Source organism: Lygodium microphyllum, chromosome 14 (assembly GCF_053477565.2).
Source record: "Lygodium microphyllum isolate KBCC chromosome 14, Lygodium_microphyllum_v1.1.10, whole genome shotgun sequence".
NCBI classification, from domain to species: Eukaryota; Viridiplantae; Streptophyta; class Polypodiopsida; order Schizaeales; family Lygodiaceae; genus Lygodium; species Lygodium microphyllum.
In genome coordinates, this window is record NC_141148.1 from 154459922 (window position 1) to 154524442 (window position 64521).

At 39.5% G+C, this 64521-nt stretch overlaps 1 pseudogene; it reads right to left on the reverse strand.

Moving 5' to 3' along the window:
- Positions 1-46370: 46370 nt before the first annotated feature.
- Positions 46371-47123, reverse strand: LOC148026261 (accumulation of dyads protein 2 pseudogene; annotated as a pseudogene).
- Positions 47124-64521: the final 17398 nt, after the last annotated feature.

Below are 64521 nucleotides of genomic sequence, written 5' to 3' on the forward strand. Positions count from 1 at the left end.
GCCAAGGTTTCTAGGTCTCTCAATATGTTCATCTAATAGAAGAGTTATTCAGCCCATGCTTCCTCAAAGGCATAGTTGAAGATTTCATCCAATCTTGATGTTGATAATTTGTACAGTAATTCCGAATTGTGCCCTTAAAAAAATGCATTGAAAAAGAAATTCGTGCCCAATCATTCATGCAGTTTACAAATTAGAATCCATGCTTATGCAGTCAATCAAGCGATGCAAAAATTATGAATGCATTGAAGAAGTCTTGCCTAGCCTAACTATATGTGCTTGTGCGTCATAAAAATGCAAACACAAAAGAAACAAACGACAAAAAATAAACTGATAATGATGCTGACTTAAGAGTCCAAAATCTTGGAAGAAAATTACGCCATCAGGTTAGTAGTGGTAGATGCGCAGTGTCACGACAACGCTCGACATAATGACGTTCCTGTGACCACTCCACACTATATATTTTGTAATGTACATTGAAACGGTTAGATTAGTTATCATATATAGAATCTAGATATGATAGCTTATAAAACATGCAGTCACCTTCGAACGACATCCCCTCGAGAATGATGTAACATACAAAAACGATTCACTTTCTCCTCCATTGCAACATCCATCATTTTGTCTATCCCATTTTCAACCACCATATCTCAGATCAGTCTATCATTGTCCTTTAGTGACCATAGCATACTGTTGTCTGAATCCATTATTGGTAGCCACTTCAAAATATGCACTAATGCCTTTGACACCAACCAACCTTCAGCCATGCTACCTTCTGGCCGAGCTCGTTGTCGCACAAAGGCTTTCATGGTTTTCATGAAGTGCTCCAAGAAGAACATCCATCGCGTATGGAAGGGTCTCACAATCTCCACTTCATCTACAAGATGCACCAAGAGATGGGTTTCTATTGTGAGGATACTAATAGAGAGGTACTTCAAAACCATCTCCACTACTCCCCGCCTTGAAGATTCAATAGAGGATGTCTTGATCTCCTTATGTGAGATCCATTACACTAAATCACCCTACATATTCTGGAGTGAGGCATCCCACGATTGCGTTAGGTAGTACAAACTGCCACAAATGAAGAAGCATTACGAACACCGATTAGACACTAAATAGCAAAATATGTAGGCCACTTTCAATCGAGGCCAATACAAACCTGACATATCTTATGTCAATCATGGGATTTTAGTTGGTGGTCGTCTTTAGAAAAAGCGGATCTGTGGAAACACGTCATACCCATCAGCATCTCGATAGACCTGATAATTTGCTTCACAATGTACTCTTCTTTAGTGGACAGAATCCAAGGAGTGCGAGGTTTTTGTAAGCGACCATTAGCACTCGCAAAGAGCCTCCATCTTGCTAACCTCCTTCAAATCCATTTGTGCCCCTACAGTGTCTCTCATTTCTATGATGTGAATCAGTTGCCCATATTCTTGAAAATATGCATGGGATCCAACAAGTGGTTGATTTTTAAGTGGGTCCAATATAGCAACTTGTAGAAAACCAAGAACCATCGCATTCCATTTGGATGTGACTCCGTGTGGCCCATTTTCAACTCGTATCAAATTTGGACATTCATTCGTGGTGGATATTGTCCAAGAAAACGTCCCCTTAGTTCATGATTCTTCGGCAAGAAAGCGGCATGTCCTTGATATACCATATTCTTCATGGTTCATGACATGCAGGAGTCTAATTGTGGCCCACACAATAGACATGCATGATAACAAGAGATAATCAGACCTATCCCAATACCTCTATTTGGTCAACACAAACTTAAACGAGCTATGTTAGATATCACCAACGAGAATGGAAGCCAACTTACTTGAGCACTTCCCAAATCCTAGAAAGTCATGCATGGTCCACATGAGAATGGCTCGTATATTGGTGGACCATCAACCATCATGCTTGCTCATATCTTCCACAATTATAGCACCCAAGAATGAGCAAGTTAAGAATCACGTGTCCTTTCTTCGTAGAAAGCCATGGCAGGATGTTGTAGTTAACAAGGACTATAGGCCACACACTGTAAGAAGTTGAGCAGAGACCAAATGGATTCACTTAGCAAGATCAAGCCAAAGATTCCTTAGCTCTCGTGCAAAGCTTGGAAAGGTAGAGTCAATGTTGCTCCATGTACGTCAATCCACTGATACTCATTGGATTCCATTTGTGGATCTATTCTACACATGCGATGTTGTCAAGCTCGCCATACCTAATGTACAAAATATGTGACGTACACGCGGGAGAAGTAAAAAGTGTCTAAGAACTTTCTGAGGGATGGTTTGTCCTTATTGCAAGTCCTTTCAATACCTGTGAGCACCACACTTTAGACATGTCTCCATAGTCCTATAGTCTCCTCAAAACAGCACACAATTGTTGATACATGCATGGATATGGTTGTAGTCCATTCTAAGCTTTCGTAAAACATGTTGTACATCATCATAAGACTCATGCATGATATTTTCAAGTGGTAATATATAATACTTTAGAAACCTGAAAAAAAATCATAATACACCTTGAAAAAGCACAAGTATTTTTTATAATGGAGTTTAAAAAATCAACAAAGCATATGTAGAATGTACCAAAATAACTCGGTCACACTTGCGTCGCTCCACTTGTATTTTGCTTATACACTTAGGAGTGCAATCAGCATCTTCAGGCAAGATACTCGGCACCCATCATATAATGGTATGGATGCTTTCTCTCTTAACAGATCAGATGACTCAACATCCATGGGCATTAATGGCTGACTGTCTCCTATGGTATTGAGGGTATAGACTGAGTTGTGCCTTCCAAGTGGTGGATTGGCTTTGGCACTCCATCCATCACATGCCCACGAACTCTTCTAATTGGTCACACTAGGTGCATTCCTCCCCAGGATGAGACGTCACGTCCCTGTATAAATTTTATGGGCATGTCTAATGTTTTTGTGTATGATATTCAATTAGTTTGTGAATGTAAGGCATGATTGATACACATTTTTCTTATTGTTCACTCAAATTTTGAAATTTTCTGATCAATGATCTCCGATTGGAATTCATTGAAGCCTCATATGTGTTCTATAGACAAGCGATGCTTTCGTTTGATTCCCAGCTTGCATTGAGTGCAAGGATATGGGACACGATGATTAAGATACACCTCACGATCTTGGACATCATGACCATTATCATTTTCCGTTTTGTCTACATTACGACAAACAATAGGTTTTTGTTCTCTTTCTCTTTAAAAAAAAAATCCTCTCTTCATCCTTCTTTGCTTCTCTCTCCCTCTATTATAAATGTTTCTTTATTGCCCCATCTTCCCTCCCCACTCTCACTTCTTTCTTTTCCTTTCGCTCCCTTCTTTTCTCTATGTCTTTCTCTCGTTTCCTCTTCATTTGCACTTGACACATATCGTTAAAATCAAAATCAAGGATAAAAAATAAAAAACTCATAAAACAAGGCATTGAAAGACTCTCTCCCCACCCCTCTTCATGCTCCTCTTTCCCCTGTACTATTCTCTTTCTATAATTTTGTTCTCTCTAATTCTCTCATTGTTTTTGTTATTCTCTCTCTTTTGCTTGCTCTTTATTTGTTATTTTTTCAATCTCTCATTTTCTCCCTCTTTTTGTCTCTTTTTCTCCAATTTTCTTTCTAGCTCTCTTTTTTTACACTAACCTTCTTCTCTTTACTTCACCCTTCTATCCACCTCTCCCTTCACTCTTCGTTTCGTGCTCTCTCCCCCCTCTCTTGCTTTCTCTCTTTCTCTTTCTTGTTGCCTCTCTCTTTGTTTCTCTCCGTCCTCTCGTTGTTTTCTCACTCATTCTCCTCTCCCTACCTTTCTCTCTCTCTTTCTCTCTCACTACAACAGAAACGAGGCATAGACGCGCATGTTAGACGCGCAAAGTCGGGCGCTTCTATCATAGCGTCTATAAGTGCATGTAGACGTGCATGTAAATAGACATGGATTGTGTGTCTATATATCCGCGCAAATAGACGCTAATATAGACGCGCCAGCAGACGCACAATTATTTAACCACCTAAAATTGCAATTCACATAATTAAAAAACTAAATTTAATAATTATTTAACCACCTGAAATTGATTCTTGAGCATGCACGTGTGCGCATGATAAAAACCATAGAATTAAGAAATATACACATTGAATCATTGAATTAAAAAAATAGAGTTAGTGATTACTCGAAGTACCATTGGCATCCTCGAAGTGAGCAAGGACACCACAATCTTGGGTATTTATCTTTTCATCTTTACGTTGAGTTCGAAGATGTTTACCCTCACACCAACGTGCATTGAATAATGTGCACTAGTCGTAAAAGATAAAAGATCAAACTAGACATGTTGGACCCTCACGAGGTGTCTATAGCAAAATATACTGGGTAGATGAAAGAGCCCTTAAGCTATGGTACACTTACTTGGGCCTTAAAACAAAGATCAACATTAGTCCTACTCTAGACTTGGATAAAAGTGCCAGTGAAGACTCTAGTGTTTTATGGCTCGAGACTCAATCTATGAATGGAAAAACATCATGCCCACATCTAAGTTCTATCCCACCCTTCAAGTTCAAAAAGGGCATGGGTTTCGGAATTCCTGGCTTTTTTAAAGGCAAGCCAAAACCATTGAATAGTTTGATGGAAGGCCCTCCCTTTTTCTATTTTGAAAATGTTGAGAACGTTTCCAATTCAGAGTGGGAGACCATCAAACGACATTTTAATGGCATAGATCCAGAGTTCACAGACTCTAGATATTTTTCAGCATGCTTTAGGCTGAGGTGGTTATGTTTATAACCTTCTAGTAGATGGAAGAAGGTTGATCCTTCCCCCTGCTCCCATGACAATCTTTGAGGTGCTTCAGAAAACAAAGAAGTATTGGCTCCCATGGGATCCGAGAGAGAAGCTAAATTGCATAAACACACGGGGTGCCCCTAGCACTATATGTGGATTGATCAGAAAAACATTTTCTTCCCACAAAGAAAGCTAGCAAGATACCTTCTTATCTTCAACATGAGATTGTCCTGGCATGCAAAATATGGAACTTGGTTTGGGTCGGCCCAGGCCAAGCTGCCCCACTTGAACCCCATGAGATTGAGCTGATGCTTGGATATGATCGTGACCACACTTGAGGCGACCCTTAACCCTTTCAAATCGGTATGATGCATTGGGCAACTCATTTCAGGTCAATACTATTGCGTACAGTCTTTCACCACTGAAAGAATTATATCCGCAAGGTTTAACAGTTCTGTCCTTATTCTCGAGCCTTGGTGGGAAAGAAGTGGCATTACACAAATTGGGTATAATTTTGAAGGCTGTTGTTATTGTGGAGATCAATGATAATTGTAAAAACATAATAGCCAGCTAGTGGAACAAAACCTTCCCCACAGGCTGATTTCAAATGGAGGATGATGTTAGAGATCTTACTGATGATAAGTTGGCTGAGATTGTGGATGCAGTGGGAAAGATTGTGGATGCCAATTCATAGCATGAGTAGATTGGTGTAAATCAGTTGGCTTGTGCATATGCAAGCTATTCCAATCATGTCAAGGTGCACTTATAGCTCACATATCTTTGATTGATTGATGGATAATATGCCTTTCTCTATCTCTTTCGTGTACACCTTCATTGCATTATCTTTCTCTTGCTAAAAACCATTCGTGCTTTATCCACCTATTGATACGTAAGTGGGATAATATGCAATTTTAAGTGGGATGGTCTAGTAAGTCACTACATATATATGTGCCAATTGACTTGCCAATGTGTTATCTCTTATCCTCAAGCTTTGTTATATATGTCACCACATAGGTCAATTGATTCCCTAAATGCATGCATTGATTGGATAGGGCATGCACTATACAAATGTGATTGGATAGGGCTTGATGATTGGATGTATATATAAATCAAAGGTTGACTTGTGCATTTGCAATATGTCACCACATAGGTCAATTGATTCCCTAATTATGCATGCATTGATTCCTTAAATTGTTCCTGTGCGTCTGTAAGCGTGTGTAACAGGAATTATCTGCGCATATACACGCGCCATTACACGCGCTAACAAACGTGCCACGCAAGTATAGAAAAATTTAAAAAAATTTGTGGCTTTCTTTTCAAACCTGTGCTTTCCTGCGTTTTTTGCGTGTTTTCTGCAGTTCGAGCTCGACATCACTACTCCTGTCTATCTATCACTTCATGAAGACAATGAGGCAAGGAAATAAGAGTAAAAAGAGAACAGGAGGAAAGAAGAGCCAAAGAGTAAAGAAGAAGAGCCAAACAACAAGGAAGAGAATAAGATTGAAGCAACTTACCAAGGGAAGAGAGAAGGAGGACAAGGAACTTGCAACCTAGCCGCCGCCACCTGTTGGAACAAGCAAAGAAGGTGAGTTCTTCTTCTCTCTCTCAATCTTGTTTGGTTTCTCTCTTTGTTTGTCTCTCTCTTCTCTCTCTTCACATGCTGGATCTTGTCATCTATGGAGGTTTTTTAGCTTTGTTTTTAAAGCAAGTTTAAGAAGAAATGGTACGACTGTGCACGTCTGTGAGTGCGTCCAGATGATAGTGTAGACACGGCTGTTGACGTGGAAATAGATGCGCTGACAGATGCCCACAGAGACGCCCTGATAGACGCAGACAGAGACGCAGGTATAGACGCGCACAGAGACGTAGGTATAGACAATGTATGAAATATGTTTTATCTGCACATGGTAATATGATTTTTCTTGTGTAGATGTGGAATCTTGGATCCGTAATTCATGGGGGAGATGACCAATTATCTTGGTCGCCCTCCCACTGCAGATGAGGTTTTCACTGTGATGTCTGGGATACATATCACATCTTTGCCTACATAGGGATCAGCTGAGGTACATGGATCGATCGAAGCACATGCATCTGCAGAAGCACGTGCATCCGCAGAAGCACGTGTATCGAGTGAGGCAGAGGGTAGTGCACGTCGAGGGAGGAGGGAGAGTGGTGTGGGAGGACGAGGATGTCGAGGGCTTTGTGGGGGTTGCCTAGGTGGTGGCTCTCGATCACCCTCACCAGAAAATGAGAGAGGTGAGCCTCCACAAATGTACTACTCTATCACTGATGTTGGTGGTATCTTGCATGACTTTGAGGGGAGGGAAGTGATAGCCTACTTGAGGAGTGTCGTGCATGCCACATACAAAGATTACATGATTCCCTTCAAGCACCAAAAAAATGGTTTGTGGTAAGAGGTGCTACGGGCAGTACATAAAAGGTACCCTAATCCCGAGAATTCATGATTCTCAGATGATTGGGGACGGTCAAAGGTGAGAGATGCGCTTCATAACAAGAGGTCTCACCTTATGACGCGCGCCAAGGAGTCATTGCGGAGACAAGAGCAGGGGCGCCCTAGATATGGCCAACCACCCAATTGCCACCGCAAGGAGTAGAAAGAGGCCAAGAAGAGAGCAACTGAGAAAATGACAAGTCGCCAGCATGCGGAGGCGTGACGTATCCAGATGGCAACCATGGGATCGTCGCATTATGGATCGGGTGGCAGGGAGTCATGGGAGGCTGAGTTTGTAAGTATTATTTATTTCTTTTTTTAAATTAAAATTTGTAAATTGTTTCACTTCATTATGTAGTGTGTTTTAATACGTTGTATGTTCAAATTGCTTTGTAGTATCATATCGTTGGTAGGATGCCTACTCTTAGAGAGGTAGGCTACCATTGAGGTCAAAACCGGGCGTCCACTTGGCAGCATTTCTACGAGGAGGGACTCATCACGGAGGAGCAATATAATCGCGCCATGAGGATTCCGCCACGAGAAGAGGTATGTTTTATTTTTTACATGAAAAGTATAGATAACTCTAATTTATTATTTATAATGGTATTTATATACCTTAATCCTTTGTGTAGGCGAACTCTGATGTAGTTGAGGATAGCAAAGGGGGGACTAGCAGTAGCGGTGGCGGCAACGGCAGCGACATAGGCAATGGTGGTGGTAGCGATGATGATGCCTCTTCTGAGGAGATATAGAGGAGCCCCATGCATGCATGCCTCCCCTTGGCTTGTAATTTTTATTTTTGATATGTATTACTTTCAGCTAGTGCTTGTGACCATGGCGTCACAAGCACTAGAACTCATAATGTAAAAACGTTTCATCTATATATGTGAAATTTCGTGTGCTGCATACATTGTTTTGTTTTCAATATCCAAAAGATGAATTCCTTGTGAAGTCAACTTCTCTTCATCCTGCATAAAAACTCAAAGAACTTGCAAAAAAGCATGCAATGTTTCTTAAACTTCATCACCAACATATTGTCTTTTCCTTTTGATTATATTAATAATTACATCATGGAATTCATGTTTGGCAATTTCAAGAATTTTGCCTAAGATGAATTCAATTTTTCTTCCTAGAATTCGTTATTCTAGGACTCGTTTGAGATTTTATGTCAGATTGCAATTTGTAGCCTAGCTGCTTGCTTTTCTTCTTTCCTTCTGTCTTCTTTGTTTGTGGCACATCTTCCATCTCTTGATTCGGGGTTATATTTTTAGCAAGCTTTGGTTGTTCAGGCGTTCTTCTAGTTACTTGTTTTTGGGAGCCAAAAGAGGAAGGCCCTAGTTCATCTTCTCTTCTTTTCTTTTCTTCAATCAAGACTTCTTTATGATTGACGTCAACCAAATGTACAAAGGCAAAAAAAGAATCTACCGACTCTTTCCAACTAGTTATTCCTCGAATGCACTGATTGGCATTAGCCAAATCGTCTTTGGCTGCTTTACCACATTCCATTTGATCTAGTGCCTACATCCATACTTTAGATTGCACATTAGCTTTACACGCTTTCAAACTTGATTTAGTTGGCTTAATTTGCAGCCCATAGGTAGTTTGCATCAATTGCTGCGTAGGTATTCATTACAACTAAATCTTCTAATCTTTTCTTCATTCTACCATTGTCAAAATTTGGCACTGGAAGACCAATTTCATTTGCATGAATTTTTTCGTCTTTCCAAAAGTTGAGCTTCTGTGCTTCAGCTTCACGGAAGACATAATACTCCCTCTTGTCATGTTGTTGGTTGTCGCACCAAATACAGCACCTCTTAAAGTCTTCTCTCATGGGTCTTTGAGTTGATGATCGTCCTCGTTCTTCAACTTTGATATCCAACTTCTCCATCTTGGAACTAATTTCTGTAAGATTCAGATGAAGGTCACACATGCTTTTAATGAGTTCATCCATTACATCATTTTTAGAACGAATAGAAGAAGAAAGAGTTGGTTGATTAGTCAAAGTAATATGGAATTTTGAAGGTGGAACAAGCTCCACCAATGGAGTTGTTGAAGTTGAAGTAGAGCTCTATCTTAGTTGCATCTGCTCTCTTCGAGCAATCGTGTTAAATGTATCAGTAACATCTGTCCATGTAGTCTTGACTCCTGATTCGAAGGTGGTATCTTCTAGGCGATCATCAAGCTTTTCTTGCAGAATGGGATCTGCAACCTTAAGGAATAATTAAATCTTCTGACCTTCCATACTTTGTTGGTCTTCAGCATCAAGTTGTCCAAATTTACTTTCAAACTCATGGTATAGAGTTGTTGTAGCTAAACCCTTGTTGGGGTTTTCAATCCATTCAGTGAAACTTTTCTTCATCATAAGGCCAGAGTCTTCTAAGAAGATTTCTTCGCATAGGGCTTTTTTGAATGCAGCCCAATCTGCATCTTGTTGAAAAAGACCATGGATTCTCTCTTGAAGACCATGCTTGGCTAGTCTGGCAAAATAGTGACTCCATGCATGTTGTAGTACACCAAAGAAGAGGATTTTCTCAATATACAAACAAATGAAAACATAGACATTTTGACCATTTGCAATGATCCACCACTAACAAAGATGGACCGCAACCTGAAGATCTTATACGACGTACCATCGATGCGATGCTTGAAGCCCAATCCATCCGCAAAGAGACAAAGATAAGTAAAAGAAACTTTAAATTTCATACTTTCAATGGATCTCGAGACGGAAAGACTGTACTTGCATTTATCAGTTAGTTTGATGATTACTTCCATGAAGAAACATATGCTGAAAAAGATAAAATTAAATGTGTCACTAACCATTTAGTTGATCGAGCATCTTTATGGTGGACTATGGTCCACAAGAGCCTTTATTGTCCCACTACATGGGAGAGTTTCCAAAAGAAGTTTTTTGCAGAATTTCCTTCCTCCTCAATTCCATGAAAAATCCATCAAGCAATGGTATCTTCTACAGTAAAGAGATCACGAACCTATTTCCCAATACACTGAACGTTTTTGGAATGCCCTACTGCAACTACGCATGCTCGAAGATGTATGTGAAGCGACTCACAAATGCAAGTTTATGTCTGGTCCACTTGGACATTACTATGCTGAAGTCAATATGTTTAAGCCAACAACCCTAGAAGATGCAATTTCTTTGGCTCATGACACTGAAGACAAGATTCAAGAAAGAGACAAGCGACCACAACAATTTCAAACTAATGCTAACTATGGTTCCAAACAATTCAATTCAAATTTTTGAAGATTCAGTCAAAGTCGTTTTCTTCCATCTTCATTCTGTAAATCTTGGACACGACCACTTGCTTTACCATCAAATACCAATCCAAAGCCTAAGCCATCCTCATAGCCAAATTCCAATATTCCTAAACTTCCTGCCATTACCAACAATGTATCTAAAGCCAAACCTATAGTTTGTTACGAATGCCATCAACCCAGACATCTAACAGTCAATTGCCAAACCAAAAAGCCACCTGTCCATATCAATTATCTTAGAGCAATGGAAGAAGAAGAACATGAAGAAATGCCAGATTTTACGGAAGATGATGATAACATTGGTACTACTTTGGATACTTTGCCAGGTATGCCAACTCCACATTCTTTGTTGGCAATGAAATGTTTTGTGCATGGTAAAGAAAAGATTATTTTGCATGATGATGGTAGCACACATGATTTTATTTTTGCAAAGTTAGTGAAAGAATTGAATTTACAAACTGTGTCTACACATTATCGTATTAAAGCTGCATTCTTAGGCACAAGATATAATGGGACACAAGAGGTGCATAACTTAGAAATTAAAATTGGTGAATATACTAAACGAAGAATTTTTTAGTTGTAACTTTGAAGTCTAGTGGTATTATTTTAGGAATGCCTTGGCAACATCAGTATAATCCTGACATAGATTATTCTACGCATTCAATTAAAATTTATTTTCAAGGAAAAAAATTTACATTGCATGGTATGCACGCTTCTAATAATTTTCCACTGCTTACTCATACTCAGGCTAAACGTGCATTACATAAAAGTAGCAAATCTTATCTAATATGGGTAAATGAACTTCAAGCTAAAGAAAAATAAATGCATCCTAGGCATACACAATTTCTTGCCCAATTTCAAGATTGTTTTGCTGATGATTTACCACCTGGACTACCACCTTCACGTCCTGAAAATCACAAAATAGATTTAATTCCTAGTACACAACCACCATGTAAAGCACCATATAGGCATAACCAAATTGAAAAGAAAGAAATTCAAAATCAAATAGAAGAATTGCTTAACAGAGGATTAATTAGACCTAGTAGTTCTCCATTTGGTGCACCTGTTTTATTAGTAAAGAAGAATAATAATACTTATCGCATGTGCATTGATTATCGTGCCCTAAATAAAATTACTATTAAGAATAGATATCTGATTCCTAGGGTAGATGATCTTATGGATAAACTACAAGGATCTGCCATATTCAGTAAGATAGATCTTAAATCTGGTTATCATCAAGTAAGATTGGATAAATCTGATATATTCAAAACTGCATTTAGAACACAATTTGGACACTATGAATTTCTAGTGATGCCTTTTGGTTTAACTAATGCACCAGCTATATTTAGTCTCATGATGAATCGCATATTTCTGAAATATCAGCATTGTGTTATAGTATTATTTGATGATATATTGGTATTCAGTAAAAATGAGAATGAGCATTATGAACATCTGTCTTTAGTTTTCAAGTTGTTAAAAGATAATCAATTGTATGCTAATCCAGAAAAGAGTGAATTTTTCCAAACATAAATTGAATATCTAGGACATATTGTTTCATCAGAAGGTATTAAGGTTGATCCTAAAAAGATAGAAGCAATTATAAATTGGCCCATACCCAAAAATATGCATGAGTTACGTTCTTTTCTAGGTCTTGCTAGTTTTTATAGAAAGTTTGTGTGAAATTTCTCATTACTTGCATTACCTTTGACTAAACTTTTAAAGAAGGGTATTGCATATAACTGGACTGACAATCAACAAAAATCCGTTGATTTTTTGAAACATGCTTTAACCCATGCTCCTGTATTACAACTACCTGATTTTAATAGGCCATTCTTTTTAGTAGTTTACTGATGCTAGTGCCCTTATGCAAGATAATCATCCCATAGCCTACTCTAGTTGTAAACTGAAACCATCTGAACTTAAATATTCTACCTACGATAAAGAATTGCTAGCTATAGTACAAGCCTTACGTCAATGGAAACATTACTTAATGGGTTCTGAATTTATGATTAAAACTGACCAACAAAGCATTAGACATCTCCTTAGTCAACCCCAAATATCTAACCGACACATTAAATGGGTAGCATTCATTCAAAGTTTTCATCCCCTTATACAATATCAACCAGGAAAAGAGAATGTAGTAGCCGATGCTTTGAGTAGAAGACCAACAATTCATAATATTTCTGTGATATCATTTAATTTCCTTATCCCTATGAAAGATACTTATCATCAGGATCTTACTTTTCAAGCTGATTGGAATAAATTAGTTGCAAATAATTGGATTTCTATTGATTCACTGTCTTACAATAATGGATTCATGATTATGAAAAGAGATTATGTGTGACAATTCCATTTAGATCTTTTGTTTTGAATGAGATTCAATGTCCTCCATATCAAGGTCATAGAGGTATTATATCTACTTTGCATACATTGACTGAAGATTTTTATTGGCCACATATGGACACTGATGTACCTAACTTTGAATCTGAATGTTTAGTTTGTCAACGAGTTAAAAGACACCATGGTAAACAATATGGTTTACTAATGCCACTATCTATTCCATCACTACCATGGAAACAGATTTCAATGGATTTTATCACTAGTTTACCTAACACTAAAGCTAACCATGATATGATTTGGACTGTTGTAGACACGTTTAGCAAACAAGCATATTTTATTCCATGCAAAAAAACTTTAACTACATCTCAAGCTGCTCAATTATTTTTGAAAATTATTTTCACTAACCATGGATTACCAAAAGTTATTATTTATGATCGTGATTCTAGATTCTGTAATAATTTTTGGATTAATTTATTTGCTAACTTATGAACAAAGATTGATTTTTCATCTGCATTTCATCCTGAAACAAACGGTCAAACAGAAGCTACTAACAGTACTATTTTAGATATTTTACGTGCTTACACTATTTCTAAACCAAACACATGGGATACACATCTACATTTACTTCAGTTTGCATATAATAATACACCACATACAGCTATAAAGAAAGCACCATTTGAAGTTTTTTATGGATATAGATTGCCTACACCTATTGCATCATTATCAAACAAAATTCAAATTGGTGATGATATTGCTAACATGCACGCTACTATTTTTTATGAAGTTAAAGATATGATTGTCAAAGCCCAGCAATCATATACAAAACAAGCAAATAAAAAAAGACAGGCTATGAATTTTAAAGTTGATGATTATGTTTGGTTACACATAGAAAAACATAGATTACAAAGTGTAGATAAACACCTAGTTGTGAAATTAGCACCTAGATTCTATGGACCATTCAAGATCATACACAAAATCAATGACAATGCATTTAAACTAGAACTACCACAACACTGGAAAATCCACAACACCTTTCATATTAGCTTATTACGACCCTTTAGAGGCCAATTACTTGTACACCCTATCTATGAAAACCCACCTTTACTAGATGATGAGACTGAAATCCTTGAGCCTGAAACTATTATAGATACTGACTTTATGACCACTAGAACTAGCCATAGATCTTCTAGATATTTGGCCAAGTTTAAAAACCATCCTATTGAAGAGGCCCAATGGATGCACACTAGAGACTTAAATGCTTTCCCCACTCTGTTAGCTCCATATTGAGCTAATAGCAATTGAGGACAATTGCTATCCCACCACAGGGGTATGATGTCAGGACGCATATTCCACAATGGATTCCATGCCACGGTGGATTTCGTGAGGTTTTACGGTGGATTCCGTAAACTTTTATTACTAGGGCTCATACACAAAGTGGATTCTTTGTGCAAGAAGTCAATGGGGACGCCTATCCTTTTCGGGCATTTTGTTAATTTAGTGTGTACATGGGTGATTCCATAGCGGGTAATTCCGCAAAGTACATATTTAAATTAATAAACATTTATGAGTTTAGAGTGCACACTCGTGATAAATTAAGGTTAGGATTGATTTCTAACCAATTTATTTATGTAGCTGAAGACTACTAGGTATTCACTTTTGTCAGTTTAATTGTATTATTTTACTAATGATTGTGAATGCTTCAGTTGATGTGTAGAGATAGCAGCGGTGGCAGTGGGAAACATTTGAGGATAGCGTGTATTCAAAGTTATCGTCAATATTTTGATGGGTGCATACCTTAGGCATGGCGCCTATATTTTGTTGCACTTATTTATCAAAGCGCTTGATATTTATTTATTATTTTTGTATGCACATGGGTGCACGATTTAGATATTTTTATTTGGACATTGTATTTAGGTATGCCCCCGACTCCTTGGGCGCCCATTAGCTTTAATTCTCTATTTGGCACAAAAGCAAACTCAAAAGCTAAAGCGTGCTATTTTTGTAATTTGGGCTATTATTTGAGCTTGAAGATGATTAATATATGAAATACATGCTTTGTGGAGTGCTCACACAAGGCATGGGGGGAGATTGCACCCAATTGGTCTCTTGTTCATGTCATGCAAGCTTTCTACATTGATTTGTGTGCAAAAAGTACAGTTCTTTTGTTCTTGGGGACCTTTTGACGCTCACTATGTGCGCTTACGGCATCTGATCTGTGCACCAATGGGTTACAATTCCTCCAACTATGCAAGTCATGCAAATAGTAGAAAATCCACCTCTAGGTATAGCTTCACCTTTGCTAGAGGAGTTGTTTTTTATATGTCGAGGGTGCAGAAATGCATGGCCTTGTCTACTAATGAAGCTAAATATATTGTAGCCATTGTGGCTTACAAGGAGGCCCTATGGCTAAGACGTCTAGTGGTAGACCTTGGTATTACTATTACTCCTACACTGCATTTGGATTCTATGAGTGCTATTTAGTTGGCCAAGAATCCACTCTTCCATGTGAAGACAAAGCATATTGAGGTACACTATCACTTCATTAGGGAAATGGTAGAGGATAAGTCTATTGAGCTTGTCAAGATTTTGATTGACGAGAATCCTGCTAGTTTGCTTACTAAAAGTCTCTTAGCAAACTATTTTTTCTTCCTTAGGAGGATGATGAGCATAGAATGAGATGGCATCTATTCCTCATCCTAGTTTACTTTATGTACATTTGTACTTTGTCGCTTTTTTCTATACTACAAGTAGCAAGTGGTCATCAATATCACTTTATTCTTTATTTTTTTAGTGACTATCAAATGAGGGGAAGGTATACATTGTGACTATTGGAGTTTCTATATCTTGTGTGTCTCTCTCATACTACAGGGAAACCCACCTACACTCATGTCATTCCCAAATCCTTGACTTGCAATCATTTTCTCACCTTATCAATAACTTCAAATTGATGTTCACGATTTGGATATTCTCTACTTATAGCAATAGTGGCCTTTCGAATGTGTGGCACAATGGTGGTACTTTCTTTAGTAGACATATTCACTTTTATTGGTAGCATATTGAGTCCTTTACTCTTCAAGGCAATCTTACCCTTGGTGCATTACCTCCTTTTCTTGGAGTCTTCTTGCCTATTACCAATGTAATAGTAGATTCTCATCTTTCTACTTTAGTCCTTAGTGGTGGCATTCTCACTAGAATAGGTAAGGTGTCCTTGTCATTACTTGTCTCCACTTTGAAGAGGCTTAGAGACACCAACAAAATGATCACCTTACTTTTCCTTGCTTTATACTTAGGAAAATTGGTTCATGGTTGCTTTAGGACATTTGCAAACTTGGAGAGCTCTAGCCATTATTTCTCGAAGGGCATTTAGAAAGGCTTGCATTGTGTTGAGCTTAGTGTTACTCCTCATCAATATAGAATCTCAAGTGATTTCCTACTTCTCTCCCTATGGAGATTCTCAACCATATTGCCTCATCAAGGATACTATTAAGGTTGGATCTATCCAATGTACATTTCCTAGCCATTTGCTCATAAATTATTTCAATTGTGGATGCCCTTGGCAAAATCTTTTATGAAAACCTTGATATTAGGTATTTTCCCCGCAAGGATCCTAAGAAAAGTGACTAGAGTGATGCTCCTATGTCGATGGTGCTTATGGTGTTAAGTGGATATGCCTCTAACTATTGTGTCTAAGTGATTTAAAAGGAGTGCTCATGTATGGCTATGTTGAGGTGCCTTTGAGTGAATCATGTGGTCAAATATGTGTGCTTAAGCATAAAGGCAATATACCTCTTAGTTCAAGTGATAGAGTGGTGTGGCAATTCAAGTGATCACTTGAATGTGAGCTATGTGCTTGACTATGGACTTGAAGAGAGGTGACATGAGTGATTATTCAAGAGATTGCACTTGAGTTATTCTCATCGAGTGTGAATTTGTGTGATTGGTAGTATGAGGAATGGACGACTCAAGAGTTTGGCTGGATGGCAACTTGAGTAAGTCCTCGTATTTTCCAATGAGGGTGGGTGTGATTAGACTCTTGTGCTAATATGGCACTCAAAGATGATCTTAGCAAACTTGAGTTTTGACTAGTAGAGAGCCTAATCGAGTGTCTAATGACTCATGCACTATAAATTGAGTGAGGGTGGTGGTAAGTGTACTGAAGAGGGGTGCTAGATAAGTGATGGCTCAAGTATTAGGTGGAATTTTTAGATTAAGGTAACATGGCTTGAGTGGTTATGGGGTGATGGACTTAAGGGTGATCATTCAAGTAATTCATAATTTGGCTAAAGTTTCTTAATGGATCGTGGCTCTCAAGCACAATGGATGAGGGTGATGGAGGTGAATAGTCAATTTGTGTATCCAGGTGTCCTAATCACAAACAATGATATTTGCTAACCCCTGTTCAAAGAAGGCAAAAGAAAATCAAAAGATGTAGGGCAAAGTGGAAAAAGGTAGCCCAATGGAAGAAGATGAGGAAAAAGGCCAAAAGCAAAGGAGCAACTTTAAAAGTCCAGGGCGAGTGCAAAAAGGAAAATGTGTATTTTAAATATAAAAGCACACCCTAAATTTTTGTAAAACTATGCCAAGCTCCCTCTTGTGAAATTTGTAAGTCTAGATGGGCATGGGTGAATGAACAATGTAAATAGGAAGGGAATAGGGAAAGAGGACCTAGGCTAAAATGGCTGGTCATGTAAAAAAGGGATGGATACCCAAGGAGGAGGAAGGGCATGTATAAAAGGTAAAAAGTGAATGAAAAAACTCTTTTTTGTGTGTTGCCAAAACTAGCTCTCTTCTTCTTCTTCTTGCTTGTGCTTGTGCTTGAGAGAGGGAGCATAGGGAGTGAGGGAATGAGTGTGTGAGGGCGAGAGAGCCTGGTGGAGAAGCTCTCCATCTTCTCCTCTCTTCTTCTTCTCTTCTCTTCTCTCATATTCTCTTCTCCTCTCTCACCTACAGAAATGGAGCTTGGAGCTTGAGGATCGTGGAGCTACCAATGAGCTTGTGGGAGAAGGCAACTCGATCGGGCATAAAGGTAAGTTCACTACACTCATAGGTGTGAGAGTGTACACGACTATATGAGAGATATCCATTGCAATTGGCTTGAAGCGATTGAAATAATAAGCAGTCAATGGGTCTTAGCAGTCGATGTGAGCTTCCACATTTTGATTCCATTGCCAGGACAAACATATTTAAGATTTGAGTGCTTTGTGCTCCAAAACGAAAACTAAAGTAGGGTTTGCCTCAAACTTGTGCTTGAGATAGGTAAGAAGCAAGGGAATTGGAGGGCATTCAATCTCCTATGCAAGTAAGTTTTTTAGTTTTTAAGATTTTGGTGAGAAGGTTGGAGTAGCATAGGTGTTTGCTACTGTTAAAACAGGGTAAAACAAGGAGAAAAAGGGATTAAATGCATTAAGGGAGCAAAAAGAGAGGAGGAAGTAAAAGAGCAAGAGAGAAGGGATTTAAGAGGCTAAGAAGAGGGGAGAGAGCTCATTTATGTGTATTCAATCAAGAGAGAGAGCTTGAGAGAGGAAGAGAGAGCTACAAGGTATTCAATCAAGAGAGAGAGCTTGAGAGAGGGAGAGAGAGCTACAAGGTAGGAGCAAAGATTTTCTCACCAATTCGTATTCCCACATCCTCGAGCCCTACAGGTACGCTCTAAGTGCCATTTGATGCTTCTTGATCATAGTTGAGACCCTAGTTGTAATATTAGAGTAGGCATTTGTTAGAAGATAGAGTAGCATTGGAGCAACAGAGAGTGAGGAGTTAGCTCATCCCATTTCTTTCATTATTCTCATACATAACTAGCTAAACCTAATAGTTACAACTAGGTTATCTAGCATATGTACTAACTGTGGTTAAGTCAAATACCACTGACTTATTAAATGTCCCACAGTTGTTGTGTACAACTGGATATACATTTGACTGTCGGTCACACACATAAATAGATAGATAGAGCTTGAAGTCACTCCCCCTCAAGCTCAAGATAACACTTGTACACCAAATAGCTATCAAAATCAACTAAATTTATCTTTACCTAAAGACTTAGTAAAGTTATTTTCTACCTTCTCATCCGTCTTCACATGCATAAGATCCACTCTACTTGCAAGAACCATCTCACGAATGAAATGGTAGTGTACCTCAATATGCTTCATTCTGGCATGGTAAACTGGGTTATTTGCCAAAAGTACACTACTAAGATTATCACAAAATAAAGTCGCTGGAGCATCCACCTGCATATCCAAATCAGCCATCAGCTTAAGCAACCATACAATTTCACAGGCTACCAAAGCAACACCTCTATATACTCTACCTTAGTACTAGACAATGCAAGAGTCGGTTGCTTTTTGCTACTCCAGCTGATCGTCCCACTTCCAAAGCTGAAGGCATAACTAGTCGTAGAACTGCAATCATATGAGCATCCTACCCAATCCTCATCAGTGTAGCCAATGAGTTTCAGGACCTTATCCTTCTCACAGAATAGACCATGATCTACAGTAGACTTTACATATTGCATAATCCGTCTAACAACATCCAAGTGTGGCTTTCTAGGCTTTTTCATGAACTCACTTATGAGACCAACAACATTACTCAAATTAGGTGTTGTGATGGTCAAGTAGATCAAGCTTCCAACCATCTGCCTGTACATAGTGACATCATCAAATTCAGCTCCAATGTTTATGTCTAACTTAACATTCTGGTCCAGAGGTATATCAAGCAGTTTATATTTAGTCATGCCATATTTTTTAGCATTTCCATGGCATAGTGTTTTTGCATCAACCATAAGCCATTATCTGCCTTTATCACCTCAATACCCAAGAAGAATTTCATCTCACCTAAATCCTTCATATCAAATTCATATTTCAACATATTCATGACATTCTATATTCTAATGTGATCATCACTTGTGATTATCATATCATCCATATAAATTACCAGCACTACCAATCCTCTATTTGTCTTTTTCATGAACAAACTATAATCAGCCTTGCCAACCAGGAAACCCAAACTTTGCAAGTAACCTACTGATCCTTACATGCCTTGCTCTAGGAGCCTATTTCAGCCCATACGAAGCTTTCTTCAGCTTACAAACATAGTGGAGAAACTTAGGGTGTGCATAACCTTCAATCTAATCCATGTAAATATCCTCTTCCAAGTCACCATTGAGGAAAGAATTTTTAACATCTATTTGTTGCCATTTCTAGCTTTTTGCAGCAACCAATGCAATCATTGTTTGTATGGTTTCCATCTTGGCAACAAGGCTGAAATTTTCTTCATAGTCTAGACCATACTAATGAGCATATCCATTGGCGACCAGCCTAGCTTTGTACCTCTCTACATTGCCATGTGACGTCCATGTGGCTTGCATTTAATCTTATAAACCCATTTGCAGCCAATGGCCTTTTTCCCATCTGGTAGCGGAACAAGATCCCAAGTGATATTTTTACCCAAGCAACCATTTCCTCATCCATGGAGCTATGCACCAATTCTTATCCATCACTAATTTAGTATAAGTGGCAGGCTCTTTAACCTCCATAACCTTTGTCATATAAGAATAATGCTCCATAGAGTAACCACTGTAAGTATGTCTATCCACAGGATACCTAACCCTATACGAGCGTCTGAGCTATGGTGCTCTACTAGATTCCCCTCTCTCATGAGGTGGAATATACCTGCTCTCTAGAGTACTAGGCGTATACAAAATAGGAATACCAAGTTCACTGTTAAGACTATCAGTCAAGTCATAGCCTGAAGTCATCATGCCTGATGTATCATCAAAAACTTTTTCTTTCCCTTTGTTGTCCATCATGTCATATCTCCCCCTCACTGACATAGTGGTGTCAGTGGATGATGAACCATAACTCTGCAATCTCCTTGTCCATGGAGATACAGGGGATGATACATTCGTAACACTAGGACCTATCAATGTAGTACTCTGCTATGAACCAACTGTAGAAGCATGTGCAGAAGGCATGTCAAATGGTACTATTGTAGGTGATGAATACCAAGTAGCCATCTCATCAAATATAACATCCATGCTCATAAGTGTCTCTCGAGTGGAGGGATCAAAACATTTATATGCCTTCTTTTCTTGTGCATAACCAATAAAGACACACTTGTGTGCTTTTGGATCCAACTTCCTTCTCTTTTCATCAAGAATATGCACATAAGCAATACAACCAAATACTTTGATGTGACTAACATTAGGTTTGTAGCCATACAACTTCTGAAAGGGTGTCACATCATGAATGCCTATAGTGGGAGTCCTGTTCAAAATGTACATAATTGCTATCATAAAAGTCTTAGCCCAATAGTAAAGCAGCCTATTCTTCTCATTCATCATAGCACAGGTAGCTTCCATAAATACCCTATTCTTCCGTTCAGCTACTCCATTCTCTTGTGGAGTGTAGCTGCATGTAAGATACCTACAAATTCCATTTTCAACCAAAAAACTGTCAAACTCATGTGATACATACTTCCCACCACTGTCGGATCTCAAACAAGAGATGTACCAATCAAATTCTTTCTCAAGCTACTTCTTGAACTGCTTGAACCTCGGTAATACCAAGATCAACAATCAAACGTGGTAGCCATAAGGCCTCTTTGAATGCCTCAATGGTAGCCACATGCTCTGCCTCTATTAGTAGACAATGCAACACACTTCTGCAACCTAGATATCCAAGAGACTGACCCTTCATGAAGGTGAATACATACCCTGAGGTGGACTTCGTGCAGTGTGCATGTCCAACATAGTCTACATCCGTAAATCCAATGACATATGCCTTCTACTTACCAAAGCAAATGCACAAATCCTTTGTGCCTTTTAGGTATCATGGCTTTGGGAGGGAGAGGGAGAGGAAGAGAGAAAAAGAGAGAAGGAGAGCTTGTCACTGCCATCGCAATCACTATACATGAAGAAGACGGAGAAGTGCACGAAGGAGAAAGAGGGGACGTTGTGAAGAGGAGACAAAGAATCCATCCTCGGGCCTTTGCGATAAGTACATTTCTTTCTCTTGGTTTATTTTTGTGCTTTCTTCTTTTCTTTTGTTTGTTTTTCTTGAGAATGAGATGCATTGAGAGAGAAAGAGAGGAAATGAGAGAGGGAAAATAAGAAACAAAAAGGAAGAGACAACGAGAGAGAGAGAGAGAGAGAGAGAGAGAGAGATGAAAGATAACAAAGAAAGACGCTACAACAAAAAGCTCCATAGATGCACTCGTAGACGCAATATTTGAATTGTGAAAAAAAATATCGTGCGCATTTATTAACACATCTATTTGTGCGTCTACAAAATCGCATCTAAAAGCGCGCTTATGATCAGCAATACACGCACATTTAGACGCACCTTTAGATGCGCATATAAATGCGCTACATAAATATATAATCATATTTTTAAAAACGTGGATATATTCATATTGTGCATCTATACAAGCGTGTATCTACGCGTCTAAAGCCGCGTTTACTCTGAAAGTTTTTAATGAAAATAGACGTGCATTTATCCTGCAATTTAGACGCGCTGATAGACGCGCAAAACAAAGGTATGAAAAAAAAAACAGAGAGCATGTGGACTGCAAAGCCACATGCTCTCTGGTTTTTTTCCCCCCATCAACATCAAATTTTATGCTTAGGGATAACAGAGAAAGATTATTTCGAAGATTGGATACTGAAAACAAAACAATGTATGCAGCACACGAAATTTCATATATATAGATGAAACGTTTTTACATTATGAGTTCTAGTGCTTGTGACGCCATGGTCACAAGCACTAGCTGAAAGTAATACATATCAAAAATGAAAATTACAAGCCAAGGGGAGGCATGCATGCATGGGGCTCCTCTATATCTCCTCAGAAGAGGCATCATCATCGCTACCACCACAATTGCCATTGCCGCCACCGCTACTGCTAGTCCCCCCTTCGCTATCCTCAACTGCATCAGAGTTCGCCTACACAAAGGATTAAGGTATATAAATACCATTATAAATAATAAATTAGAGTTATCTATACTTTTCCTGTAAAAAATAAAACATACCTCTTCTGGTGGTGGAATCCTCATGGCGCGATTATATTGCTCCTCCGTGATGAGTCCCTCCTCGTAGAAATGCTGCCAAGTGGACACCCGGTTATGACCTCGATGGTAGCCTACCTCTCTAAGAGTAGGCATCCTACCAACGATATGATACTACAAAGAAATTTGAACATACAACGTATTAAAACACACTACATAATGAAGTGAAACAAATTACAAATTTTAATTTTAAAAAAGAAATCAAATAATACTTACAAACTCAGCCTCCCATGACTCCCTGCCACCCGATCCATAATGCGACAATCCCATGGTTACCATCTGGATACGTCGCGCCTCTGCATGCTGGCGATTTGTCATTTTCTCCGCTGCTCTCTTCTTGGCCTCTTTCCACTCCTTGCGGTGGCAATTGGGTGGTTGGCCATATCCAGGGCACCCCTGCTCTTGTCTCCGCAATGACTCCTTGGTGCGCGTCATAAGGTGAGACCTCTTGTTATGAAGCGCATCTCTCACCTTTGACCGTCCCCAATCATCTGAGAATCGTGAATTCTCGGGATTAGGGTACCTTTTATGTACTGCCCGTAGCACCTCTTGCCACAAACCATTTTTTTGGTGCTTGAAGGGAATCATGTAATCTTTGTATGTGGCATGCACGACACTCCTCAAGTAGGCTATCACTTCCCTCCCCTCAAAGTCATGCAAGATACCACCAACATTACTGATAGAGTAGTACATTTGTGGAGGCTCACCTCTCTCATTTTCTGGTGAGGGTGATCGAGAGCCACCACCTAGGCAACCCCCACAAAGCCCTCGACCTCTTCGTCCTCCCACACCACTCGCCCTCCTTCCTCGACGTGCACTACCCTCTGCCTCACTCGATACACGTGCTTCTGCAGATGCATGTGCTTCTGTCGATCCATGTACCTCAGCTGATCCCTGTGTAGGCAAATATGTGATATGTGTCCCAGACATCACACTGAAAACCTCATCTGCAGTGGGAGGGCGACCAAGATAATTGGTCATCTCCCCCATGAATTGTGGATCCAGGATTCCACATCTACACAAGAAAAATCATATTACCCTGTGCAGATAAAACATATTTCATACAGCGTCTATACCTGCGTCTCTGTGCGCGTCTATACCTGCGTCTCTGTCTGCATCTGTCAGGGCGCCTCTGTGGGCATCTATCAGCGCATCTATTTCCACGTCAACAGCCGTGTCTACACTGTCATCTGGACGCACTCACAGACGTGCACAGTCATACCATTTCTTCTTAAACTTGCTTTAAAAACAAAGCTAAAAAACCTCCATAGATGACAAGATCCAGCATGTGAAGAGAGAGAAGAGAGAGACAAACAAAGAGAGAAACCAAACAAGATTGAGAGAGAGAAGAAGAACTCACCTTCTTTGCTTGTTCCAACAGGTGGCGGCGGCTAGGTTACAAGTTCCTTGTCCTCCTTCTCCCTTCCCTTGGTAAGTTGCTTCAATCTTATTCTCTTCCTTGCTGTTTGGCTCTTCTTCTTTACTCTTTGGCTCTTCTTTCCTTCTGTCCTCTTTTTACTCTTATTTCCTTGCCTCATTGTCTTCATGAAGTGATAGATAGACAGGAGTAGTGATGTCGAGCTCGAACTGCAGAAAACGCGCAAAAAATGCAGGAAAGCACAGGTTTGAAAAGAAAGCCACAATTTTTTTTAAATTTTTCTATACTTGCGTGGCGCGTTTGTCAGCGGGTGTAATGGCGCGTGTATATGCACAGATAATTCCTGTTACACACGCTTACAGACGCACATGAACAATTTAAGGAATCAATGCATGCATAATTAGGGAATCAATTGACCTATGTGGTGACATATTGCAAATGCACAAGTCAACCTTTGATTTATATATACATCCAATCATCAAGCCCTATCCAATCACATTTGTATAGGGCATGCCCTATCCAATCAATGCATGCATTTAGGGAATCAATTGACCTATGTGGTGACATATATAACAAAGCTTGAGGATAAGAGATAACACATTGGCAAGACAATTGGCACATATATATGTAGTGACTTACTAGACCATCCCACTTACAATTGCATATTATCCCACTTAAGTATCAATAGGTGGATAAAGCACGAATGGTTTTTAGCAAGAGAAAGATAATGCAATGAAGGTGTACACGAAAGAGATAGAGAAAGGCATATTATCCATCAATCAATCAAAGATATGTGAGCTATAAGTGCACCTTGACATGATTGGAATAGCTTGCATATGCACAAGCCAACTGATTTACACCAATCTACTCATGCTATGAATTGGCATCCACAATCTTTCCCACTGCATCCACAATCTCAGCCAACTTATCATCAGTAAGATCTCTAACATCATCCTCCATTTGAAATCAGCCTGTGGGGAAGGTTTTGTTCCACTAGCTGGCTATTATGTTTTTACAATTATCATTGATCTCCACAATAACAACAGCCTTCAAAATTATACCCAATTTGTGTAATGCCACTTCTTTCCCACCAAGGCTCGAGAATAAGGAGAGAACTGTTAAACCTTGCGGATATAATTCTTTCAGTGGTGAAAGACTGTACACAATAGTATTGACCTGAAATGAGTTGACCAATGCATCATACCGATTTAAAAGGGTTTAGGGTCGCCTCAAGTGTGGTCACGATCATATCCAAGCACCAGCTCAATCTCATGGGGTTCAAGTGGGGCAGCTTGGCCTGGGCTAACCCAAACCAAGTTCCATATTTTGCATGCCAGGACAATCTCATGTTGAAGATAAGAAGGTATCTTACTAGCTTTCTTTGTGGGAAGAAAATATTTTTCTGATCAATCCACTTATAGTGCTAGGGGCACCCCGTGTGTTTATGAAATTCAGCTTCTCTCTCGGATCCCATGGGAGCCAATACTTCTTTGTTTTCTGAAGCACCTCAAAGATTGTCATGGGAGCAGGGGGAAGGATCAATCTTCTTCCATCTACTAGAAGGTTATAAACATAACCACCTCAGCCTAAAGCATGCTGAAAAATATCTAGAGTCTGTGAACTCTGGATCTATGCCATTAAAATGTCGTTTGATGGTCTCCCACTCTGAATTGGAAACGTTCTCAACATTTTCAAAATAGAAAAAGGGAGGGCCTTCCATCAAACTATTCAATGGTTTTGGCTTGCCTTTAAAAAAGCCAGGAATTCCAAAACCCATGCCCTTTTTTAACTTGAAGTGTGGGATAGAACTTAGATGTGGGCGTTATGTTTTTCCATTCATAGATTGAGTCTCGAGCCATAAAACACTCGAGTCTTCACTGGCACTTTTATCCAAGTCTAAAGTAGGAGTAATGTTGATCTTTGTTTTAAGGCCCAAGTAAGTGTACCATAGCTTAAGGGCTCTTTCATCTACCCAGTATATTTTGCTATAGACACCTCGTGAGGGTCCAACATGTCCAGTTATTTGAACACCTCGTGAGGGTCCAGCATGTCTAGTTTGATCTTTTATCTTTTACGACTAGTGCACATTATTCAATGCACGTTGGTGTGAGGGTAAACATCTTCGAACTCAACGTAAAGATGAAAAGATAAATACCCAAGATTGTGGTGTCCTTGCTCACTTCGAGGATGCCAATGGTACTTCAAGTAATCACTAACTCTATTTTTTTAATTCAAGGATTCAATGTGTATATTTCTTAATTCTATGGTTTTTATCATGCGCACACGTGCATGCTCAAGAATCAATTTCAGGTGGTTAAATAATTGTTAAATTTAGTTTTTTAATTATGTGAATTGCAATTTTAGGTGGTTAAATAATTGTGCGTCTGCTGGCGCGTCTATATTAGCGTCTATTTGCGCGGATATATAGACACACAATCCGCGTCTATTTACACGCACGTTTACACGCACTTATAGACGCTATGATAGACGCGCCCGACTTTGCGCGTCTAACATGTGCGTCTATGCCTCGTTTCTGTTGAAGTGAGAGAGAAAGAGAGAGAGAAAGGTAGGGAGAGGAGAATGAGTGAGAAAACAACGAGAGGACGGAGAGAAACAAAGAGAGAGGCAACAAGAAAGAGAAAGAGAGAAAGCAAGAGAGCGGGGAGAGAGCACGAAACGAAGAGTGAAGGGAGAGGTGGATAGAAGGGTGAAGTAAAGAGAAGAAGGTTAGTGTAAAAAAAGAGAGCTAGAAAGAAAATTGGAGAAAAAGAGACAAAAAGAGGGAGAAAATGAGAGATTGAAAAAATAACAAATAAAGAGCAAGCAAAAGAGAGAGAATAACAAAAACAATGAGAGAATTAGAGAGAACAAAATTATAGAAAGAGAATAGTAGAGGGGAAAGAGGAGCATGAAGAGGGGTGGGGAGAGAGTCTTTCAATGCCTTGTTTTATGAGTTTTTTATTTTTTATCCTTGATTTTGATTTTAACGATATGTGTCAAGTGCGAATGAAGAGGAAACGAGAGAAAGACATAGAGAAAAGAAGGGAGCGAAAGGAAAAGAAAGAAGTGAGAGTGGGGAGGGAAGATGGGGCGATAAAGAAACATTTATAATAGAGGGAGAGAGAAGCAAAGAAGGATGAAGAGAGGAATTTTTTTAAAAAAAAGAGAAAGAGAACAAAAACCTATTGTTTGTCGTAATGTAGACAAAACGGAAAATGATAATGGTCATGATGTCCAAGATCGTGAGGTGTATCTTAATCATCGTGTCCCATATCCTTGCACTCAATGCAAGCTGGGAATCAAACGAAAGCATCGCTTGTCTATAGAACACATATGAGGCTTCAATGAGTTCCAATCGGAGATCATTGATCAGAAAATTTTAAAATTTGAGTGAACAATAAGAAAAATGTGTATCAATCATGCCTTACATTCACAAACTAATTGAATATCATACACAAAAACATTAGACATGCCCATAAAATTTATACAGGGAGGTGACGTCTCATCCTGGGGAGGAATGCACCTAGTGCGACCATTTAGAAGAGTTTGTGGGCATGTGATGGATGGAGTGCCAAAGCCAATCCACCACTTGGAAGGCACAACTCAGTCTATACCCTCAATACCATAGGAGACAGTCAGCCATTAATGCCCATGGATGTTGAGTCATCTGATCTGTTAAGAGAGAAAGCGTCCATACCATTATATGATGGGTGCCGAGTATCTTGCCTGAAGATGTTGATTGCACTCCTAAGTGTATAAGCAAAATACAAGTGGAGGGACGCAAGTGTGACCGAGTTATTTTGGTACATTCTACATATGCTTTGTTGATTTTTTAAACTCCATTATAAAAAATACTTGTGCTTTTTCAAGGTGTATTATGATTTTTTTTCAGGTTTCTAAAGTATTATATATTACCACTTGAAAATACCATGCATGAGTCTTATGATGATGTACAACATGTTTTACGAAAGCTTAGAATGGACTACAACCATATCCATGCATGTATCAACAATTGTGTGCTGTTTTGAGGAGACTATAGGACTATGGAGACATGTCTAAAGTGTGGTGCTCACAAGTATTGAAAGGACTTGCAATAAGGACAAACCATCCCTCAGAAAGTTCTTAGACACTTTTCACTTCTCCCGCATGTACGTCACATATTTTGTACATTGGGTATGGCGAGCTTGACAACGTCGCATGTGTAGAATAGATCCACAAATGGAATCCAATTAGTATCAGTGGATTGACGTACATGGAGCAACATTGACTCTACCTTTCCAAGCTTTGCACGAGAGCTAAGGAATCTTTGGCTTGATCTTGCTAAGTGAATCCATTTGGTCTCTGCTCAACTTCTTACAGTGTGTGGCCTATAGTCCTTGTTAACTACAACATCCTGCCATGGCTTTCTACGAAGAAAGGAAACGTGATTCTTAACTTGCTCATTCTTGGGTGCTATAATTGTGGAAGATATGAGCAAGCATGATGGTTGATGGTCCACCAATATACGAGCCATTCTCATGTGGACCATGCATGACTTTCTATGATTTGGGAAGTGCTCAAGTAAGTTGGCTTCCATTCTCGTTGGTGATATCTAACATAGCTCGTTTAAGTTTGTGTTGACCAAATAGAGGTATTGGGATAGGTCTGATTATCTCTTGTTATCATGCATGTCTATTGTGTGGGCCACAATTAGACTCCTGCATGTCATGAACCATGAAGAATATGGTATATCAAGGACATGCCGCTTTCTTGCCGAAGGATCATGAACTAAGGGGAGGTTTTCTTGGACAATATCCAGCACGAATGAATGCCCAAAGTTGATACGAGTTGAAAATGGGCCACACGGAGTCACATCCAAATGGAATGCGATGGTTCTTGGTTTTCTACAAGTTGCTATATTGAACCCACTTAAAAATCAACCACTTGTTGGATCCCATGCATATTTTCAAGAATATGGGCAACTGATTCACATCATAGGAAAGAGACACATTGTAGGGGCACAAATGGATTTGAAGGAGGTTAGCAAGATGGAGGCTCTTTGCGAGTGCTAATGGTCGCTTATAAAAACCTCGCACTCCTTGGATTCTGTCCACTAAAGAAGAGCACATTGTGAAGCAAATTATCAGGTCTATCGAGATGCCGATGGGTATGACGCGTTTCCGCAGATTCGCTTTTTCTAAAGACGACCACCCCATGATTGACATAAGATATGTCAGGTTTGTATTGGCCTCGATTGAAAGTGGCCTACATATTTTGCTATTTAGTGTCTAATCGGTGTTCGTAATGCTTCTTCATTTGTGGCAATTTTTACTACCTAACGCAATCATGGGATGCCTCACTCCAGAATATGTAGGGTGATTTAGTGTAATGGATCTCACATAAGGAGATCAAGACATCCTCTATTGAATCTGCAAGGCAGGGAGTAGTGGAGATGGTTTTCCTCTTTGAGAAGTACCTCTCTATTAGTATCCTCACAATAGAAACCCATCTCTTGGTGCATCTTATAGATGAAGTGAAGATTGTGAGACCCTTCCATACGTGATGGATGTTCTTCTTGGAGCACTTCATGAAAACCATGAAAGCCTTTGTGCAACAACGAGCTCGGCCAGAAGGTAGCATGGCTGAAGGTTGGTTGGTGTCAAAGGCGTTAGTGCATATTTTGTAGTGGCTACCAATAATGGATTCAGACAACAGTATGCTATGGTCACTAAAGGACAATGATAGACTGATCGGAGATATGGTGGTTGAAAATGGGATAGAAAAAATGATGGATGTTGCAATGGAGGAGAAAGTGAATCGTTTTTGTATGTTACATCATTCTCGAGGGGATGTCGTTCGAAGGTGACTGCATGTTTTATAAGCTATCATATCTAGATTCTATATATGATAACTAATCTAACCGTTTCAATGTACATTACAAAATATATAGTGTGGAGTGGTCACAGGAACGTCATTTTCATGTCGAGCGTTGTCGTGACACTGCGCATCTACCACTACTAACCTGATGGCGTAATTTTCTTCCAAGATTTTGGACTCTTAAGTCAGCATCATTATCAGTTTATTTTTTGTCGTTTGTTTCTTTTGTGTTTGCATTTTTATGACACACAAGCATATATAGTTAGGCTAGGCAAGATTTCTTCAATGGATTCATAATTTTTGCATCGCTTGATTGACTGCATAAGCATGGATTCTAATTTGTAAACTGCATGAATGATCGGGCATGAATTTCTTTTTGAATGCATTTTTTTAAGGGCACAATTCGGAATTACTGTACAAATTATCAACATCAAGATTGGATGAAATCTTCAACTATGCCTTTGAGGAAGCATGGGCTGAATAACTCTTCTATTAGATGAACGTATTGAGAGACCTAGAAACCTTGGCTTATCCAAAAGCACATACCTAGAAACCTTGGCTTCTCATACCTAGAAACCTAGAAACCTTGGCTTCTCCAAAAGCACATAAACGGAACATCCCAGAGAGCGTGCTCATAGCCTTCATCCTAGAAACATGCAAGCCCAACAAATTGATGCAATTTCTTTTCTAGAAAATATGATCAACAGGTCATTCCTTAATGCCTCTCACGCACATGATCTCAAATATGGTTGGAGCTATTTTTTTAAAGAGAATCATGTTGACTACTAGCTGCAGAACATGAGGGCCAATTCATGAAACATTCTACTCCTAAATCCACAAAAAATGTTGGGTTCCTCCACAATGTTCATAATCTCCTGCTCAAATGTGCACTTCATCAGCACTTATTCTTCTCATCAAAACTAACATCCAGTTTGTTGTGACCAGTTTGACAATCATGCTGCAGTAGAGTAGTCCACAAATGATTACACTCTTCACAAGTCATGCTGCATCTATGATTAGCAATCCGTCAGTTGTTGTGGCATCCTCTAGCTCGCCAGCGTCCCTTCGATCATCTCTTCGAAGTTAGCGCTGACTTCTCCCCTTCATCACCTCGTCCTCGCTGCAGCCTTCCTTCCGCCTGCAGTTCAGTCAAACGTTGCTGAAGTCTGTCCTTCATTGTAACGTGTCCCCTAGTATCATCCAGGACACGTCTTAGCAGTCCATCGGAAAGGATGTCTAGAAAGCTCCACCCGACACTCCCATGGAATGTTACGGGTTTTGCGATCTAGTTCTTCCCGCGTCTGCCACGTAGCGGAAGTATCCTGGCCGTTTCCACTTAGGATCGACCGGAATTAGGGTTTTTCTAATGGATCACTAGCTAACAACAACCAGCGTCAGACCCGAGCGAACTACTTTACGCAAGAAACGCCAGGTCCGAAGCGGATTCACGCTGCACTTGGTTCAAGGAGAATGGGAAACGAGAGGGATGCAAAGCTCAACCTCTCTGCCATAAGGCATAGTCCCATTCCGTTTCCCTAAAACAATGTAAATCGGGTAAGACGTAACTCTAGGTCATCGTTCTTGTTATTCTTTTTGATGATGATGATCATTCCGCTGTCTTTCGAGATTTATGAGAAAAGTTCCCGGCTAACCGGGACCACCCAACCGTAGGACGGACCCATGGTCCATCCTCCGCACTTTCCTCGGTTTGTTTTAGTTATGTAATTATCTAACACATTAATTTGACATATAACAATCAGCTTCTTTAATTAATCTTGTTTAAGCACTGGTTCCTTCACGTAATTTTATCACGTGACATATAAAAACAATATCAAGCAAGTTCTTTCAACATCTCATCATTTTATCTTTGAATTACAAGAAGTTCCGCCCGTAGGCTTATTCATAATCTGCCCGGAGGCTAACAAGTAATCTCCAGGGATCACTATTCCAAGCTTCCACCCGTCAACTAGTATACGGGCTTCGGGATCCAATCCCGAGTCGCATTAGCCCCTTGTGCAGGACCCGGAAGGCGAGGGATTTACGGCCAGAGCCCCCCTTGGCAAACTCTAGAAATTAAATCATAAATCAAACAGAGCTCTAAAATCTCTAGCAAGCACAAACATTTCCATTAACCAACCCAGTTGTATGGCAAACTGCTAAAGAAGTGTTCTTTCCTTTTTGAGTGTATCAGCAGTCGTCCTTAAGATGTCTTGTAACTTTGGCAAGATTCCTTACATTCGGATGTAGGGTATACCTAGTTTGGTTTACCCTAAGGTACCTTAGATATGCTAGTTTCTATTTTACAACTTTTCTTATTTTGAAGGATATCCAAAAACTACGTCTTTTTGCAAGATAACTTGTGTCAGGATCTGCCGTCTTCGAAAAGGGTTTTTCCCTTTTCTTTTTGTGACTCAATCACAAAATGATTTCATATATGTTGCGCAAGTCAGATGATGGAATAGTCTGTTTAGACTCCTTAATCTGATGTATGTCAGGCCTAGGGTTTCTTTATTTGAGAGCCTTAGGGACGACCCTAATTTCTTATTTTTATGAGTTTATTGTCCTTGCGGTAAGATAAGTAGTCCAGTGTTTTAGGGTATGAATGTTTCTATGTTTAGATTGGTCCGGTTATCTTTTGGAAAGATTGCTTTTGTCAACTTTAGGAAGGTAATCTTACTCGTCTTGTCACGGTTTTTACTATCATTGATTACTTTCTCAATCAATACAGTTTGATTTGGCATATAGCATAATGCCATGATGATACAAAGAGTGACGATACTCCTAAATACCTAGCTAAGAAATTGGTGAATACACACTTTATTTGTTCCAAGTCCTCAATTTGAAGGGGAAAAAAGTGTTAATAAAGTATCATCCAGCAATTCCCCATTACATTTTCTTTCCAAGTGATTTCGTATGTCTAATTTTTATACTTGTTAATTTCTAACTTTTAACTTCCGTTTTCTTTAAGATAAACTCATGCCAATTAACAACAGTTGCCTTGCAACTAGCAAAGATAACTCTCTAATAATTTGAAGGAAACTTTTCATGAATTTAGCCATTTTGCCATGATCCATTGTGAAAAGAATAAGACTAATGGAGCAAGATATAATTTCTTCATTTTAGGACTATAATACTATAGTAAATGGATAGTATTGCCTATTATTTTATAATGCTTGATGCAATTTGATGGAAGCTAATTTGAATACATTGTCATTCATAAGCTAACTCCTTCGTTAGAATTGATTCGAACAAATATATATATTTCCTTAATAATTTTTCTTTGCATGATTGACTAAAACCCAAATTAACATCAAGAAGAAAACCTGGCTTTGAGGTGATATATCCACATGGATACCGGGAGATGACCCTCCCGCGACTACGCCTTGGACTTTCTTAGGAGGCATCGCAAGTGTATCCGTCGACCGTGGAAGCAGCTTTATAACTTCTCCTTAGAACTCCACCGTCGCTCCTTGCACCGTTCGTCAAAAGTAGTTTTGGAAGGCTCCCTCCTTGGATTCGGGAATTGAAAAGGGTGTTTTAGAAACTTTTACCACTAAGACACATTAAAGCCATGGGACAAGCTTAATGGCCTTAGTAAGCTTGCACGAATGGGAATATCAAGGTATGGAAAAAGACGCAAGGTATAGGAGAGATTTAAGGGAAATTAATCACCGTAAAGGTTATAAGTAAGGGTCTAAGGACCTTTAGGCAATTTAGGCTCATGAGGGTTTACACACGTAAAGGGGGAAATGATTCCGAACCCAATGGGGAAGAGTATATAATGCTTTAAATCACGGGGTTTGGGTTCCACTAGGGAAAGGGGTCTTAATGGGGAAAGGCCTTAAATTGTGACGGAAAAAGGGTGTAGGACAAGTTTGGGAAAGGCCTAAACTCCGGGAAAGGGAAGGGGGTTTTTCTATAACCCGTTTGAGGGGCAATAGGATAGGGCTTAGAGGGGAATTTAGAGTCCCGGGGGTTAATAGGTAAAGGTGTGGGAAAGGCCTCAAGAAGGTCCCTTGGAAGCTTCCAAGGCCTTCTAGAGGTTTTGCTAAGGTACATGGTGGGCAAATTAAAGGACGAATCGGCTGTCGTCCAGCCTGGCATCTCCTTAGTCAGGCGGCGAATGACGAGCTGAAGCTGGCGGCGACTTTCCTGGCCCACAGCAGCCGCCAGGAAATTTGCATCTCCACCCTCCACTCTTGGTGGACGACGTGGCCTTACGCCTTGCTTGCCTTCTTTCCTGATCTTCCCGGCAACCAATTTAGTTCGTCCCCTTCTCGCGGCTCTGGTTTTCACAGAACGAAGGCTGCCGTCACTCACTCTATCTCCCTTCCTCGGGTTACAGGTGTCACACTACCCTCAAGAAGTCCCCCTTCCCTTCCTCGCACAGGGTTTATATGGGAGGGGGAGAGGTGCCTTCCCTCCCCCACGCGGCTCGTGCATGGGCCTAACCCATCCTATGATCCCCAGCAAGGATGCTTAGTCATCCTTACTATTTCCCTCCCCTCCAGCATGACAGTCGCTAGGGGGAAAAGAAAAGAAAAAAGGAAGTAATAAAAAAATTTCCTTTAATCTAAAGGTTATCCTTTTGGCTTTAGGAGGAGGTTCCCATGTAAATTTGATTAACACGTTTATGCAAGTAGAGATTAAGATACGTAGTGTGACATTCAAAAATCACATCATTGGCGTAATTTTTGGATGATGGAATTCCTTGCATGACTATCACGTGGGTTTAGAAATATTCTCATGATGGAAATATTACATTCATTGTCATTGCGGCCACATCTGCTCCATCACCCTTCTCTTCCTTCCGCCTGCAGCCTTCCTTCCGCACCTGCAGTTCAGTCAAACGTCGCTGAAGTCTGTCCTTTGTTGTCATTGCGGCCACATGTGTTGCGTCACCCTTCTCTTCCTTCGAATTGATTCCCCTTCACTGCAATCATCATCAACGCTCTCCTTCTACGACGCCACCTTTTGTCATGGCTTCCTCTTCAACGCACATTGTCGCTTTAGCATTTTTAGTTGTCTTGATCTTCTTTTTGGCTCTTCTTAGTCGCATCTTTTGTTGGCATGATGATCTCCTTCGTCACCTTCTTACAGAGACAGAAACTTTCGCTGAAGACTTGAAGCTATCTTTCACTGTCCTTCGAAGTCATAGAGCTCGTCCCTGCCATCGTCTTCCCCCCTCCTCGCTTTTATAACCATCTCCCACCTTGAATTATCCATTAATTTTAACCGTCGATTTGAACCGTCAATGATGACATTTTGCTGCGTTCTATTTTAAGCTCCATGAAATCATTTTCAAAAAGCTTATGACATCAAAAATTTCATCATCATGCCTTTTCAAAGTGTGAAGTTCTTTCAACGTTGCAATTTCAGTAGGGCACTTACTTTGCTCAGCTATCTTATTGAGTTCATGGTAACTGCTCTTGCTGGGCTCCAATCCATGTAGTGTTTGATGCGCATGGGTCCATTGTGCCTCTCTTTCTTGCGATTCCTAGTGAGCTATGATCATGAATGATGAGGGGAGGAGGGTGATGTCTCGCATGAGAGAGTTGTGCCAACAAGTTTTTCGGCACAACGTCTTGGACCATTAGAAGAATATATCCGAGGGAAGTAAGGACTATATAGTAGAATCCTTGCACATTGAGTTTTTTGTACTTACCATGACAGAGAGGTTTTCCATAGGGTGGATGATGGAGTGTATGCATACGTTCATGTCATATAGATGGTCGGATGCACACAAGGCACTCAGGAGTGGCGCCTCAAAGCTTGAGTGGCTAGGCATAGATGACTGGCAAAGACTCAAGGAGGAGGCTACATATTCTCTAAGACATTGTTGACATCAGCACGGGGGAGGCAACGAGGGCATGATTTGGGGCAGGGGTTGTGCATCATTTGGGGAGTGTTGGCCACAGGACTTATCCGGAGGACTTTGTAAGTTTTTCTTTTGTTGTTCTTGCTTTCTTATTTCCAATATCACTTGTACTGACAATCATGTTTCTAACAGTTGTATTTTGTTTTCTTTGCAGTACCCCATTATAAACCACCATCCCATTGGCTTGGAGACTCGATATATAGAGAGACACGGTCTCACTACATTGATCGATAGACTTTTTACACTCGGTGGCCCAATAAGTTAATCACATTTCTTGTCCGTAGTTGCTATTTTCTTTTAATGCCTTATGTATGGTGGATTGATGTGTAGTTGTTCATTTTGCAAAGTCTATTCGATACTCCTTTGCATCTCGTGAGGATCTATAGATCGCACTTGGATTCATGGAGCGCACATCATCTTCTTTTTTGGTCCTGTGATTTATGCAGGTATCTTCTATGTACTATATAATTATCATCCTTTGTATCTTGTCATAATTTCATGAGTTTTCATTAGCAATTCTATGGATCAATCTTATGGGTTCAAGTATATTTTGCGCTCATTTTGACGACCATTGTGCACCTAACATGTAATTCATTTGTAGAATATAAGCACGACACATCTGCCCTTCCACAAAATTTTTTCTCTATAACCGTCACTATTAGCGTCGCAAATTTATTGCACGCGTCATTATTGGCATCACAATATGCGTTGCAAACTGTCACTACGTGCATTGCAAAACTGACAAAAATCGTGATGCAAATAGCAACGGTTTTATGGAGACGTTGATACCGACGCATTTAGTAACGATGTGGGCAATTTTTTAATGAACATTTGCCTCATTTTGAACATCGATATGAGGCATGTATCTTGTAGTGGCATAAACCCTAACTCTAAAATGGTACACCATCCTAGAGAGGTGACCTAACCCTAACCCTAATTTGTGTCTATATAAGGGTAGGAGGTCTCAGTTGTATTCACCCTTTTGGTGTATCCATACTGCAAAAGCTCTATCAATACAGCTATTGAAGCTTTCTATTTTCTTCTTATATTCTATCATTTTGTTTCCATTGTTAAAAGTGAATGATGTCAAAAGACGCGAGATCTAGAGCATGGCAGAAGCTATGGTGGATGGAAGATGACATAGACAAAGACTTGACGTATTACACAAGTGAATTAAGTTCCAAGATTGAGACTTGGACTCATAAATACAATCTTGTGTATAAGACCGACAATGACCAAGACACTAACTAAAAGAGAAAAGCATTATGATATTGCATTCATCATATATGAAAATGTGATAGTCAAGAACAATGCTTTATAGTTGTTGGAGATAGGTAGCAGCCTCCCTCTTTGTGCCTATGGGATTTAGTTTATCTGCATGTCCTTATCCTAGAAATACCTCACACAAAGAGGGTAAGTTAGGTGTGATTGCAAACATCTCAACACCACTCCTCAATCACAACCAGAAAAGTACAAAGTGTGTAGAGGCCTTAGTGAGAGCACCACTACCTGCAAAGTGTGGGCACACCATAAACATGGCAAACACTAGAGGCTATCGCAGAAAAGGCTAAGTGTGGGTACCAAATACATGGTGGACATCCACAGGTTGCAATAGGAGTCTCACAAAGTGTAGAGAGGCTGTAGTACAAGGCTACATGAGGAATTTACAAGCTTATGTCAAAAGCATTAGGGCTAGTCATTATAAGGCAAAAAAAGTCTAATAGAAAAATGAGTCAAGGACCAACGGCCCTTGTGGTTTTCAACATTTCTTTTGGCATAGATCTTCTATTCACATTGCAGGTCTTCTTGTCCTTGTCGATGAAGTCTAGCTTGCTCTTTTTGATCCTGTACTTGTTCTTCACTTTGCTTGCAGCTTCAGTGTCTTCATAGTTGATCTTCTTCTTCTTCTTTTTCTTATTTTCTTCCACTGCTTTTCTTGCATGATCTTTCCTTCATGGTTGTCATTTCCATGGACTTTGCTTGCATTAGTCATCTGGTTCTGTTCTTTATGGTCCCGCTCAAGCAAAGGTACAATCTCTAAGCTTTGCATGGTCTCCAAGATAGAAGAAATGTCTTCAAAATCTTGCACTATCTCCAAGGTAGCACGCATGTCTTCAAGTTCTTCAAATGGAAACATGGATGGCACTTGAATGCTCACAACTCCATTTTTCCTTGCAAGTAGAGCAAGTACATCTTCTATGTGGTACAAGTGAGTAAAATGATTGCACTTCTCTTTATAAATGGCATCTTCATGAAAAAATTCTTATTTGTCATTGAAAATCAGCTCCAAATCTCTAATTTTTTTACCAGCAAAAGAGTTGAAACTTAAAGTGTCAAAAGACACAATAGATACCATTGCCAAAAAGCACTATGTAAGTATCACGGGATACTAGAAAATTTAAACTTTTGATGTTGATTCTTTGCTTGATGAAACCATTGCTTGAGCCCTCTCCTTTTTACTAGTAAAATCTTGTTGAACACCTAGTAAATACTCAAATCAAAGTGACAGTACTTGCCTGACCAAATGAAGGAAGAATGAAGCAAAGAAAGAAGCTTTGGTGTTGATGCTACTACTTGAGGTTTTCAAGACTTCAAAAAAACTCTTCAAAATATCCCAAGTCTTTATTAAAGCCTTCATATTTAGTGCAATCAGGGTGGCATTTGAGTGGCAAGAGAGAGGAAATGAAGAAAAGGAAGTAATATGTAAGCTTTAAGAAAGCTAGCTATGGAGGTCCTCAGTTTAGGGTTTCTGGTCCATCTGATTTCGTGGCTGCAGTGGAGCATACAGTGAATTATTTTAAACAAGATTTGGTGAGCATAAAGCTTAGGTGATAGGCTTCATTTTCCCTGTGAATAGCAACGGACTCGTGTAGCACAGGAGGAGAATGAATAGTACGACCACATAGGGATGTCCTGAAAGGTAGCGACTGTGAAAAAATGCAATGTTGAATCAGAGAAGGGTTAATGTTGTCGATTGAGGTGTCAAAGGAGAGAGTCCTAAGTGGAGTAATTTTTCCTTAGAAGAGAGCTTCAGAAGATATTGCATGTTTGTGGAGATCTACGAGCTCAATCAATGGTAGATGCAGTCTTGCTATGGCTGCCACAAGGTTAAGTGGAGATGGGAGTGAGAAATGAAACCATAAGCTGGATTTTAGCTGACCTGAGGTTAGGAGAAGCTGGAAGAGCAAAGCAAAGAGCTCGGTTGAGCTAGGCCATGCCCAACTGGGCTCTGATACCATGTCAAAAGATGCGTGATCTAGAGCATGGCAGAAGCTATGGTGGATGGAAGATGAAGATTAAGCTCATGATGGCATAGACAAAGACTTGACTTGTTACACAAGTGAATTAGGTTCCAATTTTGAGACTTGGAATCATAAACACAATCATGTGTATAAAATTGACAATGATCAAGAAACTAACTAAAAGAGGAAAGCATCATGATAGTGCATTCATCATATATGAAAAAGTGATAGTCAAGTACAGTGCTTTATAGTTGCTGGATAGGTAGTAGTCTCCTTCTCTGTGCCTATGGGATATAGTCTACCTGAATGTCTTAAGTCCAGAACTACCTCATACAAAGAGGCCGAGTTAGGTGTGATTGCAAACATCTCAACAAATGAGAGGGAGTGAGTGAGAGGTGCATTGAGCAAGAAGGGACTCAAGGAAAGTGAAGCTCTTTATCCTCTTCTTCTTCTTTTTCTCTACTAGCTTCTTGACTCTTTGGTGTGCTCGATGGTAGATGCAAAGGAGCAATAGCTTTGGATTGTGTTGATCATGGTCATGGAATCATCTTTGAGCCTTCAAAAGGTAAGATCGGTAAGCTCTCTACAACATGAAGCTAGTCTTGTGTTCTTTCTTTCTTTGGTTAGAGAGAAGGATGATTGGTTAGTGTAGAGCACAATGTTGAGAGACAAGGTGAGAGATTGTCACCAACATGCATTTTAGCTTCTGAAAGAATAGAATCCCATCCAAAGTTTTGATTGTTGGTGTACTTGGCTTAACACCAAGCAGTGGGTAGGCAAGCCACAACCAAGGTGCCTTAGAGAGAGCTTGATGTCACATGTCGATCATACCAACACCTTAAAAAAAAGAAGAATCATAGCAGCTCTCAATATCTATCAACAATGTCTCATAGTAGCATACAAGATCATCCTATCAAAAATTCCTCTAGACATATGTGATTATGGATTCTCCACCGTTGGCCAATAGACTGCCAAAGTTTCCCCTTATGTGAGCTCAAACTAGGAGCCAAACCCACTCTCTATCAAAGAACTAGCCCATTGTGAACCTACCAGACTTTATTCGTTTCATGAACCTACCAGACTTTAGTCGTCGATACATCAAGAAAACCCCTATTGGGAGTCGGCGCACCTATATACCTATAGAGATGAGGTTTACCAATCCCATTTGACAACCCTCTCACACTCCCTCTTTGACATTGGGGATTTGCAATGAGGGATGACCATGTCATCTGTATTAGCAACCTAAAAGAAAGGCCCCTACCATAGCCATCACCAGGGTCACATAGAGCTGGAGCCTAAACCTAAGTCTTTAGCAAAACACTGGTAGATGAGTAAATAATATCTACATCTAACCATCAAGAGGAGATGCTAGAGGAGTCATGATGAGCAAGATACACAGAAGATGAAGAAAGACAAAGGATCTTCAAGGAGAAAAGTAAGGCAAAAAAATAACTCATAAGGTTTGCATTAGTTCAAAACAATAAACAAAGCACAGAGAAAAGAGCAACAGTAACCAGAGTGTAGTGATGAGAACATGATAACCGAAAGAATGTGAACCCTCTCTAAAGCTAAGTAGTATATCACAAAAGGAAAATACGGACCGAACACAGCCACATAATAGCTTGAAACTTGTCATCCAAGCCTACACAGAAGCAAAAAAGAAAAATACAGAGGTGGGTTAGTAAAATGCAAGCAGTAGATACCAAAACACTATCATGGAAGGAGCAACAATAGGTTCTGGGCCACCTTGAAATAGCCCAAAAAATTTGTAAATGTAGATGGCAGATAGCAAAATGCTGAGAAAATAGCAGAAAAGCACACAAAAAGTAGCAAAGGAAGGTTGCCCATGCTACAAATCAGTTGCAGTAGCAAGAATAGTATAACATAGTAGTAGGAATAATGATCATACAATTGGATATCATGCCAAAAGTGGATTGTAGTGATGGAAGCATGGAAAACTACTGTAATAGATTACTGAACATGAGAGACAAAGAAAAGAGAAAGGGAAACATTACAAAAGAAAAGAACACTACACAAAGTAAAAAGTAAAGAGATACTTAGGAAATGAAATCCATATATCAATGTGATAAATACCATCAAAATGACAAATTAAAAATGCCTAAAAGGCACGCACAAACGCATGCATGGACTACTATATTTGTTAATACTATTCTTTTCTTTTATTATCATTATTGAAGTAGAGTCTGAATGTAGTGATCCTTCAATGTTCCCATAACATGTGCAAGAAGTGTTTCCACAATGCTCATCAAGATACTATTAAGAAGTAAGCAAGGATTGATGTGAGTCAAGCATTCTTTGTATGACACCAAGCTGATAGAGAGCACATATCCCTTGCATGCAATCACTTCTTCTTTAAGATAAAGGTCCAAAACCCAAGATTTTGAAGGAGAGTAGGTTTTAAAATCAAGTGAAATGGTCTACAAGTTGAGGAAGGTCATTGGGAGAATACACATGTTTTATCAAGCATGTATGCTTATGACTTGGTTTGGTAATGAGTCTCTACCTTAATGCACAATAGGTTTTGGCTATGGAAGGAGTCATTATCTCAATATTCATAGGCCCTATAACAATTTTTGGCTCAATGATAGTGTTATGCTTTCAGTTTGGGATACGAGATCTTTGGTAAGAGAGAGAGAGAGAGAGAGAGAGAGAGAGAGAGAGAGAGAGAGAGAGAGAGAGAGAGAGAGAGTGTGTGTGTGTGTGTGTGTGTGTCTCGGGGAAGTTACTATCTGTATATCCTCTACATTACGTGTGTTCTAGAGCATGGAAGAAGCTATGGTGGATGGAAGATGAAGATTAAGCTCATGATGACATAGACAAAGACTTCACTTGTTACACAAGTGAATTAGGTTCCAAGATTGAGACTTGGAATCATAAACACAATCATGTGTATAAAACTGACAATGATAAAGAAACTAAGTGAAAGAGGAAAGCATCATGATATTGCATTCATCATATATGAAAAATTGATAGTCAAGTACAATGCTTTATAATTGCTGGATAGGTAGTAGTCTCCCTCTCTATGCCTATGGGATATAGTCTACCTAAATGTCTTATGTCTAGAACTACCTCATACAAAGAGACCGAGTTAGGTGTGATTGCAAACATCTCAACAAATGAGAGGGAGTGGTGAGAGGTGTGTTGAGCAAGAAGGGACTCAAGGAAAGTGAAGCTCTTTATCATCTTCTTTCTCTTCTTCTTCTTCTTCTCTACTAGATTCTCGACTCGTTGGTGTGCTCGATGGTAGATGCAAAGGAGCAATAGCTTTGGATTGCGTTGATCATGGTCATGGAATTATCTTCGAGCCTTCAAAAGGTAATATCGGTAAGCTCTCTACAACATGAAGCTAGTCTTGTGTTCTTTCTTTCTTTGGTTAGAGAGAAGGATGATTGGTTAGTGTAGAGCGCAATGTTGAGAGACAAGGTGAGAGATTGTCACCAACATGAGTTTTAGCTTCTGAAAGAATAGAATCCCATCCAAAGTTTTGATTGTTGGTGTACTTGGCTTAGCACCCAAGTAGTGGGTATGCAAGCCACCACCAAGGTGCCTTAGAGAGAGCTTGATGTCACATGTCGATCGTACCAACACCTAAAAACGAATAAGAATCATAGCAGCTCTCAATATCTGTCAACAATGTCTCATAGTAGCATACAAGATCATCCTTTCAAAAATTTCTCTAGACATATGTGATTGTAGATTCTCCACCGTTGGCCAATAGACTGCCAAAGTGTCCCCTTATGTGAGCTCAAACTAGGAGCCAAACCCACTCTCTATCAAAGAACTAGCTCATCATGAACCTACCAGACTTTAGTCGTCTCATGAACCTACCAGACTTTAGTCGTCGATACATCAAGAAAACCCCTATTGGGAGTTGGTGCACCTATATACCTATAGAGATGAGGTTTACCAATCCCATTTTACCAACCTCTCACACTCCCTCTTTGGCATTGGGGAGTTGTAATGAGGGATGACCATGTCATCTGTATTAGCAACCTAAAAGAAAGGCCCCTACCATAACCATCACCAAGGTCACATAGAGCTAAAGCCTAAATCTAAGTCTTTAACAAAACACTGGTAGATGAGTAAATAATATCTACATCTAACCATGAAGAGGAGATGCTAGAGGAGTCATGATGAGCAAGATACAAAGAAGATGAAGAAAGACAAGGGATCTTCAAGGAGAAAAGTAAGGCAAAAAAATAACTCATAAGGTTTGCATGAGTTCAAAACAATAAACAAAGTACATAGAGAAAAGAGCAACAATAACCAGAGTGTAGTGATGAGAACATGATAATCAAAAGCATGTGAACCCTCTCTAAAGTTGAGTAGTATATCACAAAAGGAAAATACGGACTGAACATAGCCTCATAATAGCCTGAAACTTGTCGTCCAACCCTACACAGAAGCAAAAAAGGAAAATACAGAGGTGGGTTAGTAAAATGCAAGCAGTAGAGATTCCAAAACACTATCATGGAAGGAGCAAGAATAGGTTCTGGGCCACCTTGAAACAGCCCAAAATTTTTGTAAATATAGATGGCAGACCACAAAATGCTGAGAAAGTAGCAGAAAAACACACCAAAAAGTAGTAAAGGAAGGTCGCCAATGCTACAAATCAGTTGCAATAGCAAGAATAGTATAAAATAGTAGTAGGAATAATGATCATACAATCGGATATCATGTCAAAAGTGGATTGTAGTGATGAAAGCATGGAAAACTATTGTAATAGATTACTGAACATGAGAGACAAAGAAAAGAGAAAGAGAAACATTACAAAAGAAAAGAACACTACACAAAGTACTCAAAAGCAAAGAGATACTTAGGAAATGAAATCCATATATCAATGTGATAAAAACCATCAAAATAACAAATAAAAAATGCCTAAAAGGCACACACAAACTCATGCATGAACTAATATATCTGCTAACACTATTTTTTTCTTTCATTATCATTATTGAAGTAGAGTTTGAATGTAGTGATCCTTCAATGTTCCCATAGCATGTGTGCCAAGAAGTGGTTCCACAATGCTCATCAAGATACTATTAAGAAGCAAGCAAGGATTGATGTGAGTCAAGCATCCTTTGTATGGCACCAAGTTGATAGAGAGCACATATCCCTTGCGTGCAATCGCTTCTTCTTTAAGATAAATGTCCAAAACCCAAGATTTTGAAGGCATCTCTCCCTTTGGAGATTAAGGTTTTAAAATCAAGTGAAATGGTCTACAAGTTGAGGAAGGTCGTTGAGAGAATACACATGTTATATCAAGCACGTATGCTTATGACTTGGTTTGGTAATGAGTCTCTACCTTAATGCACAATAGGTTTTGGCTATGGAATGAGTCATTATCTCAATATTCATCGGCCCTATAACAATTTTTGGCTCAATGATAGTGTTATGCTTTCAGTTTGGGATACGAGATCTTCGGAGAGAGAGTGTGTGTGTGTGTGGGGGGGGGGGGGGGGGCGGGGGGGAGGGAAGTTACTACACGTATATACTCTACATTACGTGCGTTCAATGCCTATTTATAAATATCTTTATTGGTGAATTTTTCTTGAATAAAACATAACCCTTTTGTATTAAATCTGTAAATAACCCCTTTATATTACACCCTTTTTTGTATGTAAAAATATATATAAAATTGGTATTTTTAAAATACCTTATTTTGAACCCATGTGATGCACACATATATTCATGAGTAACTTACCCGAGTGTTTGTGTGTGTGTGTGTGTGTGTGTGTGTGTGCGATGCTTGCCTCTTTCATTTTGTCGTTGATTCATGATAACTTGTTAATAATGAATATAGATTTGAAGATTCAAAGCTAACGAGATTGATGCCAAGCCTTAACAAACTTTTCCAATGTTTGATTGTAATGTATGGTTCAAACCATGGAATGTTCTTATAAGGGTTTTAAATGTATAGTAGTCTTGATGATAATAGTAGTGTAGCCTATGCGAGAGGAAGAAGTGGTTGTTGTCCACTATGCCCTAGTGGGTGTACTTGGCATTTCACTAAGCCATTAGGAAACACATATCTCTTGCATGCAATGGCTTCTCCTTTGAGATAAGGGCCCTTGGCTTGGATGGTGAGGACATCTCTCTTTCTCGCCCCTTCGAGATTAAGATTTGGGAAACCAAATAAAATGGTCTACAAGTTGACAATAGTAGGAGATGCTTTTCTTTATATTGTATCCCTAGAAAGTAGGGGAATCCTTTTCATTCATGTGGTTCTTATATCCCTATTATCTTTATCCTCCCTGCAAGATATACATGTTTTCTTTAGCCATTTCTAATCGTGCTTATTGGGTGGTTAACATATGAGTTAGCATGCACAGCCAACACTTTGCGATGTATGTATCTTTCTTGAAAGCTTACCAATGCCATGTTCCCTTTAATGATTAGCTTACCTCTATCATCTACACATTGGCAATATATCTCTTTTAGGCCATATCTATCTCCTTATGGCATGACGAGTGTATACACGTGAATATATTGCTGAGGTATGTTTGTTTCTCATGGATGTATTAGTCATGTTCTTGCAAATATTTGCACATTCTTACAAAACCCTATAATATGAATCTGTCTCACATTTGATTCCTTATATTCCTAGATCTATGAGAGAATTTTTTAAGTGCTACAAAGTTAAAGATAGTGTGCTAAAAAGAAGATCAATTTCACATGGCATTATTCAAGTGATAGGGACAAATTGTTGTGTATGAAGTTATTTATCTAAAGCTCGATGCATAGGAACTTTTGAATAGGACGCTATAGAGCTTCAGTATCTTTTTCATCACATAAAACCTAGATTCAATAAATTTTATTTTCTATCATAGCTTTATGCCATGTGCACCAAGCATGTTGTTTTATCCGAGCAACCTTTACAAAAATTTACAATGGCGCAAACCAACCACGCGAAGCACCGCTAGTGAGCCGGCCCAGGCTAGCTAGTTACTATTATTGAGGGGGACTTGAGGCTGATTTTCAAAGGTTCTTCTTTTAGAAATTCAATTTTCCACGAAAACTGCTCGTGTGGTAGGGTCGCCAAGACAAACTGGGGGGGGGGCGGGTGTCGGGGGGAGTACGATGGCCACAGCATGCATGCATTCTTCACTGCTTGGGGCTGGCAAGTAGGCCAAGTTTGCCGACGGGGAGAGTGAAGAGGGGGCCGTTGGCGTCGGCGGCCAGGATGCCGGCGACGGCGTTGTACCAGGCGATGAGGGCGGTGACGATGCCGGTGAAGCCGCCGGCGCGATGCATGGAGGGCGAGTGCCGGAGCTCGGCGGCCGTGAGCAGGGCGAAGGTGAGGGAGAGGGCGGCGAACAGGGCGACCAGGGCGGCGGACGTGCGCAGGCTGCACGCCAGCATCAGCAGCGTGAAGATGCTCCAGGCCAGAAGGAAGGTCCCGACGGCCGGGGCCAGGTCCTCCTGAGCCGAGGCCTCCTTGTAGGCGGCCGCCACCCCGAAGGCCGGGATGAGGAGGACCGCGTAGGCCAGCCAGAAGGCTCCGTAGGAGGTAAAGGCGGTGGCCGCGAAGGTGTTGCCCGCCCGGAACTCCCACATGCCCGCCAGGCCCTGCGCCAGCCCGCCGTAGAACAGCGCCAGGCCCAGGACCACGTTCACCGGCCCGCTGCTGCTCACCCCCAACAAGCCCGCGTTGTAGCAAGACAGCACGAACGTCGTCAGCGCGAACGCCGAGAGGCCCAGCGGCCCCGCATTCGCCTGCTGCAGCCCGCCGCCAACCATGTTGCTGATTGGCCCGCACATGTACTTGTCGCCTAGGTAGTACGGCATGGGTGATAGCGGGCCTGCCGGCGCTGCTCCGGGGTGGCCCATCGACAGCACGTGCTGCGGCGTCGTCATCGACATGCCCCCCCCCCGGCTCTCTCTCTCTCTCTCCAATGTGCTACTACGCTCCTCGCTCTCTAATTTGCTAGTAGACTATCTGCTCTCCTTGTCTTCTCCTCCTCTCACTACAAGACGTGGTAAGACGCGCGCTCTCTCTCTCTCTCTCTCACAAAAACGCTAATATGCCCGCTCTATTAGATGTGCGTGCTAATATTATGATCTCTCTCTGTCTTCGCTTACCTTCGATCCTTGCTGCACACTCCCTCACCATGCGTTTATAGCCCCCAACACACTCCCTCACCATCAAGCCGGTTCTAATTCTTGCAATGTAGTCGCACATCACTCCAAGTGGCGCAAATCCAAGATGCCCCCATTATCATCATGCCCCACGGGCTTTTTCAATTGACTAATGCTAACCGAATTTGCCGACTAATGGACTGCACGTAAGTTTAAGAATGTGCAACTAATACTCACGCAGTGCGAACGTGTGAAGCTTACAAACGATGTTCACACTTCGGCACCGGACATCGAGGAACTCGTCCCATCAGGGTTTGAGATCCTATGGGACCCATTGAACTCATGGATAACACATCATCCACATAAGATTGCAATTTTGCAGCTAAGGCCAAATGCTTATTCTTATTCAATGGTCATGAAGAACCGAGATTTAGTGCAAAATCAATTGCAAACATTTCCACAAAACCTTACAACTTTAAAGAGGAAGTTAACGACGTCGAAATTCACAACAATTTTTAATTATAAAAAACGCAAACACACTAGTACTTGATTTAGAAATCCCTCCAAGATTGTGAAACTAAAGGTTTGTGTATCTACTATCAAACTTGTTTTTCATGAATCCAATGTTTGTGGTTGTACCTTGATTGTTCTCTTTTAAAGGTGAAAAAGGATGGACGGTAAAGTATGTATTATGTAGAGCCTAGGTCTGTTGGCCTCTTGAGTGCCAGAATTCTTCTCTTTGCCGTGATGAATAAATTATATAACACTTTCCTCATATTGCATGTGAGGTAGTTATGCCTTCCCAATCCATAGTGAAGAGTTTTGGTTGTCCAGTTTCCTTAGCTCACATTTGAAAATAAAAATGAAAGTAAAAAGTATTAATCTCTCGTCATCTTAAGTTACAATCACCCATCCTCATGGTGATGCAAAATAGCTAGTAGGGGCCAACAAAAAAAGCGATCCATTCCACTTAGCCACCATGCTATCAAAGAAACTCTTGCATGCTCGCTACACCACCGAACTTCTTTCTCTTTGGAGTCATTTAGAGCTACATCTAAGATTAGCTCTCGATATGTTAAGCTCTTATGTAAAACTCTCTGAGAATTTCTAAGACTTATCGAAGAATGATGAGCTACTCAGTGTATAATAAGAGAGAGAAAAGAGTTCTTGAATATCGCACCCTTCACAAGCTATAGGAAGACCTTAAGGGGACATGCCAATTAGACCAAGACTTGTTGGTTCAAGCAATGTTTGATCTTAAAAATCTATAGTAGTTTGCAACTAATGAAGCAATCAAGCTCACAAGAGGTTGGTGGGCTAGTAGAACAAGCCTACACTTACCAATAAGATATTTAGTCTCATATTGACCTTTAAGAGGCTCCCATTGTAGAAACTCTTTCTAGGAACTTGCTAGAGATCATCCGTACTCTCAATGAGAGATGGGAGAGGCCATAGCATGATTTTTAAAGAATGAGGAGGAGGACAAGAGATGCTCTTATGAAAATATGGGATTTTGACACCTTCTTTCACCCAACCCCTCGTATGGTCTAGCACTATAACTTACGGGATTTCTGCACCTTCTTTCACCTAGCCCCTTATATGGCCTTGCATTATAACTTATGGTGTACTCAACTACTCTCACCAAGCCTTCTTTGTACTTTTCATTTTAACCTCTGAATATTTTTCTTCAAGGTGTTAGTAATGGAATTCTCTTTCTTGTCAAGAATTAAAGTGTTGGTGTTAGATTTTTCGTACAGCTACTCACAACACAAATGTCTGCTCTGCTGTAATGGTCAAAATTGACAACCAGGCTAAGTTCCATGGCATACCAACCAAACTAATTGTTCCGTGATCCCGTATCCATATGAAAGCCATTGTTGTTCCTATCTTCACCAACCTTGTCATGGGAATCAACCCCGAGGTTGCAATAGTTGGATGGATGGTTAAATGATTGGAGCACCCCAACATGTGAATCAACACCCCTAGTCATGGGTATCAACCTCGAGGTTGCAATAGCTAGATGAATGGTTAAATGCTTGCAACACCCCAACACGTGTTACTATTGCATGCAATAATGCCATTGGAGGTCTGAGAGGCTTGAAACTACTGCATATGATATACAAAAACTAAAGAAGAGATTAGGAAAAAGCAAGGTCCATATTATGTCTCTCAATATGGCTTAGAATGAGGGAATTCAAGATATGGCTATTAATGTCATTACTCCATCTATATAAAGAGCACCATTTTGTCACAATAAAAGGGAAGCACCCCATTAATTGATGCTCAAATGTTATATAATGTATTGAGGTATTCATTAGCTTCATTTGAGCTCAAATAACTCAGTTCCTACACGGTTTATACTATTGTATACTATTTGGGTAGCAAGATTTTAACCAATAAGGTTATGCCTATTGGGGTTTGATGTCATTTGAGTATATTGTTTTAATGTATTGATGTTTAGCATTGATACTTGGACCCAAATATGATTATGGAATGCTTGGGACTTAGTTTTAAGCTACATTTGATGTCTTGGAGCTTTGGTTACATGCTTTAATTGATTCAACGATTATCATTTATGGGTTTGAAGACTTATTGGATTTGATGCTTCATAATGTATTAGTTGATGTCTTTGGGCACTTGGATGTCATGTACTTGATGTATTAAACCTTGCATTGCTCTTTCACACTTTGAATACACTTCATTGGATGCACTTTTGAGATATTCACATTTACTTGGATATATTTCATTAGAGATTTGGATTTATTATGTGGTTAAGGTTGTCTTACTGAGACAATGTTACTCTCGCCTTATGTACAAGCTCTCTTGGATACTCTTGGATGTAGTTACACCTACTACTAGGTTGATTTGATTTACATGATTTAAACACTAGCACTTATCTCTATTAGTAAGATACAATTATGTATTCATGCTTCTTGGTTATGTATTGAGCTTCATTCCTCTCTACTCAGTTAGTTCCTTGATTTTATGATAGACTTTAGTATCGGTTGTATGTCTTTTCACTGCAAGTTGCTTTTACATATCCCAATTAGTACCTCGATATTCATAGTAATGAGAGCTTGGTATTTCCTAACTGTTTGCCCACATTGTCTTGGTTATATTGCTACATTTATTATAATAGTGCTATAATTATAGTTTTAAGTATTGTCTTAGAGAGAATACATTTTACTTTGGCAATCTATTACTTGCAATTGGTGGACATCCCTATACTTTGGTATTCCCTCCTGTTTTGTCACTATTTTGGCTCAGTTTTTAGGGCTATTTTGCAGTCATTTACAATAGTCCATTCTCTTAGATTTTTCATTGACAAACTATCAAGGCTAGTTCTTCAAATGATAATGCTATATTCAATATTGACAAACTTGATGGCACAAACTTCTCTTATTGGAAGATGCAAATATGGCAGATATTAGTGCAAGTTGAGAAAGATGCTTTAGTCTTAATCACGCACCTAGAGAATGGCACTTTCATGCATTTACAAGGATACACTTGCACTGATATGGATCCATGTTTATATACAAACAAGGCTCGTGATGGTAGCCTTATTATCTTAGTACTTTATGTCGATAATATGTTGATTGCTAGGAGAGCTCATGATAAGCTAGATGCTTTGAATACTTGGCTCAACAAGAGGTTTAAGATAAAGGAAATAAGGTAGACCTTGCATATTCTTAGTATGCATATCACACACGATCACTATAAGGGGCTCCTTTACCTATCATAGAAAGCGTACATACAAAATGTGCTTGAGGGATTCCATATGTAGGATGATAAGCCTATTGGCTTTCCTATAGCTTCTCATGTGAAGGTCAGCTAGATTAGCAAAAGGCAGAGATGGCCAAGATCCCTTATGCATCTGTCGTGGGTAATTTGATGTATGACATAATAGCCACTCACCTTGACATAGCATTTGCAATGGGAGTTGTAGCCCACTATATAACTACACCTAGCCAACAAGTGACATTGGAACACCATGAAGAGTATCATCATTTACCTAAAAGGCAATGTAGATATGTGCACTTGCTATGGTGGCTAAGATACTATAATCATGGGTTACACTTACCCCAACTATGCAAGTCATGCAAATAGTAGAAAGTCCACATCTAGGTATATCTTCACCTTTTCTAGAGTTGTTTTTTGTATGTCGAGGGTGCAGAAATGAATGGCCTTGTCTACTACTAAAGCTAAATATATTGTAGCCACTATGGCTTACAAGGAGGCCCTATGGCTAAGACGTCTAGTGGTAGACCTTGGTATTACTATTACTCCTACATTGCATTCGCATTCTATGAGTGCTATTTAGTTGGCCAAGAATCCACTCTTCCATGTGAAGAAAAAGCACATTGAGGTACACTATCACTCCATTAGGGAGATGGTAGAGGATAAGTCTATTGAGCTTGTCAAGATTTTGATTGACGAGAATCCTGCTAGTTTGCTTACTAAAAGTCTCTCATCACAATATTTATTCATCCTTAGGAAGATGATGAGCATAGAACGAGATGGCGTCTATTCCTCATCCTATTGTACTTTATGTACATTTGTACTTTGTCAATTTTTTCTATACTACATGTAGCAAGTGCTCATCAATATCACTTTATTCTTCATTCTTTTAGTGACTATTGAATAAGGGGAAGATAGACATTGTGACTGTTGGAGTTCCTACATCTTTTGTGTCTCTCTTATACTATAGGGCAACCCACCTACACTCATGTCATTCCCAAACTCTTGACTTGCACTCATTTTCTCACTTATCAATCACTTCAAATTGATGTTCATGATTTGGATATTCTCTACTTATAGCAATCGTGGCCTTTCCAATGTGTGGCACAGTGGTGGTACTTTCTTTAGTGGACACATGAATCACTTTTATTGGTAGCATGTTGAATCCTTCACTCTTCAAGGCACTCTTACCCTTGGCACATTTCCTCCTTTTCTTGGAGTCTTCTTGCCTATTACCAATCTAATACTAGATTCTTATCTTCCTACATTAGTCCTTAGTGATGGCATTCTCACTAGAATAGGTAAGGTGTACTTGTCATTAATTGTCTCCACTTTGAAGAGGCTTAGAGACACGAACATAATGATTACCTTACTTTTTCTTGCTTTCTACTTAGGGAAATTGGAGTATATGTGAGTGATGCCATACTTTGACCACCACCATTAGTCAATGTGATTGCCCTTAAGAGATTCCAATTCTATGCGCATTTCATGGACATATACCCATGCTATTGGAAACATTAGCATTCAATGGTTTCTTGTGGTTGGATTGCTACTCTCCCTTGACCATATCCTAGCATAATCGAAAGAATCAGATAATAATCCATAAGAACTATGTTGCTCTATTTTTAATATGTGACATAGGGCTTGGTATACTCCTCTTCTCTGATAGGTTACTTGATCAAATCCATAGGAGCATTGGTGGGAGCATAACAATAGGCTTGTGAGGTCCCAGTATACCTAATGGTTTAATCTCAACCTTTTGAGCTACAGATTTTTTCTCAGACGACACAAGCAATGCTAGTTATGACGACACAAGCAATGCTAGTTATTGTGGCCTTGGATAGTATGGGCTAAACTTTTGTTGTTATTCAAGATTTGCAAATGGAACAAAGTAGGGGAGTCTTCTTAGCATTTGGCAATATGTAACCTCATGCCTAAAGCTCCACAATTTTGAGAAGGTCTAGAGCATACATTTGGAAAATGGGTGTCACCTTTACAATACACACATTGTATATTTTGGCAATAGGTTCATGGTTGCTTTAGGACATTTGCAAACTTGGAGAGCTCTAGCCATTGTTTCTTGAAGGGCATTTGGGAAGGCTTGCATTGTGTTGAGCTTAGTGTTACTCCTCATCAATATAGAATCTTAAGTGATTTCCTACTCCTCTCCCTATGGAGATTGTCAAAACCATATTGCATCATCAAGGATACTATTAAGGTTGGATCTATCCAATGTCCATTTCCTAGCTATTACCTCATAAATTATTTCAATTGTGGATGCCCTTGGAAAAAGCTTTTATGAAAACCTTGATATTAGGTATTTTCCCGGCAAGGATCCTTTACAAAAGCATCGAACCTTTGAAGTATAATCTTTCATATTCTCTTACTACTCAATATTCATTCGTCATACAAGGAGGTTGCCCCCATATCTATCTTCTAAAAAGTACATTATGAAGAGGTATTTTGCAAAGTTGAAAATTGTGACTTCTCATTACCCTTGTGAACCATGTGTGCCCCTTTTCATCTAGGCACAACCAAAAGGCATGTGATTTCTTCAAGTCAACAGTGATATTGCCCACCTCTCATACTTGCTCAAACTTCTCTATATAGATCTAGGGAGTCATTCCACACTCTATGCTTTTTCCATTTTTTGTCTATTAAGGGCATCTTTCATTGCTCCTTTGTCCCAAGTGTAACACCCATTCCTATGCGAATAGTATGTTAGCCAAATGAGTTCCAATGTGAAGTGCACTTGAGTTGTAGAGCAATTTTTTTTTGACAGGATTGATTATAGAATCATTAGATATCTTTCTAGGCCTTTATTTTTCAAGAGCCTTTTAAAATTTTCTATTTCACACTACAATTCAGCCCTTAATTATTGCATTGATATAGCTACATCCATAAGCTTGCTAAAAGTATCCTTACTTTGGTCTACCAACATTTGATATTGGCACCATAAGTCAAGTCACACACATCACTTGGAATCCAATCCTCTTGTAGCATGGAAATGGCCTAAGGATATGTAAATCTTATGAGACATTATCCAAGAAGTGTTCCCTTTGTATGTAAGTACTTGTTTTTTATTTTTCCTATTCTACTAGTTGGACCAACCTCTCAAAATAATAAGAGGTACCAGAGTGTTTGCGATTTCAATTGCCTTCAAGATACATTCACGAGTTGTTAGTCGTCTATCATCATGAGTCAAGTATTTTTAATAATCATGCAAGTGCATGAGACTCATGTCTTCTTGGCTCCTTACTAGCCAAATTTGTTGTCACAAACCCAATTTTTTTCATGTACAACTTCTAACCCTTGTGAGCTTCCCTTTTGTGTGTCTGAATTTGTCACTTTTCCCCTTTTTTTTTGTGCTTTTCTCAAATTTCCAATTATTGTGCAATGGTTTCTTCTCTCCCAATTTTTGTAGTCCAAGCTTCCTCTTTAGTTTGGCTTCAACTACCACTTATGATTTTTAAAATCAAGTATAATCAACTTTTGTTTTGAATGCCCTATGTATATGTCCTTGTGCATAGTCACAACTTTCTACTTTTTTAAAACTAATTGGTTATATGCACAACCAATACCTTTTAATGATATTAACTTTACCTCTAGGGGGTTTTGGTCTTTCTATCCTTTGGTCAGTGCAAGTCACCACTTGTGGGGTCTAATGGTATAGTCTTGTTGAATTTTCACCTAATGAGCCCTAGTGAGCTAAGTTTATATGTGGCCTCACTTTTGCATGCAATGGGGTATGTAGACCTAAATGGTGGCAAGTTGAGTGTATGGCCTTAGTGCATATAGCAAGAGACTAAAGTGTGATGTAAAGTTGTGTCAAGTGAGTTAGATTTAGCAAAGTAGATGGGTGGAACAAATAATGACAATCCTACTATGGCTTTTATGGATGATCTTATCGTAACTCAAGGGTAACTATGAGTGGTAGATGAGCTAGCCAAAGGGGAGGTGAATGTCTATGGCATGTAACTATGGATACTCTACATGTGGCAGATGTCCCTTATGTGGAATAATATTTTTAAGTGTTTAAGAGTGCAACTTAGGATTAGTGCTAAAGCCTTAGTTTAGAACAATCCAAAAGATTATATGTAGTGTATGACTCCAAGGTAGGCAAAGATGGTGTCTTAGATGCATGTATGTCCTAAGGCCTATGTATATGGTTGTCTGTGAAATCTAAGTGTCAAAGGGGTGAGTGGATAAGTGGAGAGTTGGCTCTAATTGTGGATGGTGTTGGCTCAGTATCGGTTATGTTGTCCTACCCTAACTTTGATTGCATGCAAGAAGGCAATGTGGCCTAGATGTACATATGTTCTAGGATTTCAAGTAGCATGTGCCTTATCTACAATAAGAGTATATTTGAGAGGTGGTCAAAGTTTAAAATGTGAGATATATTGGCCTTGAAATGCAATTTATAAGCCCCAATCCAAGTGCAAGTGAGCCTAGGTGTAAGTATATAAGGGTATGTCTATCTTGAGGATGATGTGCCTGAGAAAAGTGACTAGAGTGGTGCTCCCATGTTGATGGTGCTTATGGTGTTAAGTGGATATGCCTCTAAATATTGTGTCTAAGTGATTTAAAAGGAGTGCTCATGTATGTCTATGTTGAGGTGCCTTTGAGTGAATCATGTGGTCAAATGTGTGTGCTTAAGCATAAAGGCAATATACCTCTTAGTTCAAGTGATAGAGTGGTGTGGCAATTCAAGTGGTCGCTTGAGTGTGAGCTATGTGCTTGACTGTGGACTTGAAGAGATGTGACTTTAGTGATTATTCAAGAGATTGCACTTGAGTTATTCTTGTCAAGCGTGGATTTGTGTGATTGGTAGTATGAGGAATGGACGACTCAAGAGTTCAGCCAGATGGCAACTTGAGTAAGTCCTCATGTTTTCCAATGACGGTGGGTGTGATTGGACTCTTGTGCTAAGATGGCACTCAAAGTTTATCTTAGCAAACTTGAGGCTTGATTGGTAGAGAGCCTAGTCGAGTGTCTAATGACTCATGCACTATAAATTGAGTGAGGGTGGTGGTAAGTGTACTCAATAGGGGTGCTAGATAGGTGATGGCTCAAGTATTAGGTGGAATTTGTAGATTAAAGTAACATGGCTTGAGTGGTTGTGGGGTAGTGGACTTAAGGGTGATCAGTCAAGTAATTGATAATTTGGCTAAATTTTCTTAATGGATTGTGGCTCTCAAGCACAATGGATGAGGGTGATGGAGGTGAATGCTCTATTTGTGTACCCACGTGGTAATCACGAACAATGATATTTGCTAGCCCCTGTGCAAAGAAAGCAAAAGAAAATCAAAAGATACAAACAAAGTGGAAAAAGGTAGCCCAACGGAAGAAGACGAGGAAAAAGGCCAAAAGTAGAGAAGCAACTTTAAAAGTCCAAGGCGAGTGCAAAAAGGAAAATGTGTATTTTAAATATTAAAAAACACCCTAAATTTTTGTAAAATAATGCCAAGCTCCCTCCTATGAAATTTGTAAATGTAAACGGGCATGGGTGAATGAACAATGTAAATAGGAAGGGAATAGAGAAAGAGGACCTGGGCTAAAATGGTTGGTTATGTAAAAAAGGGATGGGTACCCAAGGAGGAGGTAGAGCATGTATAAAAGGCAAAAAGTGAATGAGAAAGCTCATTTTTGTGTGTTGCCAAAACTAGCTCTCTTCTTCTTCTTCTTCTTCTTCTTCTTCTTGCTTGTGCTTGTGCTTGAGAGAGGGAGCATAAGGGTGTAATATTTCAAAACAAGAAAAGTTAGTTGGTTAGTTTGAACGTTAGTTAGTCAATTAAAAAGTTAGTAAGATTATTAACTAAAGACTAACTTTTTTAAAAAAGAAAAAAAACTAACTAACGTTAATAATTAAGGATTTTTTTAATTAAAAATATATACTTTAAAAAATCGAGAGTCATAAATCCGATATTTTTCTCAAATTGACAAGGACCGTAGCCACCCTTTACGTAAGTTACAATGTGAACGAGAATTATGAGCTATACTAATCATTAATACTAATGTGTATAGTTTGGATGGTCCAAAAATATTAGATTTTGGGCAAAACTAGTATATTCTAGATATTTTAGATATTATCTAAAAATATATGGAGATTTCTAGAACTGAATGTCATTTAAAAGAAAAGACAAGTGATGTTTTACTTAGTTTTGCAGATTTTATAAAAATTAAAAAAAAGAGCGATTTGCAAAATCGTGCACCGCAATCGCAGTCTGCTCGCAATAGACAGCACTTCAAACAGGGAAAAGAAGAAGGAGTGAACTGAGAGCTTTCTAACCAAGTATCTTGGCGTTTTACCCCCTTTTCGGAGCCAATGGAACCATCAAATTTATGATATGAGCATCAAATCACTAATCTTTCCAAGCTCCCCCTCCACAAAAAGCTCCACTTCTCAGCCACAAGCCCTCTTCTCTAACACCCCTCCAAGAGATTATGAAAGAGAGAGAGAGAGAGAGAGAGAGAGAGAGAGAGAGAAGAGTTACCCCGAGAGGCTGCATAATTCCCTCTATCTCGATCCTCAACTTAGCCATCTTCTCTTACACTCTCCCATCCCGAATCTACTCCGCCTTCTTAATCTCTTGAGTCTACTTGCGGACAATGGCCCCCAAGCAAGGAATGTCACGTACAAATGGCAATCCCATAACCAACAACGAAGCTTCAGATGAAGGCGTCACCATCAATCCTATTGTGTTATCGGTCGTAAGTAATGCATTTCTAAATTGATGGACGATTGTTTTGATCCTCGTATGAGATACATTAGGCCCCATACTATGATGCATGAGTATAGGTCATCGAAAGGGATAAATTTTATCTCACGTATTCAAAGAGATCGAGCTTGCAAAGTGCATGTATTAAGGGAAGTTAATTGCACCTAGTTGCATATGGCTTGTTTGTTGATAGAGCAATTACAAGGAGGAATCGATCAAGGGTTATGAATGGCATAATCATGACATTAAAATTATGCATACAAATTTTAAGTAAATTTTACATAGAATCACTCTTTGATCCCAACAGGAAGAACATATATGCGATGGTAATGTTATCGCGACTATTCTTGCATTGTTGGGCAAAAATACAATTGGTTTTTCATTGGTTGATCTAACAACATCCTAAATGCTTTTACATTCAACTAGTTGTTAATTTGTTTTTTGGATGATTATTCCAAGTGCTTGTGATTTATGGTAAATTCATGGCAAGGGTCTGTGATGACAAGTTGCCATGGGGATAAAGGAATGTTTTCTTGGAAAATGATATTAGGGCTGAATGCCTTGTTTGTGCTTGATTCTTAAAGAAATTAATTAAGGAAGGATATATTGCACAGGTGGATCACCTCCATGATCACACCACGGATTAACCCAAAGAGGGCACTGCTTGATTCATGGGCCAAAGGTCGAGTGGTGAAAAGGCCAACCATGGGAATGATGTTTCGCTCCTAGATAGTTTGCGGGTTAGGTGGAGCTCTGGACAACCCTTGCTAGGTCTAGAATGAAGTTAAAGACCTCCGTGGCTCCCAACGTCTGGGTATGTTGGGAGATCCTATTCTAGATAAAGGATTGAATTTGTGGTGCCATGTGATTTGGACCAGTTACTTCTATAGGGTAAAAGAGATACTTCTGTTGGACAGAAGGGATACACAATTTCTCTTGTATGGGCGGGAGACAAAGATTAACTTGAAGATAAGTTAAGAAACTTGTTTGAACTTGTTTGTCAATAGATTGCTTGCTTTGTTTTCCTGTCTATACTATACGCTATGCAAATGAACCATGTTTCTTAAAGGCTTAATTAATGAAGTTGATTTTAAGTGTCACACATAAATATGGTAGGACCCAATTAGAAAATTAGAGCTATCAAGGGAAGTGGGTGGGCAGACCCCCGACGGGTCTGTCCTACAATAGGGTGGTCCCAGAGAACTGGGAGCTTCTCACAAGATTTTAATGTCGTTCGATCTTTAGGTATTGTTAGGCTAGAACCCGATTCATTATTTTTTAGGGGACCGGAATGGGACTATGCCCTACGGGCAGAGAGGTTGAGCGGAGCGAGCAGAGAGGTTGAGCGACACATCCCTCTCGTTTCCCATTCTCTTTGAACCAAGTGTGGCATGGGTCTGCTTCGGCTTAGATATCTCTGTGTAAAGTAGGATGTCCAGGATCCGCCCCGCTAGAATGTTGATAGGAGACCTTGGCCAATAGGAGCCCAAATTTCAGGTCGATCCTAGTGGGGTTCGGCAGTGAACGTTCTATTGCGAGGTGGATTCGAGAAACCCTAGGCAAAAAAACTCAGAACATTCCATGGGACTGCCAAGAAGTGATGCTTAGATTAATTTCTCAATAGACTACTAAAAGCTTGCTTGGATAGCTGATGGGCGAGCACCTTATAAAGGGAGTGAGGGAATGAGTGTATGAGGGTGAGAGACCCTGGAGGAGAAGCTCTCCATCTTCTCCTCTCTTCTTCTTCTTCTTCTCCTTTTCCTTCTCCTTCTCCTTCTCCTTCTCCTCTCTTCTACTCTGATCTGCTCCTCTCCTCTCCTCTCCTCTCCTCTCCTCTCCTCTCCTCTCCTCTCCTCTCCTCTCGTATCTTATCTTCTCTTCTTATCCTCTCCTCTCCTCTCCTCTCCTCTCCTCTCCTCTCATAGAAATGGAGCTTGGAGCTTGAGGATCATGGAGCTTGCCTGAACTTGCACCTTGGATCATGAAGCTACCAAAGAGCTTATGGGAGGAGGCGACTTGATTGGGCATAAAGGTAAGCTCACTACACTCATAAGTGTGAGAGTGCACACAGCTATGTGAGAGATAGCCATTGCAGTTGGTGTGAAATGATTGAAATAATAAGCATTACATGGGTCTTAGCACTCGGGTGTGAGTTCCCACATTTTTATTCCATTGTTGGGACAAATAGATTTAAGCTTTGAGTGCTTTGTGCTCCAAAACGAGAACTAAAGTAGGGTTTGCCTCGAACTAGTGCTTGAAATTGGTAGGAAGTGAGGGAGTTGGAGGGCATTCAATCTCCTTTTCAAGTAAGTTTTTTAGTTTTTAAGATTTAGGTGAGAAGGTTGGAGTAGCGTAGGTGTTTGCTTTGTATTTTGAATGCATTAAGGTAGGAAGAAACAAGGAAAAGAAGGGAAATAATAAGTAGGATTGCTACTGTTATAATATGGTAAAACAAGGAGAAAAATGGCTTAAATGCATCAAGGAAGCAAAGAGAGAGAGAAGGAGGAAGTAAAAGAGCAAGAGAGAAGGGGTTTAAGAGGCTAAGAAGAGGGGGAGAGAGCTCATTTATGTGTATTCAATCAAGAGAGAGAGCTTTTGAGAGAGAGAGAGAGAGAGAGAGAGCTATAGGGTAGGAGCTTGGTATTTCCTAACTGTTTGCCCACATTGTCTTGGTTATATTGCTACATTTATTATAATAGTGCTATAATTATAGTTTTAAGTATTGTCTTAGAGAGAATACATTTTACTTTGGCAATCTATTACTTGCAATTGGTGGACATCCCTATACTTTGGTATTCCCTCCTGTTTTGTCACTATTTTGGCTCAATTTTTAGGGCTATTTTGCAGTCATTTACAATAGTCCATTCTCTTAGATTTTTCATTGACAAACTATCAAGGCTAGTTCTTCAAATGATAATGCTATATTCAATATTGACAAACTTGATGGCACAAACTTCTCTTATTGGAAGATGCAAATATGGTAGATATTAGTGCAAGTTGAGAAAGATGCTTTAGTCTTAATCACGCACCTAGAGAATGGCACTTTCATGCATTTACAAGGATACACTTGCACTGATATGGATCCATGTTTATATACAAACAAGGCTCGTGATGGTAGCCTTATTATCTTAGTACTTTATGTCGATAATATGTTGATTGCTAGGAGAGCTCATGATAAGCTATATGCTTTGAATACTTGGCTCAACAAGAGGTTTAAGATAAAGGAAATAAGGTAGACCTTGCATATTCTTAGTATGCATATCACACACGATCACTATAAGGGGCTCCTTTACCTATCATAGAAAGCGTACATACAAAATGTGCTTGAGGGATTCCATATGTAGGATGTTAAGCCTATTGGCTTTCCTATAGCTTCTCATGTGAAGGTCAGCTAGATTAGCAAAAGGCAGAGATGGCCAAGATCCCTTATGCATCTGTCGTGGGTAATTTGATGTATGACATAATAGCCACTCACCTTGACATAGCATTTGCAATGGGAGTTGTAGCCCACTATATAACTACACCTAGCCAACAAGTGACATTGGAACACCATGAAGAGTATCATCATTTACCTAAAAGGCAATGTAGATATGTGCACTTGCTATGGTGGCTAAGATACTATAATCATGGGTTACACTTACCCCAACTATGCAAGTCATGCAAATAGTAGAAAGTCCACCTCTAGGTATATCTTCACCTTTTCTAGAGTTGTTTTTTGTATGTCTAGGGTGCAGAAATGAATGGCCTTGTCTACTACTAAAGCTAAATATATTGTAGCCACTATGGCTTACAAGGAGGCCCTATGGCTAAGACGTCTAGTGGTAGACCTTGGTATTACTATTACTCCTACATTGCATGCGCATTCTATGAGTGCTATTTAGTTGGCCAAGAATCCACTCTTCCATGTGAAGAAAAAGCACATTGAGGTACACTATCACTCCATTAGGGAGATGGTAGAGGATAAGTCTATTGAGCTTGTCAAGATTTTGATTGACGAGAATCCTGCTAGTTTGCTTACTAAAAGTCTCTCATCACAATATTTATTCATCCTTAGGAAGATGATGAGCATAGAACGAGATGGCGTCTATTCCTCATCCTATTGTACTTTATGTACATTTGTACTTTGTCAATTTTTTCTATACTACATGTAGCAAGTGCTCATCAATATCACTTTATTCTTCATTCTTTTAGTGACTATTGAATAAGGGGAAGATAGACATTGTGACTCTTGGAGTTCCTACATCTTTTGTGTCTCTCTTATACTATAGGGCAACCCACCTACACTCATGTCATTCCCAAACTCTTGACTTGCACTCATTTTCTCACTTATCAATCACTTCAAATTGATGTTCATGATTTGGATATTCTCTACTTATAGCAATAGTGGCATTTCCAATGTGTGGCACAGTGGTGGTACTTTCTTTAGTGGACACATGAATCACTTTTATTGGTAGCATGTTGAATCCTTCACTCTTCAAGGCAATCTTACCCTTGGCACATTTCCTCCTTTTCTTGGAGTCTTCTTGCCTATTACCAATCTAATACTAGATTCTTATCTTCCTACATTAGTCCTTAGTGATGGCATTCTCACTAGAATAGGTAAGGTGTACTTGTCATTAATTGTCTCCACTTTGAAGAGGCTTAGAGACACGAACATAATGATTACCTTACTTTTTCTTGCTTTCTACTTAGGGAAATTGGAGTATATGTGAGTGATGCCATACTTTGACCACCACCATTAGTCAATGTGATTGCCCTTAAGAGATTCCAATTCTATGCGCATTTCATGGACATATACCCATGCTATTGGAAACATTAGCATTCAATGGTTTCTTGTGGTTGGATTGCTACTCTTCCTTGACCATGTCCTAGCATAATCGAAAGAATCAGATAATAATCCATAAGAACTATGTTGCTCTATTTTTAATATGTGACATAGGGATTGGTATACTCCTCTTCTCTGATAGGTTACTTGATCAAATCCATAGGAGCATTGGTTGGAGCATAACAATAGGCTTGTGAGGTCCCAGTATACCTAATGGTTTAATCTCAACTTTTTGAGCTACTAGTTTTTTCTCAAACGACACAAGCAATGCTAGTTATGATGACACAAGCAATGCTAGTTATTGTGGCCTTGGATAGTATGGGCTAAACTTTTGTTGTTATTCAAGATTTACAAATGGAACACAGTAGGGGAGTCTTCTTAGCATTTGGCAATATGTAACCTCATGCCTAAAGCTCCACAATTTTGAGAAGGTCTAGAGCATACATTTGGAAAATGGGTGTCACCTTTACAATACACACATTGTATATTTTGGCAATAGGTTCATGGTTGCTTAAGGACATTTGCAAACTTGGCGAGCTCTAGCCATTGTTTCTTGAAGGGCATTTAGGAAGGCTTGCATTGTGTTGAGCTTAGTGTTACTCCTCATCAATATAGAATCTTAAGTGATTTCCTACTCCTCTCCCTATGGAGATTGTCAAAACCATATTGCATCATCAAGGATACTATTAAGGTTGGATCTATCCAATGTCCATTTCCTAGCTATTACCTCATAAATTATTTCAATTGTGGATGCCCTTGGAAAAAGCTTTTATGAAAACCTTGATATTAGGTATTTTCCCGGCAAGGATCCTTTACAAAAGCATCGAACCTTTGAAGTATAATCTTTCATATTCTCTTACTACTCAATATTCATTCGTCATACAAGGAGGTTGCCCCCATATCTATCTTCTAAAAAGTACATTATGAAGAGGTATTTTGCAAAGTTGAAAATTGTGACTTCTCATTACCCTTGTGAACCATGTGTGCCCCTTTTCATCTAGGCACAACCAAAAGGCATGTGATTTCTTCAAGTCAACAGTGATATTGCCCACCTCTCATACTTGCTCAAACTTCTCTATATAGATCTAGGGAGTCATTCCACACTCTATGCTTTTTCCATTTTTTGTCTATTAAGGGCATCTTTCATTGCTCCTTTGTCCCAAGTGTAACACCCATTCCTATGCGAATAGTATGTTAGCCAAATGAGTTCCAATGTGAAGTGCACTTGAGTTGTAGAGCAATTTTTTTTTGACAGGATTGATTATAGAATCATTAGATATCTTTCTAGGCCTTTATTTTTCAAGAGCCTTTTAAAATTTTCTATTTCACACTACAATTCAGCCCTTAATTATTGCATTGATATAGCTACATCCATAAGCTTGCTAAAAGTATCCTTACTTTGGTCTACCAACATTTGATATTGGCACCATAAGTCAAGTCACACACATCACTTGGAATCCAATCCTCTTGTAGCATGGAAATGGCCTAAGGATATGTAAATCTTATGAGACATTATCCAAGAAGTGTTCCCTTTGTATGTAAGTACTTGTTTTTTATTTTTCCTATTCTACTAGTTGGACCAACCTCTCAAAATAATAAGAGGTACCAGAGTGTTTGCGATTTCAATTGCCTTCAAGATACATTCACGAGTTGTTAGTCATCTATCATCATGAGTCAAGTATTTTTAATAATCATGCAAGTGCATGAGACTCATGTCTTCTTGGCTCCTTACTAGCCTAATTTGTAGTCACAAACCCAATTTTTTTCATGTACAACTTCTAACCCTTGTGAGCTTCCCTTTTGTGTGTCTGAATTTGTCACTTTTCCCCTTTTTTTTGTGCTTTTCTCAAATTTCCAATTATTGTGCAATGGTTTCTTCTCTCCCAATTTTTGT